The sequence below is a fragment of the Mobula birostris genome, chromosome 2, assembly GCF_030028105.1.
Source record: "Mobula birostris isolate sMobBir1 chromosome 2, sMobBir1.hap1, whole genome shotgun sequence".
Classification (NCBI taxonomy): Eukaryota; Metazoa; Chordata; class Chondrichthyes; order Myliobatiformes; family Myliobatidae; genus Mobula; species Mobula birostris.
Genome location: NC_092371.1, coordinates 114,935,690 through 114,990,855, shown reverse-complemented (window position 1 = coordinate 114,990,855; position 55,166 = coordinate 114,935,690). Strand labels below are relative to the sequence as shown.

At 43.4% G+C, this 55,166-nt stretch overlaps 1 protein-coding gene across 1 annotated transcript; it reads right to left on the bottom strand.

Moving 5' to 3' along the window:
- Positions 1-6,271: 6,271 nt before the first annotated feature.
- mfsd4b (major facilitator superfamily domain containing 4B) lies at positions 6,272-49,557 on the bottom strand. The gene is made up of 4 exons (XM_072246594.1): positions 49,179-49,557; positions 45,462-45,630; positions 26,528-26,644; positions 6,272-8,431 (listed from the first exon to the last, which is right to left on the bottom strand). The coding sequence occupies exons 1-4, from the start codon at positions 49,458-49,460 to the stop codon at positions 7,218-7,220; spliced, it is 1,782 nt and encodes a 593-aa protein (XP_072102695.1). The 5' UTR covers positions 49,461-49,557; the 3' UTR covers positions 6,272-7,217.
- Positions 49,558-55,166: the final 5,609 nt, after the last annotated feature.

Sequence of the window (55,166 nt, the reverse complement as noted above, 5' to 3'; positions counted from 1 at the left end):
TAGTTGAACCTTCCAGATACAGGTATATTTTTACGACAATTGAAACACCTTGACTACGCACAGGTCTCCAAAAACAGATCTCCATTTAACTAATAATGTGATTTCTAAAACCAGTTGGCTGCACCAATGATGATTTGGTGTTTCATATTAAGCGGGAGGAGGGGTTGAATATGCAATCAGTTATTGTTTTATCTTTGTAATAATCTAGACCACTTTGTACAGATATGTTTTCTCTTTGACATGAGAGTCTTCTTCTGTTGATCTGTGTCAAAAAAGCCACATTAAAACCACTGTGATTCAATGTTGTGAAACAATAAAACATGAAAACTCCTAAGAAGCGTGAATACTACTTATAGGCACTGTAGAATTTCAATGTACTTATTTGATTACCTGTGAAACAACACTGATGCCATGTAGAACTTCCAAAGCTACAGCTAAGATAACCATTACAAAATGCAGTGTCCTAGCCTGTGCAAGTAAAGTAAAACACAGCAGCAAGAAATACTAATATTCATCTTAAAATAGCAAGTTCCAATGAAATAGTTCTATATTCAACATCTGTTGAAGCAATAATTCCCCTTCACCACCACCCATTCAGCTGTGCCCATAATACAGCTCAGAATAGAATAATTTCTTCCAACTATTTTGAGGCAAATCTAATACCAAGTGAGTTCATTGACAATCATCTACATGTTAATTGTTGGTGACACAGTAGTTAGTCTTGTAAAGAAGATTTTAAAATGCTAACAGGCACCAGTCCTCCAAGGTTTAGGCATATCACAGGGCAATCAGAACAAATAGCTGAAAACCAATACAGCAGATACTGTAAAATCAAGCAAAAACTATTTGAATTAGGCAACATCTATGAAAAGAACCAGTTAATATCTCATGTTAACCCTCTAAGCTTATGCTGACAGTCTCCATCTTTAGCTCCATTTCTGCACAAGCATTTTCAAAAGCTATAAAAAGGCTTTTGGCTGCATATGATAGGACAAAATTCCAGTCAGTGGGATGGGTTGTCGTGTAAAAGGTGGCCAAAATTGTAAAGGTTGACAAATAACAGGACTGAAAGTGTTATATTCAAGGAGGAGGAGGAGTGGCTCTCAGTTTAAAAAAAATTAAATCAAATCTTCAGTAAGAATTGATACAGGATCAAAAGATGCAGGGTACTTGTGCGTGGAGTAAGAAACTGCAGGAGTAAGAAACTGCAAGGGTAAGAGGAGCCTGATGGGAGTTATTTACAGGCCTCTGAACAGTAGTCCAGATGTGGTCTACAAACTACAGCAGCAGATAGTAAAAGCATATGAAAGGCAAAGTTACATTAGTTATGGGGGGGGGGAGGGGTGCAGAATTACAATATGCAGATAGATAGGGAAGCTCAAGTTCATGTTGGACCCTGAGAAAATTTGTGGAATACCTCCGAGATGGCTTTTTTGCAGTAGCTTATGGTTGAGTCCACTAGGGAATCAGCAATTCTGGATTGGGTGTTGATGTGATTAGGGACCTTAAAGGAAACTTTAGAAAGTAGTGATCATAACATAATAGAATTCACCTTGCAGTTTAAGAAGAAGCTTAGTCAGATGTATGAGTATCACAGTGGAGTAAAGGGAATTATAGAGACATAGGAGATAGGCAGAGAGATTTAGGCCAGTTAGAAGAGTGGGCTGAAAGATGGCAGATGGAGTTTAATGCTGGTAAGTGTGAGGTGCTACATTTTGGTAGGACTAATCAAAATAGGACATACATGGTAAATGGTAGGGCATTGAAGAATGCAGTAGAACAAAGGGATCTAGAAATAATGATGCATAGTTCACTGAAGGTGGAATCTCATGTGGATAGGGTGGTGAAGAAAGCTCTTGGTATGCTGGCCTTTATTAATTAGAGCATTGAGTATAGGAGTTGGGATATAATGTTGAAATTGTACAAGGCATTGGTGAGGCCAAATTTGGAGTATTGTGTACAGTTTTGGTCACTGAATTATAGGAAAGATGTCAACAAAATAGAGTACAGAAAAGATTCACTAGAATATTACCTGGGTTTCGTCACTTAAGTTAGAGAAAGATTGAACAAGTTGATCTTTATTCTTTGGAACGTTGAGGGGGGTATTTAAAATTATGAGGGGGATAGATAGAGTTGATGTGGATAGGCTTTTCCATTGAGAGTGGGGGAGATTCAAACAAGAGAACATGAGTTGAGAGTTAAAGGGCAAAAGTTTAGGGGTAACATGAGGGGGAACTTCTTTACTCAGAGAGTGGTAGCTGTGTGGAACGAGCTTCCAGCAGGAGTAGTTGAAGCAGGTTCGATGTTGTCATTTAAAGTTAAATTGGATAGATATATGGACAGGAAAGGAATGGAGGGTTATTGGCTGAGTGCAGGTCGGTAGGACTAGGTGAGAGTAAGAGTTCGGCATAGACTAGAAGGGCCGAGATGGCCTGTTTCCGTGCTGTAATTGTTACACGGTTATATTATATATGGTTATAAGCCGGCCAGGATTGATCGGAAAAGAACAGTGGCACCATCTCCCTAATAAATGGCAAAAGTACTCAGTTCTGCCACCAATACACTTGAACTTCTGGCATACTACTAGCATCTTCTGCAGTGAAGACTGATGTAAAATGTGACATAGTTAATTCAGAAACAAAGGTTCTGAACTTAAAGAGGGGTAACTTTGAAGGTATGAGACGTGAATTAGCTAAAATAGACTGGCAAATGACACTTAAAGGATTGACGGTGGATATGCAATGGCAAGCATTTAAAGGTTGCATGGATGAACTACAACAATTGTTCATCCCAGTTTGGCAAAAGAATAAATCAAGGAAGGTAGTGCACCCATGGTTGACAAGAGAAATTAGGGATAGTATCAATTCCAAAGAAGAAGCATACAAATTAGCCAGAGAAAGTGGCTCACCTGAGGACTGGGAGAAATTCAGAGTTCAGCAGAGGAGGACAAAGGGCTTAATTAGGAAGGGGAAAAAAGATTATGAGAGAAAACTGGCATGGAACATAAAAACTGACTGTAAAAGCTTTTATAGATATGTAAAAAGGAAAAGACAAATGTAGGTCCCCTACAGACAGAAACAGGTGAATTGATTATGGGGAGCAAGGACATGGCAGACCAATTGAATAATTACTTTGGTTCTGTCTTCACTAAGGAGGACATAAATAATCTTCCAGAAATAGTAGGGGACAGAGGGTCCAGTGAGATGGAGGAACTGAGCGAAATACTTGTTAGTAGGGAAGTGGTGTTAGGTAAATTGAAGGGATTGAAGGCAGATAAATCCCCAGGGCCAGATGGTCTGCATCCTAGAGTGCTTAAGGAAGTAGCCCAAGAAATAGTGGATGCATTAGTGATAATTTTTCAAAACTCGTTAGATTCTGGACTAGTTCCTAAGGATTGGAGGGTGGCTAATGTAACCCCACTTTTTAAAAAAGGAGGGAGAGAGAAACGGGGGAATTATAGACCGGTTAGCCTAACGTCGGTCTGGGGAAACTGCTGGAGTCAGTTATCAAAGATGTGATAACAGCACATTTGGAAAGCCGTGAAATCATCGGACAAAGTCAACATGGATTTGTGAAAGGAAAATCATGTCTGACGAATCTCATTGAATTTTTTGAGGTTGTAACTAGTAGAGTGGATAGGGGAGAACCAGTTGGATGTGGTATATTTGGATTTTCAAAAGGCTTTTGACAAGGTCCCACACAGGAGATTAGTGTGCAAACTTAAAGCACATGGTATTGGGGGTAAGGTATTGATGTGGATGGAGAATTGGTTAGCAGACAGGAAGCAAAGAGTGGGAATAAACGGGACCTTTTCAGAATGGCAGGCGGTGACTAGTGGGGTACCGCAAGGCTCAGTGCTGGGACCCCAGTTGTTTACAATATATATTAATGACTTGGATGAGGGAATTAAATGCAGCATCTCCAAGTTTGCGGATGACACGAAGCTGGGTTGCAGTGTTAGCTGTGAGGAGGATGCTAAGAGGATGCAGGGCGACTTGGATAGGTTGGGTGAGTGGGCAAATTCATGGCAGATGCAATTTAATGTGGATAAATGTGAAGTTATCCACTTTGGTGGCAAAAATAGGAAAACAGATTATTATCTGAATGGTGGCCGATTAGGAAAAGGGGAGGTGCAAAGAGACCTGGGTGTCATTATACAGCAGTCATTGAAAGTGGGCATGCAGGTACAGCAGGCGGTGAAAAAGGCAAATGGTATGCTGGCATTTATAGCGAGAGGATTCGAGTACAGGAGCAGGGAGGTACTACTGCAGTTGTACAAGGCCTTGGTGAGACCACACCTGGAGTATTGTGTGCAGTTTTGGTCCCCTAATCTGAGGAAAGACATCCTTGCCATAGAGGGAGTACAAAGAAGGTTCACCAGATTGATTCCTGGGATGGCAGGACTTTCATATGAAGAAAGACTGGATGAACTGGGCTTGTACTCGTTGGAATTTAGAAGATTGAGGGGGGATCTGATTGAAACTTATAAAATCCTAAAGGGATTGGACAGGCTAGATGCAGGAAGATTGTTCCCGATGTTGGGGAAGTCCAGAACGAGGGGTCACAGTTTGAGGATAAAGGGGAAGCCTTTTAGGACCGAGATTAGGAAAAACTTCTTCACTCAGAGAGTGGTGAATCTGTGGAATTCTCTGCCACAGGAAGCAGTTGAGGCCAGTACATTGGCTATATTTAAGAGGGAGTTAGATATGGCCCTTGTGGCTACGGGGATCAGGGGGTATGGAGGGAAGGCTGGGGCGGGGTTCTGAGTTGGATGATCAGCCATGATCATAATAACTGGCAGTGCAGGCTCGAAGGGCCGAATGGCCTACTCCTGCACCTATTTTCTATGTTTCTATGTTAAAATACTTATTCAGTTCATGGACCATTCCTTGGGTCTCAATGGCTGGGTATTCTTAAGGTGGTATGACACACCCATGGCTGACAAAGGAAGTCAAATCCAATACAAAAGCAAAAGAGGGCATATAATATAGCAAAAATTAGTGGGAAGTTCAAGGTTTGGGTTTTTTTGTTAAAACCTTCACAAGGCAACTTTAAAAAAACATAAGGGGGGAAAGATGAAATATGAAGGTAAGCCAGCCAATATCAAAAATTATACCGAGTTCTTTTCCAGATGTATAAATATTGGCAAGAGGAGATATTGGACCACTGAAAAATGGAGAGATAGTAATTAGAACCAAGGAATTGTGGGTGAACTGAATATTCAGTATTGGAGTATTGAGTAATTTTGGCCCCCTTATTTAAGAAGGAGTGTGCTGTCATGGAGATGGTTCAGAGGAGACTCATGAGAATGATTCCAGGAATGAAAGGGTCATCATATGAGCAGAGATTGAAGGTTCCTGGTCTGTACTCACTGGAATTTAGAAGAATGAGGGGGATCTCATTGAAACCTACCAAATGCTGAAAAGTCTGAATGTGAAAAGGATGCTTCCTTTGGTGGGGGAGTCTAGGACCAGAGGGCACAGCCTCAACATAGGGGGATATTCATTAAGAACAGAGATGAGGGATTTTTTAAGCCAGAGTATAGCGAATGTGGAATTCATTGCCATAGGTGGCTGTGAAGGGCAGGTCATTGGGAGGTTGATAGGTTCTTGATTAGTCAGGGCATGAAAGTTATGGGGAGAAGGCAGGAGGATGGGATTGAGAAGAAAGTAGTTCAGCTATGATGAAATGGCAGAATAGACTCCATGGGTTGAATGTGATAACTCTGCTCCTCTGTCTTAAGCACCAAAAGTCCCTTGACTCTAGGGAAACCACAAACTGCTGCAATTCTGAAACTAATTTTAGGGTGTTTATGAATTCATAATTTTGCTTACTGATATGGAATATTGACATTTACAGATTTTTCACAGATACTTGCAACAGTAATTCAATTTGTAAAATATTAAGTATTTGATATTTCATTAAAGTTGATTATATGCTATTGACTAATTTTAAGTTTACAGCCTGTATGAAAACCCACAAGAAATGGAACATGTGGCTTACAGGAGGGTGCTAACATAAATCCTCTGGGGTGAAGGCAACGAACTGTCCTGGGGAATGACCCAAATATTCCTCAAAATCCCCAAAACTTAGATATCACAACTAGATTAAGCTGCTCACAAAATACACTGATAAAACTGAATTTAACTACAAATTCAGTTTTTTCCACTGTGGTGCTGGAATAAGATATTACTATGGGAAATATCAGTAATCAGAATTCAAAGTGCAATGAACAATTACTCTAAAAGTTTAATTTTAATCCAATCATATATAAAATCATTAGCTCGTTTTCAATGAACTTAGAAAAATAATTAATATTTCAATCTCCAGCCCAGAAATTAAGATCTTTCCCCTTTTCCTTAAAACATATGCAACAAAAATACAGATAGGGCAACACACACAAAATGCTGGAGGAATTCAGCAGGCCAGTCAGCATCTATGGAAAGAAATAAACCGTTGACGTTTCAGGCCAAGACCCCTGGTTCCCCCAGCATTTTGTGTGTGTTGCCTTGAATTTCCAGCATCCACAGATTTTCTCGTGCTTGTTAAAATACAGACAGATTAGTGTATTAAAACTGTAACTGCAATACTGCACTGCTTGAAAAAACACATTCACATTCTGACAACCTGGCAAATTTATTGAGTGTGATATGCAAATTTTACTAATATCACTTTAAAGTATTTTTCACAAGTTTTCAGTACACTCCAAATACATGGATAGAGGTTTCATCGAAATCAAGGTTCCAACCCTGACAGCACTTTTACATTCATCTTCCTCTCAAATGCACAGCCATATATTGGAGATATTTCACCCGTACTACTACCAAAATTAAATACATTTTTCATATGATACTATATATGTGACAAGTACCTGTTATCTTTGCGAAGATAATATTTAAAATCTACAGTTTTTGCATCTGGATTATCAGTGATACCCCAGTCCTTAAATCAACTTCTGCTGGAGATAGGTTAAGACATCCCACAACTTTCACAGAAGCAAACTGTCATGCAAGTATTCAAAACTCTTTTCAGCATTAAAACAATAAAATTTACTCATGTTAATTTAACCTAATGACAACCACAAAATTACAAGCAATTTCTTTATACATTCATAGCTTCAGATTTTTTTTCTATGAAATTTAAAAATATGTATCCTAATTGATCTGATTTGTTACAATTTTTGTGTGCCGTCTTGTACATGTCTAAACCTTGAACATTCAATCATTTTTTTCTCTTTCCAAGTTAAGCAGTCTCTTTTTTGGAGAGCAACCTAGATATGGAGGGGAGGGAACAGAAGAAAAGGACATTTGTTCTGGAGAGAACTGTTCCTTAGATTTTCCTGATGCATTTCCAACTGGATTCTTGTCTGTGCCATCCTTTACATCACACATTTCAATGACTTCAAAATCTGCATCATTCCATTCCTCAGGAGCATCATCATCACAGTCGTCATCCTCATTAATTCCTGAACCCAACAAAGCTTTTTGATCTTCACTCTGCGGTTTGACACCATTTGGAGACGTGGCCAGCTTGTACATCACAGGAAACAAGATGGCTGTCATTGTGGAGGTAAGCAGGGCAGTCAGCATTAATATAGGGTAATGGTTGATAGCACTGATACCCTGTAGGTAGCCAACTACAGCTGGAACAACCATCTCACCTAATGCAGCTCCAAAAACAAATAAACCAGCCGACCTTCCAGTGATCTCTGTGTACTGTTTAACCCAGATAATGCCACTGGGGAAGGTGGTGGCCATTGAGGCCCCATAAAGGCCAGTGCCTAACCAGAGAGCGATGTGCTTAGTGTTATAAAGTGTAAGAATCAGGGAGGAAATGGTGCAGCCAATAATGCTGAGTAGTATCATAGCTCCAGGGTAAAGACATGCAGCAAATAATATTGCAAGACCTCTTACTAAAGCAAAAGTTCCCCAGAACAAGGAGTTTAAACCTGCAGCTTGATTGTCACTCATAAGGACAAAGTCTTTTGCATAGGTAAAAATATAGGCTCCATAGACCACTTCTGCCCCAACATACCAGAAGAAGAAGAGAAAGAGAAGCAGCAAAATTGCATTATGGTATCTTGCAAATGGAATCTCCTGCGATGCAACATCAGTTCTCCCTCGATTTGGACTAGACTTTAAATAAATCATGAAAAATGAGAAGGAGACAAAAAGAACAAAGCTTGCAATGATCAGGTATGTCCAAACCAAAGGGGAGAAGCTCTGAATAATCATTTTCACAGTGTTCAATGGTCCAATTTGAGTGTTGATTATTGGGTCATCCGCTCTGTCACTGATATTTTGCATGTTGCCCAACAATGGCTTTGCCAGGATTGGAGTCAGAAACGCACCCAAAGCAAAACTGAAATGTAGGGCCTGCATGTGCAATCCAGCATTCTTGCCCCATGTAACCAAAATTAGCAAATTTCCACCTGGAAACAGACAACAAAAATTAATTACTTCATGCAAGCCAAGAAAACAAACAAAACAAACTAGAATTATACTTAAAGCTTTAAATGTTAAGTGCCACTACCAAAATTGGTAACTACTGCATATTTCTGTAAATAGTATGACACCTAGCCTTAAAGGAGTCAACCACATTGCTATAATTATCACACAGGCCAGCTAAAACAACAGACCTCCTTCCCCAAGTAATAATAATAAATACACCAGCAGTGAATCAAATGCTGACAAGAAACCTCACAGAAACAGTTGACATTGACAGAAAGGAACTCAGAACAATTATCATCAGAGAAGTCCTGATTAACTTTATTCTAAGGTCTTCAAAGTATAGGCTGTTGGGATAGTTGATATATGGGTTTTAATTTTACAAAATTTCTTGAATTTAGGGGAAGTTCCATAAGACTGAAAACTAAGAAATGAAATTCCATTTTTCCTCAAAATGGGGAGAGAGAATCAGGAGACAATGGATCTGCTTAATTAATATTCATCAGTAAAACCAATGATTACCTCAAATCTTTAAGCATGTTTTTGTCAAAGGGAATTCATGTTTGTCCAATTTATTGGAATTCTTTGAACTATAATGTGCCAAGGATAAAGGGGAACTGGTGGTTACAGTACACAAGACCAAAAAGGCATTTGATAAAGCACAAAAGTTACAGTGGAAAATAAAAGCTTGTGTCAAAAATAGCATATTGGTGAAGATAGAAGATTGGCTAACAGAAAACAGAGAGGAGGTATAAATGGGTGTTATTCTGGTTGGTAAATTGAAACCAGTGATATGCTACTGCGACCAGCAAATGACTTCAATGAAGGTATGGTTGCTAGATTTTCTGAAGACAAAGGTAGGAAAGTTGCAAGGAAACATAAGATGGTTAAATATGTAGCAAAGTTCAGGCAAATGCATCATATGGGAAAATATGAAAGTAGCCATTTTGGAGGAAATACAAAGTAAATTGAAATAATTGGACTTTGAGGAGCTCCAACATACAGACAATTCTGTGCGTTTATTTATTGAGATACAGTGCAGAATAGGTCCTTGCAGCCCTTCCAGCCACACCGCCCAATAAACCCTCCCTCCCCCAAGCCCACCCCTAATTTCACCCTAGCCTAATCAAAGGACAATTTAGATAGACCAATTAACCTATCAACCATTACTTCTTTGGACTGAGAGGGGAAACCTATGCAGTCATGGGCAGAACGTACAAATTCCTACAGACAGCAGCAGGGTAATTTTGCAGAAATATCAGGTAACTAGGAAACCAAAAATTACTATTTATCACAAGAGAAACCAAATACAGAGGAAGGACAGGGTAAATGCCTACATCTGGAATACTGTGTACAGCATTGGCTTATTTAAAGGAGGACATTAATATGTTCATTATTAATGATATTAAGCAGTTCAGAAAAGATTTGCTATTAACAGATCCCTGGATAGTGGCAGATTTTTAAGAGAAAAGATTAGAAAGGATAGGTAGTATCTACAAGCTTTTAGAAGAGTTGAGAGACAATTGAGAGAATGGAGGGATATGGGTATTGCATTGACGAAAAGGATTAGTTAAGGGCTTAATTACTAGTTTAATCAGTTTACAACATCGTGGGCCAAAGGGCTTGTTCCTGTGCTAAACTATGTTTTATACAAGATCTTGAAGGATCATGACAAGATGGATGTGGAGAGATGTTTCCCCTCAGGGGTACAACCTTGAACTAGAGCTCACTGCTTAATTCAAAGGTGACGCAAAATTCTCTCAGAGGGTCTCAACTCTGGAACTCTCCCTTAAAGAGACATCGAAGCAGAGTGAGAATACTTTTAAAACAGAATGTGAAAAGTTACCAGTGACAAACAAATATTATTCTTCGTAACCCCACCAGCCTCCGGGTCCAACATATTATTCTCCGTAACCCCACCAGCCTCCGGGTCCAACATATTATTCTCCGTAACCCCACCAGCCTCCGGGTCCAACTTATTATTCTCCGTAACTTCCGCCACCTCCAACGGGATCCCACCACTAAGCACATCTTTCCCTCCCCCTGCCTGCTTTCCGCAGGGATCGCTCCCTACACGACTTACTTGTCCATTCGTCGTCGTCCCCCTCCCCCCGCCCATCCCTCCCCACTGATCTCCCTCCTGGCACTTATCCTTGTAAGCGGAACAAGTGCTACACATGCCCTTACACTTCCTCCCTTACCACCATTCAGGGCCCCAGACAGTCCTTCCAGGTGAGGCGACACTTCACCTGTGAGTCGGCTGGGGTGATATACTGCGTCCAGTGCTCCCGATGTGGCCTTTTATATATTGGCGAGACCCGACGCAGACTGGGAGATCGTTTTGCTGAACACCTATGCTCTGTCCACCAGAGAAAGCAGGATCCCCCAGTGGCCACACATTTTAATTCCACATCCCATTCTCATTCCGATATGTCTATCCATGGTCTCCTCTACTGTAAAGATGAAGCCACACTCAGGTTGGAGGAACAACACCTTATATTCCGTCTGGGTAGCCTCCAACCTGATGGCATGAACGTCGACTTACTAACTTCCGCTAATACCCCACCTCCCCCTCGTACCCCATCTCCATCCCTCCCCCTCCTGTCTTCTCCTATCATTTTGGATCTCCCCCTCCCCCTTTCAAATCCCTTACTCACTCTTCCTTCAGTTAGTCCTGACGAAGGGTCTCGGCCTGAAACGTCGACTGCACCTCTTCCTAGAGATGCTGCCTGGCCTGCTGCGTTCACCAGCAACTTTTATGTGTGTTACCCCATCTGTTATTTATTTTTACACACACATTCTTTCTCTCACTCTCCTTTTTCTCCCTCTGTCCCTCTGACTATACCCCTTGCCCATCCACTGGGTTTTCCCCCCTCCCCCTTTTTCCTTCTCCCTGGGCCTCCTGTCCCAAGAGCCTCTCATATCCCCTTTGCCAATCACCTGTCCAGCTCTTGGCTCCATCCTTCCCCCTCCTGTCTTCTCCTATCATTTTGGATCTCCTCCTCCCCCTCCCACTTTCAAATCTCTTACTAGCTCTTCCTTCAGTTAGATCTGATGAAGGGTCTCGGCCTGAAACGTCCACCGTACCTCTTCCTAGAGATGCTGCCTGACCTGCTGCATTCACCAGCAACTTTGATGCGTGTTGCAGTGACAAACCAGTTGGGGTTATGATCTGATCTATCATAACGTTATTGAACAGTGGAACAAGGGGTTGAGTTCCCCATTTCTACTAAATTGTAAGTCCATATACAGGTACACATTCCTTTATCGGAAATTCTGAAACCCAAAAAGCTCCGAAAACCGAAGTTTTTCGCGCCAACAGCTGACGTTACTCAGGTGTGATGTGGCAGCACTAGCAGAGGCTGCCAGATGTCAGTTGTGGCTCAACGCTCAACTGGTTACACCTGCATTTGCCGTTCGCTGATATTTTGTGTTCACTGTTGACTTCGTGTTTAATTTCACCGTGAAAATGTCAAAAAGAGCTGCAGATACCCCTATGGGTAACAATGAGAAGAAGAGAAGGAAGCATCTACTATTATCAATAATGCAGAAAGCAGAGTTATTGCAGAAGCTTGATCGTGATGTGTCTGTGCAGCATCTTGCTGAAGAAAATAGTGTCGGAACTACCACTGTATATGATTTAAATAAACAGAAAGACAAGTTACTGAAGTTTTATAGCGACGTTCTACATTTATTCCAATAAGTCATTTACCATGTGTTTGATTTGGTTCGTTTGAAGCTGTATATTTTTATATTTTATTCAATGTTTTTGTTGGAAATAAAATTTTTTCTTGTCATTATTCCCTAAACAATACAGTATAACAACTATTTACATAGCATTTACATTGTATTATGTATTATAAGTAATCTATAGATGACTTAAAGTATACGGGAGGATGTGCGTTGGTTTGGTGCGCTGCCGGGTCCTAAAGTCCACCGCACTGAGACAGGTTAAATAAGGGACTTGAACATATGTGTTTTTTGGTATTGGGGGGAGGGGGGGGGCCTGAAATCCAAAAAATTCTGAATTCCGAAATGCAACTGGCCCCAAGGATTTCGGATAAGGGATTGTGGACCAGTAGTTCCATGCTTCTCATTGCTGATACAACTTCATTATGCCAGCTTTATGGAATCACTGAATTTAAAGTCCCGAGATTCCAGTACCTCTTTAGGACTGTTGTAAAATCCCAATTTATCATTCACCCAGGACTACATGTACTTAGATTATTAGGCCAGTAACCCAACCACTATGATGCTGTGCTCTTGGAGTCGAGGTTCAATTCATCTTTGTGTGCTTAACATCAAATTTATAATAGTTTTCATCCTTGCAAATGGGTCGAGTCTTTCCAGTGAGTTGCTGATCCAGAAGATACACAAAAAGTTGCTCTAAGTATATTCATGAAGATGCTGCAATACTAATCACAAGTTCAGAATTATCAAAACTCTCGAGCGTCTATCCACAAGGAGATGATTAACATACAACAGTACGGCACAGGATCAATCCAAGCAGCATCCTGGTGAACCTCGTCTTCATCCTTCCTGTAATCTAGTGACATGAAGTAAACCAGTACTCCAAATGTAGCTCCATCAAATGTTTATAACATGATTTTCCAACTTTGATACTCAGTGCCCCAAGCAATGAAGGCAAGAATGCCATTCAGCTTCTTTATCATCCCGTCTACTTGTGTTGCCACTTTCAGGAGCTATGGACATGGACTGACGTATAGAGGGATCGTGGTGTGCTCCTGTGGGTCTTGCCATTTATTCTATACTTTCAACTCAAATTTGACCTCCAAAAGTGCAATGCCTCGCACTGTCCAGATTAAACCATGCCATTTCTCCACCCATATTTCTAACGGATTTCTATTTTTTTGACGACCTTCTTTACTATCTCACTAGAAGAACAGCACCTCATATCCTCTTGAGTCATCTACAATCCAATGTAAACCCACATCCCAGTGTTCCTTTCTTTCCTGATCCATCCAGATCCTTTAGCACCTTCCCTAACCCCACACTGCCTCTTTCCCAGAATATCCACTGTTCTCTAACCTGTTTCTTCACCCACCCACCCCCCACATCCCATTGTTCTCTAACCTGTTTCTCTAGCCCCCCCCACATCCCACTGTTCTCTAACCTGTTTTTCTACCCCCCCCCAACATCCCACTGTTCCCCTTTTGCTCAGCATTCCTACCTTATGTGGTTCCATTTACCAGAATCCATAATCTTTGTTGCTCCAGTATCACCCTCCTACCTCTGTCACTTTCTTTTCCCTTTCCTCCCCCACCAGCTCCATCTGGCCATCAATCTCTCCTTACCTAAAATCACCTACCATTTAGCAGCTCCTGCACCAGCTCTCTCCTCTGGCAAAGTTACTTCAACACTAAGTCCTGATGCTGGGTCTCAACTCAAATTGTTGACTGTCCTTTACTGCCACAGATCCCACCTGTCCTGCTGAATTTCTCCAGCAGCATGTTTGTTGCTTCCTCACAACAATGCCAATTTGTGTCATCTGCCAGTTCACTGATAGCCCAGCTTCATCACAGGCAAACAAAGGTTATGACAATCACCTCTACAGAATACCATTGGTCAAAGAACTCCAGTCAGAATTACACCACCTCCTAAATCCAAACCAATTTTGAATCCTACTTACAAAGTCACCACAGCCCTCACATCCTCTGGATCAGCATACCATGATGCAAGTTGCTGAACGCATAACTAAAGTCCATGTACACAACATAAACTGGCCTACCCTCATCATCATCATGCCTCAAAGTCTCATTCAAGTTTGTGAAACGTGACCTCCCTTATACAAAGTCATGCTGATTACCCTTAATAAGTCCATAGTTTTCCAAATGTGACTAAATTCTACCACCGATGCAAGGCTCAACAACCTATAATTTGCTGGATCATCCCTATTGTCCTTCGTAAAATGAAGCTTAACACCAGCTATTCTCCAGTTCTCTGGGATATCTTTTAGACCATAAAATATGGAACAGAATTGGGCCATTTGGCCCATCGAGTCTGCTCCACTACTTCATCATAGCTGAAACAATTTTCCTCTCAGCCCCAATCTCCTGCCTTCTTCCCATATCCCTTCGTACCCTGACCAAACAAGAATCTGTAAATCTCTGCCTTAAATATACACATACAAACTTGGCTTTCACAGCTGCCTGTGGCAAAAAATTCCATACTCACCTCTCTGGCTAAAGAAATTCCTCATCTCTGTTCAAAAAGGACACTCCTCTATTCTGAGACTGGGTCCTCTGCACTTAGACTCTCCCTCCATAGGAAACATCCTCTCCAAATCCACTCCAAGGCCTTTCACCGTCCCTTAGGTTTCAATGAGGTCATCCCTCATTCTTAAGAATTCCAGTGGGTACTGGCTCAGAGCCATCAAACACTCTTCATATGACATCCAAATCTGGAATCATTTTTGTGAACCTCCTTTGAACCCTCTCCAGTTTCAGCACATCCTTTCTAAGGAGCCCAAACCTGCTCACAATACTCCAAGTGAGGCCTCAACAGTGCTTTACAAAGTCTCAAAGTTACATACTTGCTTTTATATTCTAGTCCTCTTAAAATGAATGCTAATATTAGCATTTGCCTTCCTCACCACAGACTCAACCAACAAATTAACTTTGTCCTGCACATTGACTCCCAAGTTCTTTTGCACCTCAGTTTTTTGTATTTTCTCTCCATTTAGAAAATAGTCAACCCTTTAAGTTCTTCTACCAAAGTACATGACCAAACATCACCCAACACTGTCTTCCATTTGCCACTTCTTTGCCCATTCTCCTAATCTAAGTCCTTCTGTAGCCTCTCTACTTCCTCAAAACTACCTGCCCTGCACCTAACTTCATATCATCTGCAAATGTTGCAATAAAGCCCTCAACTCCATCATCCAAATCATTGATATATAATGTAAAAAAAAAAATTGGTCCCAACACAGTTCCCTGTGGAACATAGTCACTGGCAGCCAACCAGAAGTCTCCCTTTATTCCCACTCTTTGCCTCTTGCCAGTCAGCCACTGTTTACCCATGCTAGAATCGTTCCTGTAATACCATAGGCCCATAGCTTGTTAAGCAGCTTCACATGCGGCACCTTGTCAAAGGCCTTCTGAAAATCCAAATACACATCAATTGATTTTCCTTTGTCTATCCTGCTTGCTATTTCTTCAAAGAATTCCGACAAATTTGTCAGGCAAGATTTTTACTTGAGGAAACCTTGCCGACTACAGCCTATTTTATCGTCTGCCTCCAAGTACCCCGAGACCTCATCCTTGAATATCGATTCCAACATCTTCCCAACCGCTGAGGTCAGACTAACTGGCCTATAATTTCTTTTCTTCAGCCTCTCTCCCTTCTTGAAGAGAGAAGTGACATTTGCAATTTTCTAGTCTTCCAGAACTATTCTAGAAACTAACAATTCTTGAAAGATTATTATTAATGTCTCCAAAATCTCTTCAGCCACCTCCTTCAGAACTCTGGGGGCGTACACCATCTAGTCCGGGTGACTTATCTACCTTCAGGCCTTTCAGTTTCCCCAAAAACCTTCTCCCTAGTAATGGTAACTTCACACATTTCATGACCCCTGACACCTGGAACTTCCACCATACTGCTAGCGTCTTCACAGTGAAGACTGATGCAAAGTACTTATTCAGTTTGTCCACCATTTCCTTGTCCCCGTTACTAATTCTCTAGCACTGTTTTCCAACAGTCCGATATCCACTCTCACCTCTCTTTTACACTTTATGTACCTGAAGAAACTTTTGGTATCCTCTTTAATATTATTTTCTAGCTTACTTTCGTATTCCATCTTTACCTTTTAAATGACTTTTTTTAGTTGCCTTCTGTTAGAATTTGAAAGCTTCCCAATCCTCTAACTTCCTGCTAATTTTTGCTCCATTATACTGTATGCTGTCTCTGTGGCTTTTAGTTTGGCTTTGACTTGTCTTGTTAGCCATGGTGTGCCTTTACAGTACTTCATCTTTGGGATGTACATATCCTTTGCCTTCCAAATTGCATCCAGAAATTCCAGCCACTGCTGCTCTGCCTTCACCCCTGCCAATGTTCTTTTCCAATCTACTATGGCCAACTCCTCTCTCTTTCCTCTGTTATTCCCTTTATTCCACTGTAATACTGATACATCAACTTTAGCTTCTCCTCTAAAATTTAAGGGTGAATTTGATCACATTATGATCACTTGCCCATAAGGGTTCCTTTACCCTTGATTAACTCTCTAATCAATTCCGGCTCATTTCACAACACCCAATCCAGAATAGCTGATCCCCTAGTGGGCTCAAGCCAGCACCAACCTGATTTTTCCAATCTACCTGCAAATTGAAATCCCTCATGACTATTATAAAATTGTCCTTTTGGCCTGCATTTTCTATCTCCTGTTGTGGTTTGTAGACCACAATCTTACTACTGTTTGGGGGTCTGTATACAACTCCTATAAGTGTCTTCTTACCCTTGCAGTTCCTTAGCTCTATCCACAAGGATTCAACATCTTTCAACCACGTCATCTCTTTCTAATGATTTATCTTCATATTTTACAAACAGCGATGCCACTTCCTCTGCCTTCCTACCTATCCTTTCAATACAACGTGTATCCTTGGACATTGGGCTCCCAGCTATAATCTTCTTTCAGCCACAATTCATTGATGCCCACGTCATACATGCCAATCTGTATCTGTGCTACAAGTTCATCTATTTTATTCTGTATACTACCCACATTCAAATATAACGCCTTAAGTCCTGTATTCACCCTTTTAGATTTTGTCCACCTTTTACATTGCAACTTATCCTGTTGACTGCAATTTTGTCCTGTCATCAGCCTCTGCTTGCTAGGAGTCTCACTACACATTGCCTCTGTTTGTAAACCAACTACCTCATCTTCATCACTATCACTCCAGTTCCCATCCCCTGCCGAATTAGTTTAAACCCACCCGAACAACTCTAGCCAACTTGCCACAAGGATATTGGAACCCCTCGGATTCAGGTGTAACCTGTCTCTTTTGTACAGGTCACACCTTCCCCAGAAGATCCAATGATCCGTAAATCTGAACCCCTGCCCCCTGCACCAGTTCCTCAGCCACGCTTTCACCTGCCAAATCTTTCTATTCTTACTCTCACTGGCACAGGCAGCAATCCAGAGATTACTACCCTGAGGTCCTAGAACATAGAAAATTACAGCACATTACAAGCCCTTCAGCCTACAATAGTATGCCAACCATGTTACTTACTCTAGAAAATGCCTAGAATTTCCCTAGCGCAGTCTATTTTTCTAAGCTTCATTTACCTATCTAAGAGGCTCTTAAAAGACCCTTTTGTATCTGTTGACACCACTGCCTCCAGCAGTGCATTCCATGCACCCACCACTCTCTCTGTGTCAAAAACTTACCCCTGACATGCCCTTGGTACCTATTTCCGAGCATCTTAAAACTATGTCCCCTCATGTTAGCCACTTCAGCCCTGGGAAAAAGCTTCTGGCTATCTACACGATCAATGCCCCTTATACACCTCTATCAGGTCACCTCTCAGAAAGGCAGTGTCCATTATTAAGGACCTCCAGCACCCAGGGCATGCCCTTTTCTCACTGCTACCATCAGGGAGGAGGTACATAAGCCTAAAGGCACACACTCAGCAATTCAGGAACAGCTTCTTCCCCTCTGCCATTCAATTCCTAAATGGACAGGGAAGTTTTGGACACTACCTCACTTTTTTTAATATACTATATCTCTGTTTTTGCACATTTTTAATACTGTATATTCAATATACATAATTGATTTATTTATTCTGTTTTTTTCTCTCTCTGCTAGATTATGTATTGCATTGAACTGCTGCTGCTAAGTTAACAAATTTCACGTCACATGCCGGTGATAATAAACCCAATTCTGATTCTGATTCATATCCTCCGTTGCTACAAGAAAAAAAGGCCAAGTTCACTCAACCTATTCTCATAAGGTATGCCCTCCAAACCAGACAACAACCTTGTAAATCTCCTCTGCACTCTCCCTCTAGTATCCACATCCTTCCTGTAGTGAGGTGACCAGAACTGAACGCAGTACTCTCAAGTGGGGTCTGACCAAGGTCTTATAGAGCTGTAACATTATCTCATGGCTCTTGAACTCAATCCCATGGTTGATGAATGCCAACACACCATACGCCTTCTTAACAACACTGACAACCTGCGCAGCAGCTTTGAGTGTCCTATCGACACAGACCCCAAGATCTCACTTTTCATCCACACTGCCAAGAATCTTACCATTATATTATCTTCATATTGGACCTACCAAAATGAACCAATTCACACGTACCTGGGTTGAAGTTCATCTGGCACTTCTCAGCCCAGTTTTGCATCCTATCGATGCCCCACTGTAACCTCTGACAACCCTCCAGACTATCCACAACACCCCCAACCTTTGTCATCTGCAAACTTACAAACCCATCCCTTCTACTTCTTCATCCAGTTCATTTATAAAAATCACAAAGAGGAGGGGTCCCAGAACAGATCCCTGTGGAACACCACTGGTCACCAACCTCCATGCACAATACAAAGCATCTACAACCACACTTTGCCTTCTGTGGGCAAGCCAGTTCTGGTTCCCTTGGATCCCATACCTCCTTACTTCTAAATGAGCCTTGCATGGGGAACCTTATCAGATGCCTTACTGAAATCCATATAAACTACATCCACTGCTCTATCTTCATCAATGTGTTTTGTTACATCCTCAAAGAATTCAATCAGGCTCATAAGGCCGACCTGCCCTTGACAAAGCCATGCTGACTACCCCTAATCAGATTATGTCTCTCCACAAAAATGTCCCGTTTCTCAGCTTTCTACCTTGCTCCCTAAAATCTCTCTTCAGGACCACCTCAACTTGTCCACCTATGTCATTGGTACTGTGACGACAGACCAAATTATCAGAAGATTGATGCCGATAAGAGGACAATGGGGGAACATTCAGAAATGTTAATGAGAGACGAGAGGGATTAACGAAAAGGAGACACAGTTCCGAGTATTGTCAGAGACCGGTTGCTTTGAACCCTGAACTGTTTGAAGTTTGATGGATAGGCGATGCCCCAGCAGGGGGATAAAAAGGGACAGGTTCGCTAAGGCAACAGACACACAACTCCACGAGGTAACGAGACCCTGGAAGCGGTGTGCCCCCACAAGTGGTGGGAGTTTTGGAGGTCTGATCGCTGGACCAGCCATAGACGCACAGGGTAGAAAGGTATGGGTCGGCGGGAACCTGGTGTGTGTGTCCGCCCTTGCCTGGGTGCCGGGTTCACCGCAGAAGAACGATCGTATCTGGAACGGAGGGGTCACAGTCGGTGACCTCAGAAGACATTACAAAGGGCTCGCCCAAAAGCTAACTGCGAGGAATATCGAAGGTCTGTTTGGAATCCGATTTGAATATTCATTCATTCTCTCTCTCCCTCCCGAACGGCACAACAGCGATTACTGCGAACTGAAACTGAACTGAACTCTGTCACTTGTGACTGATCATTTTACCCCTAGACTGCGATAGAGCTTGATTGATCCTATTATCCTAGTTCTGTGTACATGTGTGTGTTTATTCATTGCTAACCTGTTGCATTTATATCCTTACTATTAGAGTACTGTATTACTTATTTCTTTAATAAAACTTTCTTAGTTCCAGTAATCCAGACTCCAACTAAGTGGTCCATTTCTGCTGGTTTGGCAACCCAGTTACGGGGTACGTAACATAAGTGGGGTTCTCGTCCGGGATTTTGAACGCTAAATTTGGGACGGGGTAAATTGATTGGGTTAAAATTCCCAAAAGAAAGAAAAGGCAAACAGCAGAAATGGAGACTGAGGAATTTCTAAAGGCGCCGACCTTGGAGGCATTAGAGGATGCCAGGAAAGCGGAATTGGCAGCTGTGGCCAAACAGTTGAATCTTGTTAAGGGGAAGTCGACAATGAGGAGAGAGGAGATACACAGAGCTATCGTAGAGCATTATGTGTCTAAAGGTGTGTTTCCCCAAGGGGAGCTGGAGGTGATGTCTATTGGAAAACCTGGTGGAGACGCAGTACAGGTGCAGCTTGAAAAACTGAGACTCGAGCACGAGTTCCGGGTAAGACAGCTAGAACGCGAAGAGAAGCAGTTAGAATGGCAAGAAAGAGAGAGGCAATGGGAGCGAGAAGAGAAAGAGAGGCAGTTGGAGCGAGAAGAGAGGCAGTTGGAGCGAGAAGAGAAACAGATGGAAAGAGAATTCGAGCTGGAGAGGTTAAAGATGAGGGCAGAGCAGGGGCCCATGCCGAACCAAGGTGAAGGGTTCAGGGCGACCCAGAAGGTTAGGCTGGTTCCCCCATTTGACGATACCGATGTGGATCGGTACTTTCTCCATTTCGAAAAAGTTGCTGCAAGTCAGGACTGGCCGAGGGATAAGTGGGCTGTTTTGCTTCAGAGGGATAAGTGGGCTGTTTTGCTTCAGAGTGTACTTAAAGGAAAAGCCCAACAAGCTTACTGGGCTTTGTCCGCGGAAGACGCCCAGAGGTATGAGGTGGTGAAAGAGGCCATCCTCAGGATTTATGAGTTGGTCCCGGAGGCATACTGGCAGAGGTTCCAGAATGCGAGGAAGCAGTGGGACCGCACGTACTTAGAGTTTGCCCGTGAGATGCAGACATATTGTGAGCATTGGTGCGCCTCGAAGGGGGTAAATGGGGATTATGACAGACTGCTACAGCTGATCCTGATTGAGCAGTTTAAAGGTTGTGTCCCTGATGGTATGAGACCCTACCTAGATGAGAAAGAGGCAGACACTTTAGCCGCAACTGCTAAGTTAGCGGATGAGTACGCGTTGATACATAAAACAAAGTTTGCCCCGAGTAAAGTCTACCAGAAGGGTAGTCAGGACGGCGGGGAGAGTCCACCAGTAAAGTCAGTAAGTAAGCCGGGGACTAGTGAGAAGGATAAGGTAGACCGGGAGCAGTCTGGTAGGAAGTCTCCTGGGGTCATATGTTATAATTGTGGGAAAACCGGACACTTTGCATCCAGGTGCTTTGCCCCAAAGAAGGAGACGGGAAAGGGAAAGGCAGCGGTTCCGACTGGCTGTATTGAGCTGGTAAGCAAACTGCTAGGAGAGAAGAGGTCTGCCAAAGTTCAGAAGGGCGCGAGAGGTTTATCTCGGCCGGATTGGTGTCGGTGAAGGAGGGGTTAAACCCAGTTCCAGTACGGATCTGGAGAGACACGGGAGCATGTCAGTCATTGATATTAAAGAGTGTGTTAGACTTTAGTTCAGAGACCGAGACTGGGAAAGTCAGGGTCATAAAAGGCATTGGGAAAGGGACTGAGGCAGTACCTTTGCACCAGATACAACTAAAAAGCGACTTGGTCTCTGGACCAGTCACGATCGGGGTGAGGCCCGAACTGCCGATGAAAGGCGTGGAAGTCTTACTCGGTAATGACCTCGCCAGCAGGGAGGTGTACCCAGCAGTGAGGTTGACAAGCCAGCCTGCCAGCATTGAGGCCCCGCCCATGGACTCACAGGTTCATCCCGTTTGCGCAGTGACTCGGCGTGTGTCCAGAAAGGCTGCCGAAGTAAATTTAGCTGAGACGTTTCTACCAGCCTTGTACCAGGGGGAGGTAGAAAGTGAAAAGAAGGAGCGTAGTGAACCAGGAGGAAGTGAAGGAGTTGAGGCTGACTTAGCATTAGCAAGGAAGGACTTCGTACAGACACAGGAGCGAGACGAGGACCTGATGGTTTCGGCGGAGACAGCTCTCTCTGAAGCAGAATTAAAAAGGGAGCCAGTAGGCTATTGTGTGGAGGAGGGAGTGCTAAGGAAGAAAGGGAGACCAAGTACCGTGCCCGCAGATGAAGAATGGGGGATGGTGCCAAAAATTTATGGGGATGAGATTCTTAACCTGGCCCACAAGATACCCCTCGGTGGACATTTTGGGGGGAGGAAAACAGTCGGCGGAATCATGAAAGATTTTTACTGGCTGCACAGGAGGAAGGATGTTATTGACTATTGCAGACATGAGTTAACACAGGTAGAGGCTATTAACATGCTAAAAGCTCACCACGATCAGAAAACAGATCTAGCTGGTGATATCATGAAAATTAATGAGGCTAGGGTGCCACCTGATAAGGGGAAAACCCATTTTGAAAAGATAAGTGTGGTGCTGACCAGATGGGAGAGCTCTATTGTGTTGACCAACTTTGCTGATGAGTTCTCTCCCTTAATCCCCGAACAAAGCGACCTGCTAAGAGAGCTAATTAAACGGTACGCACACGTAGGTCCAGATGACCCAAGGCGATGCAAAGAGCTGGGACATGGAGCTGTCATCACATCAGGTCAGCCTAGTGAGCAACACCCCTATAGAATGATTAATTCAGTGACAAAAGGGCTAAAGAACACAGAAGTGTTTCTTGGCGATGGAGTGGTCTGGAGTAACACATGGGAGGATCTGTTTAAAAAGCTGTGTGAAGCCAGCCTGACAGGGAACCTCGCAAAAAGTGAGTTCGGCCGCGCCAAGGTCACTTATCTGGGATTTGTGGAAGGACAGGGGCAGCTGGCTCCGATGCAAGTTAAGGTGCGGGCTATCTCTGAAGTCCCCACCCCGACAGACAAGAGAGTCCTGAGAAGGTTCTTGGAGATGGTGGGGTACTATCGGAAGTTTTGCAGGAAAAAAAACAACTTTGCGGATAGTACCCACCCTCTTACTAAGCCCTTGCTAGAGAGTGCTAAGTTGGTATGTGACGACCCTTGTTATCTGTGTCCGGGGCGAAAACCACTGAGAAGTTACACTGATCACAATTCAATAGTGTTTTCGGCCACTATGAAGTTTGCTAAGTTGGAGCCTGGTTTTAGAAGATTATTAAAATAACACATATAAAAGGAACAGAAAATGTGATTGCTGACTGTCTGTCAGGTGTTGACAACTTAAAATTCTATGTATTAGCCAAATAGCTGATAAACATGTATATTTGTGTGTAGCTGATAGTGTATTCATGACTATAATTTTTACCCCGGTAAAAATCCTTTGAAGGATAGGGGTGTGACGACAGATCAAGTTATCAGAAGATTGATGCCGATAAGAGGACAATGGGGGAACATTCAGAAATGTTAATGAGAGACGAGAGGGATTAACGAAAAGGAGACACAGTTCCGAGTATTGTCAGAGACCGGTTGCTTTGAACCCTGAACTGTTTGAAGTTTGATGGACAGGCGATATACCCCAGCAGGGGGATAAAAAGGGACAGGTTCGCTAAGGCAACAGACACACAACTCCACGAGGTAATGAGACCCTGGAAGCAGTGTGCCCCCACTAGTTGGTGGGAGTTTTGGAGGTCTGGTTGCGGGACCAGCCATAGACGCACAGGGTAGAAAGGTACGGGTCGGCGGGAACCTGGTGTGTGCGTCCGCCCTTGCCTGGGTGCCGGGTTCACCGCAGAAGAACGATCGTATCTGGAACGGAGGGGTCACAGTCGGTGACCTCAGAAGACATTACAAAGGGCTCGCCCAAAAGCTAACTGCGAGGAATATCGAAGGTCTGTTTGGAATCCGATTTGAATATTCATTCATTCTCTCTCTCCCTCCCCAACGGCACAACAGCGATTACTGCGAACTGAAACTGAACTGAACTCTGTCACTTGTGACTGATCATTTTACCCCTAGACTGCGGTAGAGCTTGATTGATCCTATTATCCTAGTTCTGTGTACATGTGTGTGTTTATTCATTGCTAACCTGTTGCACTTATATCCTTACTATTAGAGTACTGTGTTACTTATTTCTTTAATAAAACTTTCTTAGTTTCAGTAATCCAGACTCCAACTAAGTGGTCCATTTCTGCTGGTTTGGCAACCCAGTTACGGGGTACATAACAGTATCAATATGCACCAAGACTTCTGGCAGCTCATCCTTGCCGTCTAGAATGCCATGGACCCGATCCGAGACATCCCTGATCCTGGCATCAGGAAGGCAACATACCATCCAAATGTCCCTATCGCACTCACAGAACCTTGTGTCTGTTCCTCTGACCGACCAATCTCCTATCAACAACGCAGTCCTCTTCACCTCTCTGATCTTCTGAGCCACGGCACCAGACTCAGTGCCAGAGACTTGGTCACTATGTCTTCCCCCCCCCCCCAATAGGTGGTCGTCCTCAATAGAACCTAGTAGTATCTTATTATTGAAGGAATGGCCACAGGTGTACTCTGCTCTGGCTGTGCATTTCCCCTTCTTCTGACAGTCACAGTTACCTGTCTCCTGCAACCTATGGGGTGATTACCTCCCTATAGCTCCTGTCTATCACCACCTCATTCTCCCGAATGAGTTGAAAGTCATAGAGCTGCAGCTCCAGTTCCTTAATACGTTCATTCAGGAACTGCAACGGTGCACCTGGTACAGAAGTGTTTATCTGGGGGCTGGACTTCCCACATCCCACGCAGAGTACAGAATACTACCCCTGGAGCCATTCTCACTAATTTACTATGCCCTAACAGATGAAGAATGAACAAATAGGACAGAGAGAGTAAATTACAAGACAATGTACCTCACCCAAGCCTGATCTCGCCTAATCCTGATAAGCCAAAGCCACTCTAAACACTGGCACAGTCCAAATGAATGGCAACTCCACTTGCACCTGTGCTATTTTTATTGGCCTTTTCTGATCAATCCCTCTTGCCAATTGATCACTCCTCAACTCAGAAAAACTGTCACGAAATTCTGCCTTCAAGATCTCGATCACTGCTGATTAAAAGATAGCTCTTTTCATGTACCCTGGTGTGGCTTAAGAGAATAAAATACCTCTTTCAAGGCTTCTCTCTCAATATCAAGATAGATCCCATGAGGCCCTGGGACATCCATCTTGACGTTCATCAAAAAAAACCAACACCGTCCTTCTACCATCCTTTCTTCCTTGCACAAATAAGTCAACTCTTCCAAGTGAGTTGTTAATCCAGAAGATACACAAAAAGTTGCTCGGAATATATTCATGAAGCCGGTCGGTGTAGTGGCATCAGCAATAGACTTCAAGGTGAATGGTCCCTGGTTCGACCACAGATAACAGCAAGGGGGCAGAGAGGAACAAATATATTCATGAAGATGCTGCAATACTAATCTCAAATTCAGAATTAACACTAAACTTTGGAAGCTCTCTATCCACAAGGAGATAATTAACACACAACAATACAGCACAGGATCAATCCAAGCAACATCCTGGTGCCGATCTCACTACTTCCCCTTGGAGAACACTCATTTAGTACATTGAACACTTACTCTGGCTCCAAGCATAAATCCCCTGCTTTGTCTTTGAGTAGTTCTACTCTCTCCCTAGCTACCCTCTTGTTTTTAATGGATGTATCGAAAGCTTTGGGATTGCCCTTTGACAGTGACCCCTTTTAGCCCACCTAATTTCTTGTTTTAAGCTCTTTCATGTTTCCTTTATATTCCTCAAGAGGCTTGTCTCACTTCAGCTTGTACAACCTTATACATCCTTTTTGTTTGACTAAATTTACAACATCTCTTACCATTAAAGATTCCAAAACATTGCCATCAAATTACAATACAATGGAGATATCGGGAACTGTGCCAAGTTCAGCATTTAATATAGTGAACAAGAATGTGTGCAGATAACATATTAGGCAACAAGCATGGTTTAATCATAGTGAAAAGCATATGTGCATCTACACCACAGGTTCCCCATGCTGACAGGCTATTAGAAGTAAACAGGTTTTTTAAGAAGTTTTGCTGTAACTAACCTATACAAGTGAAAAGCACAATAACATTGTGGAGGTACTTACTGAGAAACAACAATACTAAATACTTTTAATATAGTTGAACCCAAACCTGTCTCCAGATACCAAATTTTCAGCTTCATGATCAGCAAACGAGTGAAAAGTTCGGGTTTGTGGGTTGGTGATAAGGGGTGGTAATGTATTAAAGAAAAACAGAAAACAACAATTTTCAGGATATACAAATTAGAATGTAAGTTCTAATTACTGTGCCTAGCTTGGATTGGGATCAGCAAGAGCAAAACTAAAGAATCGATAGTTCATATTGTAAAAAATATGATCCTGAATTTACAGATTGGAAAGATTTACAGACCTGTGTCCAGCATGCCCATTGAAATTCCAATGAGGGACATCAGTACCATCAACAGCAGTATCTTCGTTGACCATGGAATGATGTACAGTCCCACCGCAGTCATCAGCATGGAAATTCCTGAAGTATTCACACAAGCAATAAGACCATATAACACAGATTTGGATACTTTTGAAATTGTAAACTTGAGGTGGCACATAATTAAATGGTTACTTTCTTCCTTCGAGAAAACAATCACTTTAAATTTGCCTGTATCTGATCTACAGACACGGACAAAGAAGTCACCATCAATTGCTCTTGATGATACTTTATCCAGGAGAGACAAATGTGGCTTGAGGCTTCAGCTACAGGTAAATAAATGGACACTTCTGCAGTTCAGATGACAAATTCCCAGTGATAAAGTTTAAGGGAATGGGGGATTCTCAGATTCCTGTGAACAATGGATTAAGTACTGACTACGTCTGTCACTGCAGTGTGTTTGAATAATGTCTTACAGCTGCCTTCTTTGGAGCAAGATAAGGGTTAAAGTTCACCCAGATCCACATAAGATGTCTCTGGGCTTTTCACACCTTTTGATTTTGACAAAAAGCAGTACCTGATGGAAATTAGACAGAACATTTATTTCTTAATTAAAGCATAAATTTGACAGATGTTCTTAACGGCCATTAAGATGTCATTAAGTTGTGGCTCCAGCAAACCAGGTAGGACATTCTTTTCTTTAATTAAGGTGGCTGGAGTGTCTAACAAATTGATTGCACTTTTGTATCAATAGTCCATTGACTTGACGGGAATAGTTATCAAATTGATTGTTCTCTGTATCAATAGTCCATTGACCAGACCGGAATGGTTATCAAACTGATTGCTCTTTTGTATCGGTGGCCTTATAACTTCTGACATCAGGCAGTGAACTTGTAGAACCGCTGGGGAGATGAGAAAGGTTCTCTCCTTGATATCGGGTCCAAGTTCACTCGCCGGCTGAGCTCGAAGAAATAAACGGGTGAAAAGATAAGTAACGATCTTTTTGTGCTGTCGTTATTTGATCCAGCAAAGTTACGTTTACATTTGGTGCCATGACTCGGATCCCAACATAGGGAATGTCTCTCTGGGCTGAGTAAGTGACAGGGGGCTTGAATCGAACAAAAATGAGTAGCTGGGCACCCCAAGATAGTTTACCTCTGGCTACTCCTTGTGTCCGACCAAGCATTTTTGCCCCTCGCCCATTGGGACTGGTACCTTGACGGGACTGGACAATCCGTTTAGACACAGGATTTTAGGTAAGCAGTTGTCTCTTTTACATTGCTGCGGGTGACAGGATATGGCCGGTTGAAATTTGATGATTCGGAAAAGGGGTTGTGCATGTCTCACGATATGGCCGGTTGAAATTTGTAAATAATACGAGACTGGCAGCCTGGTAAAATCCTGACCTTGGCAGCAGAAATATGGCCATTCGAATTTTAATGAGAAGTTTAGGATAAAGGAACAAAGGCCTGCAGAGTATGTGAGAGTTGTTTTTTGCAAGTATTAATGGAAAATAGGCTAGCAGTTTTTTGTGGGAATTAAAGGCTGCGGGTGACATTGGGTATTCTGTATTGTTCCTAAGGAAAGAATAGGGACTGGGGACCCCAGTCAAGAGAGGTGGCCACCGCTACCTGACGGATTTGACCATATCCAGCTGCCTGCTGATAATATGGCCGGCTGAAATTGATTAAGGGGGAGGCAGGCTGGCTAAATTTCTCACCCAGTGGCTTGTGCCTGGGCCCTTGTGTTGTGTATTTTGTGTCTAAAAGCTGTCTGTCTCATTGGTTTGTCTGTGTTTCATGTATTTGTGATTTTGGCTACTTGCTTTACTTCGTACAGCACTTTGATCAACGTGGTTGTTTTTAAATGTGCTATATACTTTACTTGACTTGATAATTAAGAACAACTGATAAGGGCAATAATGGGACAGGCCCTTGATACAGCTATGTGTGACCAAATACCAGATAAGAAAAGGACCTTGGGATGTTAAGTGCAGCGCTAACAAAGAAACTAGGGAAACAGTGTGGCTACCAGGGGAAAGAAGCAGTAGGTTTAATTTGGGAAAAGAATTGTGGTAAAAAGTGGAAATTATTGATTAAAGAATGGAAAGGTAGAGCCTATACTAAATGGAATGGTACCTTACTGGCCAGCTGGAGGAATAATGCATGTGATAAAGGGATAGAGGTATGTGCGGCAGAAGGGACTTCCAAGAGTTCGGAGACACTGCAGGCAAGGTGCTAATGGGTAGAAGGGAAAAGAAAGAGAGAACGAGAAACAAAGAACACAGGCAAAAGCAGATATGGGGGGAAATATGTAAATTGCAGGGGGACACCCCTGAAGGAGAGCGCAAACTACGGTCCTAAATGGGTTGCCACATTGAACCTCAGACCAATTTATGGGTGACCCCTGCAGGGCAGGTTTGTGTTCCCTCTGTGTTCTTATCTATCTTGATAGATTATGTAAATAATTGTACATAATTGGGCAAGGAGGGAATGGTTAATATCTTGGTGCCCTGATTTCCAGCAAGCAGTTGAAAAGCAAGCCACAGCATGTGAAAAAAAAACGAATGCTGGAAAGGGAATGCCTTCTGTTTCTGGAACTACCCCCTTGCCTGGTGGACCTTTTTCTTGTCTGCAACTTGATTTTATAGAACTACCTTGTAAATATTGCTTGGTAATAGTAGATATATTTAGCAGATAGAGGCTATACCCACTACTGATAATACTGTTGTAAAAATATTAAGAGAAGTGGTTCCCTGTTATGGACTCCCGGAAATGATAAGCTCAGACAATGGACCGCACTTTGTAGCCAAAATAAATTAGGAAATCTGCAAGGAATTGGCTATAAAGCAACAGTTCCACTGCACCCACTACCCAATGGCAGCTGGTATAGTGGAACGAGCAAATGGAACCTTAAGGAATAAGCTAACTAAACTTATGCAAGAAACTGGGCCAACCTGGCTTAAAGTTCTACCTTTGACCTTGTTCCACATGAGGATCACACCCTCAGGTAAAACGGGGTTATCCCCCACCGAGATTATCTACGGGAAGCCTGGGGGTCGGAAATGTCCCGACTTCCCCTTCCTGAAAGGATGGACATGCATACCTTAGAGAAGGGATGGGAAAATATTTATGCAAATTAACTAAAACTCTCTGAAGCTTGCATTCACAGGTACAACAAGCCAATTGAGAGAATTGAAAGAATGACACCCAGCCTAAGGGTGACTAATCCACCATTGAGCCTGGAGATTTTGTCCTGATTAAGAACTGGGCTCGTAAGAAGTTGGAACCAAGGTGGAAAGGACCGTACCAAGTGCTACTGACAACACCTACTGCAGTGAAGGTGGAAGGGCAGCTCCGGTGGATACATCGAACGGACTGTAAACACGTTACTGGCGGAACTGATAAGGACTGAAAATTGCATTGGTTAATGATTATTTTAATGACTCTAAGGGAGGGTGATCCTGACCCTGTTTCGGGAGGCCCCCGTGTTAACACTTTTCTGTCCCTCCTACACTAAGCAAGTAGAACGGGGAGCATGTTGGGTACGTTTTGTATCATGTTGCAGAAGCGACAATCTGTTCTGAAAAGTTATCATGTAATGATAAAAAGGAGGGAATGATAAAGTTTAAGGGAATGGGGGATTCTCAGATTCCTGTAAACAATGGATTAAGTACTGACTATGTCTGTCACTGCAGTGTGTTTGAATAATGTCTCACAGCTGCTTTCTTTGGAGCAAGATAAGGGTTAAAGTTCACCCAGATCCACATAAGATGTCTCTGGGCTTTTTACACCTTTTGATTTTGACCAAAAGCAGAACCTGATGGAAATTAGACAGAACATTCCTTTCTTAATTAAAGCATAAATTTGACAAACGTTCTCATCTTTGTCACTAAGTTGTGGCTCCAGCAAACCAGGTAGGACATTCCTTTCTTTAATTAAGGTGGCTGGAGTGTCTAACAAATTGATTGTACTTTTGTATCAATAGTCCATTGACTTGGCTGGAATGGTTATCAAATTGATTGTTCTTTTGTATCAGTGGCCTTATAACTTCTGACAATTCTGACATCAGGTGGTGAACTTGTAGAACCGCCGGGGAGATGAGAAAGGTTCTCTCCCTGATGTCGGGTCCAAGTTCATTCGCCGGCTGAGCTCGAAGAAATAAATGGGTGAAAAGGTAAGTAACGATCTTTTTGTGCTGTCTTTATTTGATCCAGCAAAGTTACATTTACACCAGCAGCCCTAGAATTCAATCACCTACAGTATCTTGGTTTTTATAAGCTACTCAAAGTAAATCAGCATTAAAAGTAAATCTTAATTAAATTTAGCCTACTTCTGTCAAACCCTGCTCACCTTTTCAGATCAGATCCAACCATCTGATCTGAGGTTTAAGCAGCTTTGGCAAAAAGAGACACTATTCAATTTCACAGAATCAAAGGAGATGCAAGGTGATTGTAGAAGCAAGAATCAGTGTCGTTATTTGGATCATCATGGGTAAAAATTGCAGAGTTTTTAACTAGGCTGGGGAAATAGAGATAAAAGGGGTTGGTAAATGGCAACAAAGAGAGACAGACACTGGATAGGCAGGTGATCAGTATTTGTTACTGATCTTCAAAGGCATAATGCAAGCTTATGACTGAAACACTGACTTTATTAGCGTATAAGCTTCATACAAGCCTCCACTGCTTATAGAAGGCATGTTTGGATTGAGATATCCTCATTATACAGCATATGGTGAATGACATAACCAAAACCATAAACAAGTATACCATCTTTTCGATAATAGGAAAGACTGATTAGTAACCGCCCCTTCTATCAAACATAGCCTCCTAAATCGTAATGCAAGATGATCAAATTGTGGCAGCCTGCAAACTGCTGATTTTTCTTTTAAATGGATTGTTCGTCCAAGGTGGTGGTCATCCTGCAGCCACAGTATCCAGGATGGTCATCCAGAAAGACTGAAATGTAGTAACTGTCAGGATATGAGTGATTGCCTAGGATGGTGGCTATAATAATCTGAAATACCGCAGTCTGGAGGGCAAAATCAAAAAGGTCAAAGTTCAGAGCTTGGTAAGTCTGGAGGTAGGGGTCCAAACGGTGAAACCACTGGGTCAGCTTGTTCAGAGGCCAGAGGCCCAATGTCTGCAATGTCAGGCCAGGGACTCGAGTCCAGGGCCAAAGGCATGGGCCTCAGAGGCAGCCTGTCCTGCGGTTGGAGACCTGTCTCTGTGTGTGAGTGGGAAGGGGACTTGGTTTGCTGTTGTTGTCTTCTTTTGTTTTGTTGCTGCTGCTTCTCGTGGTGTTCTGCTGAACATTATAGGCATGCTATGGTGGGCTTGTAATGTGTGACAACACTTGCGGACTACTCCCAGCTCAACTGTGGGTGTGTGGCTGTTAATGCAAATGACACATTTCACCGTTATGTTTAACCTACATGTGATAAAGATGAATCCAAACTCTGAAGGTGACACTAAAGACAAGAGAAATTGCGGATGGTAAAAATGCAATGGTCTTGAGCAATCCCACAGTCAGAGTTAAATGAGTGGTTCTCCAACTCTCAGTGTCAGAGCCACATGGGCTGCCTGCGTGGTGCTAGGACGAAAGGGCGATAAACTCCGTAAGGGTAGAGGAAAGAGGACAAGTCACAAGTCAGCACTCCTTGTAGTTAGAGTTTCAGGAGCAAGAGAGCAAGCTATAAAGTAGGACTCCTGACTGCAGTCTACAAGACCATTCGACATTAGAGTAGAATCAGCCCTTAGGCCCATCAAGTGTTCACCATTTGACCATGGCTGACCCATCTCCCTCTCAATCCCACTCTCCTGCATTCTCTCCATAACGTTCCGTGCCCTGACTTATCAAGAATCTATCAACCTCCTCTTTAAGTACACACAGTGAACTGGCCTCCACAACTGCGTGTGGCAATGAATTTCACAGATTCAACACACTCTGGCTAAAGGAATTCCTCATTTCCATTCTAAATAGACATCCCTCTATTCTGAGACTGTGTCCTCTGCTCCTAGACTCCTCCAGCACAGGAAATATCCTCTCCACTTCCATTCTATCTGGGCCTTTCAACATTGGGTCGGTTTCAATGAGATCCCCCTCATTCTTCTAAACTCCAGACCGAGAGCCAAACACTCAAATGTTAACCCTTTCATTCCCAGAATCATTCTCGTGAAACTTCTCTGACCCTCTCCAATGACAACATATCCATTCTTAGATAAGGGGTCCAAAATTCTACCTTCAGGCCTTTTATTTTCCCAAGAACTTTCTCCCACGTAATGGCAACTTCATACAATTCTGCCCCCTGACTCTGCCAAACTTCACAGCATACTGTGTCTTCCATAGTGAGGACTGATGCAAAATACTTATTCAGTTTATCCACCATTTCCTTGGCCCACATTACTACCACTCCAGCATCATATTCCAGCAGTCCAATGTCTACTCTCATCCTTCTTTTACACTTAATGTATCTGAAGAAACTTCTGGTATCCTCTTCAATAAACTTTTGTATTCCATCTTTTCCTTCTTTATGACTTTTTTAGTTGCCTTCTGTTTTTTTTTTAAGTTTTCCAATCCTCTAACTTCCCACAAATCTTTGCTTTATTTTATGCCCTCTCTTTGGGTTTAATATTGGCTTTGATTTCTCGTCAGCCACAGTTGTGTCATCCTGCCTTTAGAATATGTTTTCCTCTGAGGGATGTATACACCCTGTGCTTTCTGAATTGCTCCCAAAAATTCCAGCCATTGCAGCTCTATTGCCATTCTTGACAGTGTTCTTTTCCAAACAATTTTGGACAGCTCCTCTCATGCCTCTGTAGTTCCTTTACCTTAAACACTCTAATCAATTCTGGTTCATTGCACAACACCCAATCCAGAATAGCTGATCCCCTAGTGGGCTCAACCACCAGCTGCTCTAAAAAGCCATCTCAGAGGCATTCTAGAAATTTCCCCTCTTGGGATCCAGCACCAACCTGATTTTCCCCAATCTACATACATATCGAAATCCCCCATGACCATCCCCCATTGCCTTTTGCTATGCATTTACTATTGCCCATTGCAATTTGTAGACCACATCTTTACTACTGTTTGATGGGGTGGGGTGGGGTGGGGTGGGAAAATAATCTGTACTCAAATCCAATCAGGATCTTTATACCCTTGCAGGTCCTTAACTCTAACCACAACGATTCAACACCTTCCAACTCTATGTCATCTCTTTCTAATGATTTGATTTCATTTTTTAAGCCACACAGCCACACCGCCCCACCCCCTTTGCCCATCTTTTCGATACAATATGTATCCCTGGATGTTAAGCTGTCAGCTATAACATCAGCATTCTTTCTTAGATAAGGGGCCTAAAATTGCTCACAGTACTCCAAAATGAGGCACGTGACGTAAGGGGAGGGGCAACCTGATTGGGGATTAGGAAAGTGAGCTACAGGTAAAGAAAGAGCCAAATGCTCCATCTTGATTTTCAACACAGAAGAGAATACCACCAAAAAAGGAAAAGGGGAGATGGCAGAGATAAGGAATATTGGGAAAAAATAATAAATGGACTAGTACTAAGAAGGCTGGGCGTACTTAAATAAGTCACTCGGTCCAAACAGGATACAGTACACCAAGTGAAACTGGGGTAAAATTTGTCAAAGGGCTTTCCATTATCTTCCAATTCTTCCTAGATACAAGCAAGGAACAAGAGAACTAGAAAGTGCACAAAGAAACAACCTTATCGAAAAAAGTATACCAGGACTTGCCCTGTAACCACTGTTTACTTTCTGTGATGGAGAAGCTTGCTGAAACAATCAGGGAAAACTTTAAGAGCCACTTGTTAATATAAATTGTTAAGATAAATTTGTTAATAAGGGTCAGCAAGCCTAAACTGACCAAATACTTTGATGAGGTAACCAGGAAAGTCAACTTCTCAGAATCGATTTCAGAAGTCACATATAAAAGATGGGCTTGCAAATTAAAGTGTCTAGAATAAGATACAGTTAGTATTATTATTCCATGGATAGCAACTGGCTTCAGGACAGTTAGCAATAGTAAAATGAAATTCTTAAAATGCTGGAAATACTCAAAAGGTTAGAGAGATCTGTGGAGAGAGGTACAGAGTTGATCTTTTAGATCAATAAACCTCAACCATTACTGGAGAAGTACAGGTTTTTAAAAAAAGGTAATGGCTGTGATATTGTGAAGATCACAGTAGTCTTGGTGAAACAATCCTTTCAATGCCATCGGGTTCATAGATAAATAAAAGATGAAAACAAAAACATGTGAAAATGAAATTCAGAACAAATCAAGGACTCTGAAACAAAAGATACTGGATTCATATACATCTTCCCCTTTTTTTTAGAAGTTAGGTCTATGATTGCCTGGGAGACAATGGCCTTAAATGGTCATTATTCAGAGGCAGTCAAGACGCATCTGTGAGCTGACATTTGGCCTCTGTAAGGTAGGCGTCAGTTTATTTGATACAGTGCGGAGTATGCCCTTCCGCTGCTTCAAGCCACACTGCCCCTGCAACTCCACAACCCCACAACCCCGATTAACTCTAAACAAATCACATAACAATTTACAATGACAAATTAACCTACCCACTACATCTTTGGACTGTGGGCAGGAACCAGACGCCCGGGGAAAACCCACACATTCCACATGGAGGACGTACGGAGACTCCTTAGAGAACAACGGCAGAGTTTAACTCAGAATTCCAGAACGCCCCAAGCTAGAATGATGTTGCACAAACCACTACGCTACCAGTTCATGGATAGATAGTTGGTTGTCCTTCGTTTCCGATGACGACGTTTGTCTGTGAAGTTCATCAATTGTGTATTCTGAGGTGGCTCTGCGGTCTGATTCTAGAAAGGTATGAGTGTTGACAGTAAGGACAGGTTAACCATCTGGCCACTGTTGGAGCAAATGATGTGGCCATTCTTCTCCTCTCTCAAGCAGCGCCCAGACCTACATGGCGACTATTCTCGAAGTTGTTGGTGGCTTGTCTGACCAGGGCACAACATCCAGTCTGGTCCGGTCATGGATAGATAAGGAGAAGGAAAGAGGCCAGGAGTGGCCCATTTATTTTGGAATTCTGAGGGTAGGAGAAAAGGTCCTGGGATGATCAATATGATCAAAGGTCAATATGAGATGATGACTTCTTGACCAAAAAAAACCAGATGTGGGGACATGTGGAAGCAGAACTCTCCCACAATTGACAGTGCTCTTAACCATATCTTGTTAAATTCCTCACAATTAGACTCAATTCAAGTTCAACTGATCATCCTTCATAACAACTGCCATCTCCAGCCAAAATCTACCACAAGGTACAGCTTCACCTTCTTTCATCATTCTGAAGGGAATGTTCCTAAATTCCCTGGCCAACTCCTTCATTTCCACTAAGCACTCCTCTTCTCTCCCTTGTGACCCCAGGAGATGCAACATCTGTCTTCTTACATCTTCTTGGGACTCAAGAGGTCTTTCCAGGTGTAGCAATAATTCACTGCACTTCTAAGTTTTTTTTTTGAAAACACAGGGAGTGGTGGGTGTGTGGAACTCACCGCCACGGATGCTGGTCGAGGCAGATACATTAGGGACGTTTAAGAAACTTAGATAGGCACATGGATGATGGAAAAATAGAGAACTATGTGAGAGGGAAGGGTTAAATTGATCTTAAGTTAAAAACGCAGCACAAAGTTGTGGGCCAAGGGATCTGTACTGTGCTCTAATGTTCTATATTCTTGCAATCTAATCTATCTCACTGAAACTCATAATATGGTCTCCTTTACATTGGAGAAATTAAATGCAGACTGAGTAACCACTAGGTTGCACCTGCATTCAACCTTTAAAGATGACCTTCAATTTCTAGTCACCTGTCACTTTTATTTTCCATCCCATTCTGACCTCTTTGATTTGCAAAGAAAAAAATGCCAACACGAGCTTCAGGAATAGCATCTCACTGTCACATTATGGGAAGTATGTAGAGGCTTTGAAAAGGATGCAGTTCACCAGGTGTGGCCTGGATTAAGGTATTAGCTAACAAAGAGTGCTTGGAGAAACTTGGGCTGTTTTTCCAGGAGTAGCAGAAGCAGAGGAGCAACTTGATTGAAGTATGTAAAATTATAACAAAGGTGAATAAGTGTCTTTTTCCCTCGGGTAAAAATGTCACATATTAGAGGACATAGATTTAAGGTGAGAGGGAGAAAGTTTAAAGAAGATTTGTGAGGCACGTTTTTCTTTATACAGAGTGGTAGGTGCCTGGCACTGCCAGGGTAGAGAGTGGAATCAAATACAATAGCAACATTTAAGAGGCATTTATACAGGCACATGAACAAGCAGGAGGAGGAGGGATTATAGACCACGTGCAGGCAGATGAGATTAGTTTAAATGGACATTGTGACCAGCACAGACTTTGTGGGCCATAGGGTCTGTTCTTGTGGCGTATTCTATATTCTTTTGTTTTTCAGAGTGCCAGCATGTTCTTCTGTTTTGTTTAAAATATCTCTAACTATCCTCATTCATCTATTAGCTAGATGATACAAGCACTGTGTCACCTGAACTACTTTGGTCTCCATTATCACAGACATTCTCTTCGTTCTTTCCACCCCTGATTTCACCTTCACACCCTAGATTTAAACTCAATTCTTCAATTTTCTAGTTCTGATGAAAAGCCATCAACCAGTAATATTTACTTTGCTCATCTCTCCACAGATGCTGTTTGACCTGCTGAGTACTTTTAGCATTTTCTCTTTAATGGTCACGATTCAGGGATACATTTGACATGATGGGTAAAGGACTTCAGGAAGGGGATGTCAAGGGAACACACACCAGTCCTCAGAAGTTGAAAGTTCCTGGATGTCAACATCTCTGTGGATCTTTCCTGGGTCCATCATTTTGATGCAGTTGCAAAGAAAGCACGACAGCTGCTATATTTCATTTACAGTTTGAAAAGAATTGGTGTGTCAGTGAAGACACTTGCAAATTTTTACAGGTACCATGGACAGCATTATAACTGGTTGCATCACCGTCTGGTATGGAGGGGCCATTGCACAGGATTAGAAAAAGCCGCAGGAAGTTGTAAACTCTGCCAGTTCCATCATAGGTGTTGGCCTCCCTAGCATCAAAGACACATTCAAAAGACAATGCCTCAAAAAGGTGGCATCCATCATTAAGGATCTCCATCAACCAGGACCTGCCTTCTTCTTATTGCTACTGTTACATATCTCATGGATATCTTGTGATAGTCTTATGACCATGATGTAATGGTCTTTCGGAGGTCACCTGATGTAATTTTCCCGCCAATGTGAGGTCACATGATGACGTGTTCACTACGGGTATGAAAGGAGGCCCTTGGGGTGATGCAGTTAGTTTTCCAATTAGAACGTCAGCCAGGTACTCTGCGCCGCTGCGTATTTGCCTTATGACGCAGTTTTGATTTAAAACGGAGTCTTACGTTCTATTGTAAGATACAAAAGTGTTGGGCCGGCAGTTTAACCAATCGCTGCCAGGTTTGTTGATGTATCTTTTCAGTAGTATTGGAGAATGAAGGCGGGAAACTGAAGGAGTCGTTTGGCAGTTTTGGATAGTATCAACTATTATTGAATTCGTTCAAGGAAGAGTGATCTGCATGAGATACCCTCTGCTAAAAGCAGCAGAAAAGGCTGTGCAGTATCTAGTATCCAGAGGGAAAGGTCAGTGCCTTTAAACTGTTTTATTTCCGTCGTCGTGAATCCTGCAGACAAGGCAGGATCTGGCTGGGATTGGCAGTGACGTCATGTCTTCGACGAATTCTTTACTTCAGGAAAGTCTCTCCTAATTGACTGTATAAATCTCGTGGACTTTCAAAATTACCATTCTAAGAACTGTGTTTGAATTTACCACTTTAAGAACTGTTTTCGCATTTATCGCTTTAAGAACTAGTACTGAGTGGCGGTTTGTTAAATGGCCGCATAGCAGTTTACTGGTTAAGGTTTTTGTTTGTTCATTTTTTGTTTAAATATTGAGCAAAGTTTAATAAATGTTTGATTGTTTTTATAAAACCTGACTCATTTGATATTCATTGTTGCCGATCACCTGACATAAATTTGGGGGCTCGTCCAGATATGTTCCAATTTTGAGCTTAAGTGCTTGTTTAAGTATCAACCCAATTCGGAAAAGGGGATATGCCCGATTCTTTTGTTTGATTGGTGTGTGAGTGGTATTCGGCAGCAATGAATGTTGATAGCTTTATGGAAACGCCAGACCCAGAGTTTTTAGCGACGGCAAGAAAGGGTGTTGTATCTGAGATTGCTAGAAGGTTATACAAAGGTTACAAAAAAGCCCGTAATTCAGAGAAAAATCGCTGAGCATTATATTAAGTTTGGGAAAGTTTGATGAAGAAGTGTTAGATACGTTTCCAATGAGCAATCTGGAAATGCAGTTATATATTGAACAAATAAAGTTAAAGCAATTAGAAGCTGATTTGGAAAGAAGTCGGTTAGAAGCTGAAAATAAACAGAAGGAATTCGAGGCTGGAGAAGTCCATAGGAAAAGGGAATTTGAAGAAAGAGAAGCAAATAAAAGGAGAGAGTTTGAGCTAGAGATGGAGAAATTAAAGTCTGAGAATCAGTCGTCTGGTTCTAGGAAACAGTTTGTAGCTAGTCGAGAGGTTATTTTGGCTCCTTCATTTAATGAAACAGAAGTGGACAAATATTTCCAACATTTCGAAATTGTTGCTCGAGTTTAAAGTTTAAACACTTGAAGGACTGTTTTCGCACTAGTACTGAGTGGCGGTTTGTTACATGGCTGCATAGCAGTTTACTTCCGGTTAAGATTTTCGTTTGTTCATTTTTTTAATATTGAGCAGAGTTTAATAAATATTTGATTGTTTTTATAAAACCTGACTCGATTGATATTCATTGTTGCCGATCACGTGACACTACCATCAAGGTAGTGGTACAGGAGCCTGAAGACACACACTCAGCATTTAAAGAATAGTTTCTTCGCTTCCACCTGCAGATTCCTCTTCTTGCACTATTTAATTTTTTTTTATACATACATACAGTATTTCTTATTATTCATCCTGCCCCAGGTACTAGTGCCAATTCTACCACCTATTCAAAATTCTGCATTAAGCTGATAGTCCAGCTTCTTTCTGAGGTTGTTCACCTGCAGGTAAGCTTAGCACCAAGTTCAAGGAAACAATTTAAGGCAGTTCAAGGTAAAGCATGGGGATTTTTCTTTTTAAACTGACATGTCAGCATTAACAATAAAAGGGAGGCAATTTTAGTGGAAGCAGTCATTTGGAGAAATGTTTCTCAGAACTTTGTTCAAAGAACCAGGCTTAAGGTCAAAGTGCAGAGGCTTCAACAAAGACAGCTATGCAGTAACAAGTCAAGACAGGTCCTTCCCTTCCTTCTAAACAGCTTGAGGGATAGAAATGGCTGTCAGTAAAGTGGTGTGCTTCTCATGTGAACTGAGAGATCAGGGAGAAGTGTCTTTGACAAGTACTTCTGCAGGAAGTGTGTCCAGTTGTAGGTCCTCTCAGACTGCCTGGATTGTTTGGAGCAGTAGCTAAACTGACTGAGTGGACAGGAGGCAGTGTTGTAGATAAGAAGTTCAGGGTGGTGGTCACTGCATGTTCAGCCAGACAAGAGGGACAGGCAGACTGTGCACAACACCATGCTTATTCTCTCTCTAATAAATATGCAGCTTTGGATATTGTTGGGGGTATGATGACCTCTCACAGGAAAGGAACAGCAGCCAAATTAGTGGCATAATGACTGTAGTGGAGGGAATGACAAAATCTGGACAAGCAGTAGTGATAGGGAACTCAATAGTCAGGGATACAGACAGGCAATTGTGGCCACAAGACTCCAAGATAGTGTGTGTCTCCCTAGTGCCAAGGACAAGGATATCTCAGGGCAGCAAGGAAAGGGGAGGATTAATAGCCAATGGACATGGTCCATATTGACACTAGCAGCAAAGGCATGAAGAGAGGCATGGTCCAGCAAAGGGCACTTAGGTAGAAATGAGTTCTCGTCTCAAGATTACACCCTGTGCGACATGCCAATGAGTAAAGGAACGGGAACCAGAATAACACTTGCACCAAGGCACTCTCCAGGAATATTGAGAAACTTTAATCCCTCACAACCACAATCTTATTAAATGTAGCTAAGGAGCTGATACACAGGGGAGAGCTTCAGGTATTTAGATCACTGGGTAGTTTTGACCCGTACAAGGAGGAAAAGTTGTATCTAAACCGGAAGAGGTCTTGTGCTCCTCAGAAGGATTTAAGCTAGTCAGGCAGTAGGGTGGGACCCATGATGTAAGTGCAAGAGATGGAGTGGCTAACTTGTTCATAGAAAATAGAAAAGGCAAGTCCAGTAGGGAGAGCAGACAGGGACATCAAACACAGAACAGTATAGCACAGTACAGACTCTTTGACCCACAATGTAGTGCCAACCCTTTAACTGCTTCAAGATCAACCTAACCCTTTCCTCCCACACAGCACTTCATTTTTCTTTCATCCATACTATATGTCCATCTGAAGGTCTCATGTCTCTACAACCACCCGTCAGCGTGTAAGACACACCACCACACTCTGACTTCCAAGACAGGTGGGGAAGTAGTAGACACACTCCCCTTTCTCTCATGCAAGGAGCCTTGCAGTTAGGGCAGATGAGCTGAGAGCATGGATCAGCAAGTGGGATCATGACAGTGTTGCAATTACAGGAACGTGGTGAGGGAACGGCAGAACTGGTAGCTCAATCCGAGGGGAACAGAAGGATGAGGTGACAGGAAGAACACTGCAACAGTACTTAGAGAGGATATCCTGGAGGAATTCTCCAAAAAAAGCTATATCTGTAGAATTTAGAAATAAGAAAGGGGCATTCATTTTGCTGGGGTTTTACTATAGGCCTTCCATTGTTAGCCAGAATTAGAACAGACAAGCAGGCAAATTTAGAAGTGTGTAAAAACAGGATTTTAACTTACCCAATATTGACTGCAATTGCCTTAGTTTAAGACGCTTCGATGAGGTTGAATTTGTAAAAAGCATTTGAGGAGTTTTCAAAATAGTAAGTAGAGTCCTCTAAGTAAAAGGCTGCACTCGACCTTTACCCAGGGAATGAGGATGGGCAAATGGAAGTTTTGTAGAGGAACCCTTTGGAAATAGTGACTGTGTTTCAGCAAATTTCAAGGTATGAAAAAATATAAGGTTAGTCCTAGAATTAAGGGAGGGCATTTCAACATATGCGGCAGGACTAAGCAAAATCAGAGTGGGAGCAGCTGCTAAAAAGAAAAACGAAATTCAATAATGCTGTCGTGGTAGTGTAGCTGTTAACACAACCCTACTACAGCTTGGAGAGTCAGAGTTCAATTCCAGCGTCCTCTGTAAGAAAGTCTGCACGTTCTTCCCATGTGCACGTGGGTTTCCTGCAGATGCTCCAGTTTCCTCTCACATTCCAAGGGCGCACTGGTCATTAGAAATTGTCTTAAGATCAGGCTGGGGTTAAATCGGTAGGTTGCTGCGCGATGCAGTTCAGAGGGTCGGAAGGCCTGTTCCATGCTGTATCTCTAATAAATAAAGTGAGAGGTGTTTAAAGGCAAGTCAATAAGGGCTCAGATTCAACATGTCCCCGTAAGTTTAAGAAGCAAAAATGATAAGATTAGGGAAGCTTGGTTTAGAAAGGAAATTGAACATTTGATCAGAAATGAGAAGGAGGTATTTGGTTTTGACTGAGTCCTTTGAGGACATAGGGAAAAATAAGGAGGGGACAAAGGAAACAAAAGGACATGAAATAGCCTTAGTAAGCAGGATTACGGAGAATCACAAATCCTTAAATATATTCAGAAGATAGCTAAGGAAAGAGCAAGTCTCATGAGAAAACTAAATGGAAATTTATATGGAACTAGGGGATACGAGTGGGATCCTAAATGAATATTTCTCAACAGTATTAAGTGGGGAGAACAATGAAGAGCAGGGGTTTTTATGCCATGGACCAATAAGCAAAGAGACCACGGACCACAGGCTGGGATTCCGTGATGTAGAGAATGCAGTGTTAGAGGAGGGGAATGTGTCTGTCTCAGGAAGGATGGTGGTAGAGATACTAGTGGTTGATTGTCCTGCACGTATCCCAGAACGCCACTGGAAGCAAGGGATGAAGTTGCTAGGATTCTAAGATATTTCTGCATTTTTGTTAAGGCACAGGTGAGGTACCAGAGGACTGGAGATGGCTACTGTTGTTTCCTTATTCAAAAAGAGTTGTAGAGAGGAGTCAGGAAACTACAGGAAAAAATTCTACTAGATAGGATTTGTGCTTCCTTGGAAAGGAAGTTAGAGGTCAGTGTGATTTTGTGCAAATGAAACTACTATCTCACACAATAAAATTTGAGGAGGCAACCAAGAAAATTCATTCATTTATCCAGCATAGTGGATATGTTTTACATTGAACAACAGGAATTCTGCAGATGCTGGAAATTCAAGCAACACACGTCAAAGTTGCTGGTGAACGCAGCAGGCCAGGCAGCATCTCTAGGAAGAGGTGCAGTCGACGTTTCAGGCCGAGACCCTTCGTCAGGACTAACTGAAGGAAGAGTGAGTAAGGGATTTGAAAGTTGGAGGGGGAGGGGGAGATCCAAAATGATAGGAGAAGACAGGAGGGGGAGGGATGGAGCCAAGAGCTGGACAGGTGATTGGCAAAAGGGGATACGAGAGGATCATGGGACAGGAGGTCCGGGAAGAAAGACAAGGGGGGGGGGACCCAGAGGATGGGCAAGAGGTATATTCAGAGGGACAGAGGGAGAAAAAGAAGAGTGAGAGAAAGAATGTGTGCATAAAAATAAGTAACAGATGGGGTACGAGGGGGAGGTGGGGCCTAGCGGAAGTTAGAGAAGTCGACGTTCATGCCATCAGGTTGGAGGCTACCCAGACGGAATATAAGGTGTTGTTCCTCCAACCTGAGTGTGGCTTCATCTTTACAGTAGAGGAGGCCGTGGATAGACATGTCAGAATGGGAATGGGATGTGGAATTAAAATGTGTGGCCACTGGGAGATCCTGCTTTCTCTGGCGGACAGAGCGTAGATGTTCAGCAAAGCAGTCTCCCAGTCTGCGTCGGGTCTCGCCAATATATAAAAGGCCACATCGGGAGCACCGGATGCAGTATATCACCCCAGTCGACTCACAGGTGAAGTGTTGCCTCACCTGGAAGGACTGTTTGGGGCCCTGAATGGTGGTAAGGGAGGAAGTGTAAGGGCATGTGTAGCACTTGTTCCGCTTACACGGATAAGTGCCAGGAGGGAGATCAGTGGGGAGGGATGGGGGGGACGAATGGACAAGGGAGTTGTGTAGGGAGCGATCCCTGCGGAATGCGGGGGGGGGGGGGAGGGAAAGATGTGCTTAGTGGTGGGATCCCGTTGGAGGTGGCAGAAGTTATGGAGAATAATATGTTGGACCCGGAGGCTGGTGGGGTGGTAGGTGAGGACCAGGGGAACCCTATTCCTAGTGGGGTGGCGGGAGGATGGAGTGAGAGCAGATGTACGTGAAATGGGGGAGATGCGTTTAAGAGCAGAGTTGATAGTGGAGGAAGGGAAGCCCCTTTCTTTAAAAAATGAAGACATCTCCATTGTTTTACATTGACTTTAGCGAGGCTTTTGACAAAGTCTTGCAAAGTAGGCTGGTCGAGCAAAATTGGGCACTTGGAGTGCAAAGTACATTGGCAAACTGATACAAAATTGGCTTCTATAAGGGGCAGAGTGTTTTTCTGATTGGATGTCTGTAATTAGTGTACCACAGGAATCAGCTGTAAGATCAGTGGTGTTTGACAAATAACTTGGATGAAAATGTAGGTGGGCTTATAAGTTTGCTGATGACTCAAAAATTGGTGTAATAGTAGTGAAGGAGATTGTGAAAGAATACAAAAAGACATTAATCAGTTGGAAAGCTGGGCAGAGGAGTTGCAGATGGAATTTAATCCAAACAAGTGCAAGGTAATATTAGCATCAAATACCAACAAGACACAGTAATTGACCTCAGGGTGTTGATGTACAGAAGAATCTTCAGGTTCAAGTTCATAGCTCTTGAAAAAGTTGACACAAGTGGATAAGGTAGTAAAAAAGGGCATTCAGCATGCTCGCCTTCGTAGACTGAGGCACCATGTGTATATTTTGGGACGTCACATTGCAGATTTACAAAATATTGGCCAGACCACACTTGGCAAGTATTGTGTACAGTTCTGGTCTGCCACATGAAAGATGTGGTAGCATTATAAAGACAGCAGAAGAGAGATTCACCAGGATGTGGCCTGAAATGCAGCGCTATGTTTACAAGGACAGATTGTGCTTATTCTGAATGGAACTCAAGAAGCTGAGGGGTGACATTATTAAAGTTTATAAAATTACAAGTGGTATAGACAGCGTGAATAGTCAGTGGGCTTTCTCCCCCACCCCCCCCAACCCCAGAATGGGGAAAATCTAAAACTAGAAGTCAAAAGTTTGAGGTCATATGAGATTCAACTGAAATATGTGAGGGGGAAACTTTTCCGCAGAGGTCGAAGTGGTAGGGGCAGATACCATTACATCATTTAAAATGCAGTTGGATAGAAAAGGAGTAGAGAGGTACGGGCGCCTAATGCGGGTAAATGGGATTAACATAGATAGCCATCTCAATTGACATGAACAAGTTGGGCTGAAGGGCTCATCTCTGGGTAGCACCACGACTCTAACCCAGGTGCACTCAGACCTTTATTATGATAAAAGATCATCTGTCTACCTCATGTTTATTTGCATTTGTCTTAAATAAATATGTGAGTGCAGCCAGGGTATACCTGTGCTGTCGCTATATTCAAATGAATATGCAACATTTAAAACAGGCAATCAGTGCTTAAATATTTTAACTTAAATTCAGACGATTCAAATCATTTATTGTGTTGCTAAACAGCGAATGTACCGATTAACAAGTGGTGATCCATGTAGTCGAACAGCAGCCCACCAACCAATGAGCCCCCGACGTAGCCCAGTGAACGGCCCACAAAGATGAAGGAGATGTCGCTGATATTCCTGTTGACATTAATTGCCAGCTCTTTGAAAGTAGGCCCCAAAACAGCAATGACCATCCCCTAAAGAGACAGAAAAACAGGAGTCACTTTGTAGCACAGCTGACAGGTAATACAAGTGAACAAGCACAGCAGGCCTCACTACCAATAACTTAAACATGATTGCAAATACAAGACAATTACAATGGGCCTCTACGTCGCCTCATCATTCAATGTGATCAGGGCTGATTTACATTGACTTCAACTCTTCTTTACCAGTTTCCCATAACCTTCAATTCCTTGACCTTTCAAATATTTATCCACCTCCAACTTAAATGTATCAAATAATCTGGCCTCCAAACTGAGGCCAAAAAATTCCTAAGATTCACTGCTTTCCAAGAGAAGAAATGTTTTCACACCTCATTATAAATAAGCAACTCCTTACTTTGCAGCTACATCCCTTTGCTTGCAACTCTCCCACCAGTAAAACCATCCTGCATCTCAAGTTCAACATGATTCAACCATACACATGTATGCCGCCAAACAGAACAATCCCCAGACCAAGGTACACACAGTACATACAACTCACACAACAGAAAGCAATATCACAAATAAATTAACAAATAATAAAATATTTTCCAGAGGAATTACATTTAGTACAAGGTGCATTTACTACACAAATCAAAAAGTAAACAGTAGGCTACTGCTGCTTCAGATGCGATGAGACCTGGGTGGTGGCAGCAAATTCAGTAATCTCACAGCCTAAGGGAAGGAGCTATTTCCCATCCTAACTTTCCTTGTCCCAATGCTACGGTACCTCTGACAGATGGTAGAGTGAAAAAGATATTGTGGGACGGATGGGAGACATCCTTGACAATGCTAAGGGCTCTGTGTCCACAGCACTCATGATAAATATTCCAATGGGTGGAAGAGAGACCCAGATGATCCTCTCACTAGTCCTTGCAATCCTTTGTAGGCACTTGTGGCCAGATGTCTTGCCATTCCCAAAGCAGATGGTGACTGGAGGGATCCTCACTTGCCTAAGTCTCTACAGGAAGTAGAGACGCTGCTGTGCTTTCTTGACTAAAGAGGTGCTTTGAGGGACCATTGAGATTGTGCATCACACGTCTCATTAGCGAGACAGAAGCATGGTCGCATTGTTTATTCCAGGGACCAGCTGATTGAGCTTATGCCGGCCGGTTTAGCGAACAGAGCGGCAGACACCCCGGCTGAAATCTGGAGGAAAACACACAGAGGATGCAGAGGGGGATCACAAAGGTGAGGAAAGAGGACCAGGTCGAGACAACAGAGACTTATGAAGAAGAGGAGTTCGGTGGGTAATAAAATGGACGAGTTCACGGCGCTAGCCAGGCATCAGAGAACATTTCGGGAGAGCAGTGTTATGTGTTTCACTGGAACAGGGCTGCACGAGGACATACCCAATCAAAACTTTTCCATGGATGGCTTCCAGACCGTTCGGGCTGACCAGAAGTGCACTGAGAGCAGTAATCGTAAAGGAGCTGGGTGCTTACTGTTCTGGTTAACAATGGATGGTGCAATCCGGGTCATATTACGATCGAGGAACGTGTTTGTAGACCGGATACTGAACTTTTTGCTGTTGGACTCCGGCCATATTCCACCGAGATACAACACTGGGCGTCACGGGAGGTTGTTCCTGCCTGTGGCCATCGAACTTTGCAGCTCCTCCCATGGAGGGTCAGACACCCTGAGCCAATAGGCTGGTCCTGGACTTACTTCCATCTGGCATGGTTTGCATTTTGTTGTTTGATTGTTTGTGGCTTTTGTATTGCTATATCTTTGCTCTATTCTTGGTTGGGTGTGGCTGTAACGAAACCCAATTTCCCTTGGGATCAATAAAGTATATCTATCTATCCATATGCACTCACAGAAACTTGGAGCTCTTTACTCTCTCCACAGAGGAGGCATTTATGTGCAGTGAGGAGTGGTCAGCCTGCATGTTCCTAAAGTCCACAATTGTCTCTTTCATCTTGTCCACGTTGAGACTCAAGTCACGATCGCACCATCCTACAAGCCGCTCTACCTCCCTCAGTACGCCATCTGCTTGTCGCTGTTGATGAGACCACCGACTGCTGTGACACCAGCGAAACTGAGGAATTGATTTAAGCTGGATCTAGCAGTGCAGTCATGCATCAGCAGTGTGAACTGCGGTAGGGTGGTGCTCAACATGATGGGGCTAGTGATGTTGCTACCAATATGGACGACTGCGGTCTTTGTGTCATTAAGTCTAAGAAAGAGGAGTTCAGACCCAACAAGGATAGCTTACCAACCAGCTTCTGACAGAACACCTAGCTGAAGTCAATAAGCAGCTTCCCGGCATCTGAGGCACCATTTTCAAGACTTCCCAGGACGCAGTGCAGGGCACAGGTTACAGCATCGTCAGTGGACCTACTTGAGTGATAAGCAAACTAGGAAGGGTCCAATGTTGCAGAAAAATAGGATTTAATGCAATCCGTAACCAGCCGCTCGAAACACTTAACTATTATTGAGATCACTGCCACTGGACAGTAGTGGTAAGGCAGGTTACTGTCGCCATCTTGGGCACTGGAATAATGGTTGCTGCCTTGAAGCAGATGGGAACAGTGGACTGTTCCACAGAGATGTTGAAGATGTCCATTAGAACCTCAGTTAACTGGGTTGTACAGACTCTCAGACAACAAGCCCCCAAGGACCTTATATGATAGACAAAGGTCACCCCTCCTTCTTCTGTGTCCCCCTCACCCTGCTGCCTGAGGGGTCCTACCAAACTTCCCTGCTCCAGGAGGGAGGTCACACCCACCCCTTCCTCCAGCTCCCGACGGGGCTCTCCGCCCCCTTCACCCGGATCCCCGACGGGGTCTCCCCCCTTCACCCAGCTCCCCGACGGGGTCTCCCCCCTTCACCCGGATCCCCGACGGGGTCTCCCCCCTTCACCCGGATCCCCGACGGGGTCTCCCCCCTTCACCCGGATCCCCGACGGGGTCTCCCCCCTTCACCCGGATCCCCGACGGGGTCTCCCCCCTTCACCCGGATCCCCGACGGGGTCTCCCCCCTTCACCCGGATCCCCGACGGGGTCTCCCCCCTTCACCCGGATCCCCGACGGGGTCTCCCCCCTTCACCCGGATCCCCGACGGGGTCTCCCCCCTTCACCCGGATCCCCGACGGGGTCTCCCCCCTTCACCCGGATCCCCGACGGGGTCTCCCCCCTTCACCCAGCTCCCCGACGGGGTCTCCCCCCTTCACCCAGCTCCCCGACGGGGTCTCCCCCCTTCACCCGGATCCCCGACGGGGTCTCCCCCCTTCACCCGGATCCCCGACGGGGTCTCCCCCCTTCACCCGGATCCCCGACGGGGTCTCCCCCCTTCACCCGGATCCCCGACGGGGTCTCCCCCCTTCACCCGGATCCCCGACGGGGTCTCCCCCCTTCAGCCGGATCCCCGACGGGGTCTCCCCCCTTCACCCGGATCCCCGACGGGGTCTCCCCCCTTCACCCGGATCCCCGACGGGGTCTCCCCCCTTCACCCGGATCCCCGACGGGGTCTTCCCCCTTCACCCAGCTCCCCGACGGGGTCTCAACACGCTCCACCTCGCCCCGTTCCCCCTCCGCACTCACCAGCCCGAGGAAGGCGGCACACAGCAGCACGGTGTCCGCCCAGCGACCACCGCGAACCTCCCTCACCCGGGGCTCGAGTCCCATGTCGTCGTCGCGCTCCCGTCGGGCCCGGGTAAGGGAAAGGCCGGCGGGAGGCCGTTTCTGGCACAGCGTCGTCGTCGCCTCCTCCTCAGCCGCCGCATCTTCCTCTTCGTCTTCTTCCTCTGCCAGCTGCTGCAAGGGACGCGCGAACCTCACCTGCTTCTTGCCCGCAGGCGAAGGGCCGCCCGCCCGGCCCGACATTTCCGATCCGTGTGCCTGTCAGCCCGGCCGTACGGTGCCACCAGCTCCCGCAACCCCCCGCATCGCTCCGGCTCCGGCTCCGGCCCCAGCCCCGGCTTCGCGCCACGATGCGCATGCGCGCGCTGCTGACCTGCCCATCACTGGGGAGCCACGCCCACACAATGCTTGTGTGCTCAGCGGGTCGGGCAGCGTCTGTGGAGAGACGCTTCCTTCATCTTGACTGATTATGACAGGAATCCTCTTTGTATTCTGGCAGCAAAGTACATAAGACCATAAGACCATAAGACAAAGGAGCAGAAGTAGGCCATTCGGCCCATCGAGTCTGCTCCGCCATTTTATCATGAGCTGATCCATTTTCTCCTATTTAGTCCCACTCCCCTGCCTTCTCACCATAACCTTTGATGCCCTGGCTACTCAGATACCTATCAATCTCTGCCTTAAATACACCCAATAACTTGGCCTCCACTGCTGCCCGTAGCAACAAATTCCATAGATTCACCACCCTCTGACTAAAAAAATTTCTTCACATTTCTGTTCTGAAAGGGCGTCCTTCAATCCTTAAGTCATGCCCTCTCGTACTAGACTCCCCCATCATGGGAAACAACTTTCCCACATCCACTCTGTCCATGCCTTTTAACATTCGAAATGTTTCTATGAGGTCTCCCCTCATTCTTCTAAACTCCAAGAGCACACAAACGTTCCTCATATGTTAACCGTCTCATTCCCGGAATCATTCTAGTGAATCTTCTCTGTAAGTCATAAAATTACAGAAAATAGTGCAAAACAAAAAAAAGGAATAATGAGGTTGATTTCACAGACCATTTGGAAATCTGATGGTGGAAGGGAAAAAACTATTCCTGAATCATTGAGTGTGGGCCTTCAGGTTCCTGTACCTCCACCCTAATGGTGATAACGAAAAGTGGGCATATCCCAGATGGCGAGCATCTTTTAAGGATGGACACTGCCTTCTTGAGGTACCACTTGAAGATGTCCTTGATGATGGAGAGCATTGCGCCTGTGATGGAACTGGATGAAAACCATAAGTGAAAGCAATATGAATAAAAATATAGTCTAAGACACAATTTTATACAAGATTTTGAAAACATTTTCTTACTAAATGACATGATCAGGCTCGAATATGGGCCTAGGATGTGAAACCTGTGCTTGTGTTTTGCTGCACAAATACTCATTTCTGGGTTGAACTTGAGATAAACCAGACATCCCACCCTGCAAAAACTCATTTCAGGGAGGTAGCAGCCCCGCCCCCTGCAATCCCATATTCCCCCCCCCCCCCCCGGTTGACCTCCAAGGGTGTATGTAATACTTTGTTTAGTGATTTTGTCTAATCTGTAAACCAAGTTGGGTATATACAGAAAATGTGATATTAAAACATGTACATATATTATATTATATTATCACGTTTATTCTATTACAACTCTAAGCAAGTCTACAGGGAGTTTGGCATCATCACATAGGACATCAATAGAGTAGCTCTTTAGCAACTAGCAAGCTAGTTTAAATAACGTTAGCTATGCTAATGAACGAATGACACCTGTTAAACTCACCTCAACACATCTTTTACATTTTAACGCACCATGGGCAATAGAAAAGTCACTGTTGCAAACAGTGCAGTGAGCAACACTGTCATTATTTTTGAGGTTGACTGTAAAGCCCGCCCACAAAGAAAACTGATAGGTCTACTTAGCACAAAGAGAGACCAATCAGGATGCTCGCTCTCACTCTCCCTCTCCCTCTCAAAAAAAATCGATTTGCGGGATATTGTATATAATTTCCAGGCATCAGGGAGCTACTATCAATATGCGGGAGACTCCTGGAACTTCCGGGAGAGGTGAGATGTCTGGATAAGCACACACGGATTTCACCTTCAACTGAAATGAGAAGATCTCCATCCTTGCTCTTGATGCTTGTTAAACAAGAAAAAGCTTGCTCACACATGTAGGAAGTTGAAATCTGAAGTCAGATCTTTCAGGAATGAAGTTAAAAACACACTTCTGCCTGCAGAGGGCAGTAGATATTTAAAATGTTCTTCCACAAAAACAATTGATATTAGAATAGCTATTAATATTAAACAGATCTTATCAAAACTATTAACGGATAATAACCAGACCTATAGCAGGAACGTATATGATTAAAAGAAAACTGACCTTAAAGGCATCCAGTAACTCTGCCAGAAAGGCAGTTTTATGAGTTTCACAAGTAACATTATTTGTGAAACTCAGCACAAAATAAACTCATCACATGACAAGCTCCATTTTCTAAAGAACTCAAGAAAACATTTCAATGAACTTTTAAAGCAAGCGGTCAGATAAAGTTCATTTAGGGACACAAATAGACATAATAACCAATAGTGTGCCTTTCGAAATATATCAGAGTTGTCAGCATAAAATCCATTTGTCAATATTTCAAAGTACTTGCAAACCTGGAACTATTTTCCATCACAACATGCTCAAAACATCAAACAAGGTAAAGTTGTAGGAGACTAATTCGCTGGCCCTGGAACGTGAAGAAAGCAGTTTATTTATAGTTTTACTATTTTTACTACTATTATACTAAATACCAAAGATTCTGCAGATACTGGAAATCTTGAATGTTGCACACATAATGCTGGAGGAACTCAGCAAGTCAGGCAGCATCCATGGAGGGGAATAAGCAACCGATGTTTTGGGCCAAGATCTAATGTTAAGAGACCATATGATTCCGCCTGAATTGCTGAGTTCCTCCAGCATTTTGTGTGTGTCGCTCATTCCATATACTAATCCACCTTCTGGGTGGAAAAATTTGTCCTCAGATTTCTATTAAATCTCTTTTTCCTCTCAACTTAAGCCCATGTCCTTTAATTCTCGATTCCCTAACCCTGCAGAAAATACTGTGCATTGGCCCCTCATGATTGCACAGGATTCAATTTTTGCATAATTTAAAAGTGCAGCACTCGGACAAAGTTTGACAACTTGTAAAGGAACTGTGATCACCTGCTCACATGGGAGAGGACTCCTTCGAGTGATTGCCAAGTTGAATTACGTCCAGGATCAAATAGAGTTAATGAGACCTGTGCCTGTGAGCAGAGTTTAAAGTTTAAGGGAGTGGAGAGTTAAAGGAAATAGCTAGTTCATATTTCTCTATCATTTGGAAGTATAATCAACTATTAAAGGAACATTGAGTTGTTCTCTAAGATACTACTCTCAACTACATAACTAGGTGGTTTGTTCCACGTGTCCACAACTTGCTGTAAACCTTATTCAATGTTATCCCTTCCAGACAGATTCAGGTCAAACTTAAGGGTTATCACAGGGCAATAGAGTGCCACCATCTGCAAACTATGGTAACATCCCTTCCTCATGGACAGTGCTAAAACACATGACAGCCAATGAAACACCTGTATTACTGGGCAAAATTCTTAGGCACCTGTAAAAAATAACTGTAAGGTAAAGATGCTTTCAAAAATAATGAAATGAAAAGTTTCTAAATATCAAAACATTTACTATAAAGAACATTAAACAATAAAAAACTAAATCAAATCCTTTAAAACTGCATCAATTCTCTGAGTTACACTGCCGTCTGGTTTATCAGAAAATCTGCAGGTAGGCTGTTTCAGGTATCTTGGAGAACTTGCCACAGTTTATTAGCCGTCTTGCTTGTTTCTATCTTTCCAGGTAGGTAATCCCAATCAGCATCAATGATGCTGAGAACGGGGCCCTGTGGAGGCCATATTATCCGAAACCATATGAAAAAATCTATGGTGCCTAAGACTTTTGTACAGTACTGTAAAAAGAGCAAAAGAAAAACAAGACTGCAGATACAGAAATCTAAACTAAAAACTGAGAGGGAAATAGGGGCCTTAGTCTAATGTCTTATACAAAAAAAAACAACTTGACAGCTTTGGAAATAACAAGTCTACTTAACTAATACACCATTTGCATTATAAACACAAGCCTGAAATCCAAATAAAACACACACAAAATGCTGGAGGGACTCAGCAGGCCAGGCAACATCCATGGAAATGAATACAGTCGACATTCCGGGCCGGTAGCCTTCATCGGGACTGGAAAAGACATGGGAAGATGCCAGAATAAAAGGGTAGGGGAAGGGGAAGGAGGACTAGCTAGAAGATGATAGGATGATAGGTGAAGCCAGGTAGGTGGGAAAGATAAAGGACTGGGAAGGAAAGTATCTGATAGGAGAGGAGAGTGGACATTGGGGGAAAGGAATAGAGGAGGGAACCTTTTTCATTACTGACAGTCTCCTGCTTTCCGTCAAGCATATCAAGGGGGTAGTTATGCCGACTACAAAATGTACTGTGCCAACTCATCACAGCAGTTTCAATAACACCTCCTAAACCCAGCAACATCCCTCACCTAGAAGATTAACAGGTCACACGGCAAGACCACCATCTCCAGTCTACTCTCCAAGCCCCAGAAAATCCAAACTTGGAGTAATATTGGAATAACTTAGTCTCTATTGTCTAAATATTACAACTATATTCACCACTAGATAGCATCACTCAGCCACAAAAAATAGCTGAAGGAACCTCCCGTTGTCGAACTTTACAGCGGATCACTACAGTGTCGAAATTCAGTTCAGAGACTGTAGTAATTGGACTTTCATTTACTGTCTATCGTTACTAAGTCATTCCATAGCCTAAAATCATCGAGCAGTCATTTTATAAGCAATTTTCCAGGTAACATAGTCTTTGGTTAGCAATCAATAAGTGTAGATTCTATTGAAATCTAGCAGAACAGTCAAATACGGAAGAATGCGACTTGGGTAAATGTCACATTGTGATGTCTATTGTTGTTGTTGAGAGACTATCCTGTGAAGAGTGAATGAGAAGAGCTTGGCATATACTCACTGAGGTTACAATAATGAGAAGAATTTGGAAGAATAGTTCTTCTTGTGATTGTCCTTGCCCCAGGATGAGGAGAGTGTGCAGAAGAGGTTTACCTTGATGCAAACAACAGGAATTCTGCAGATGCTGGAAATTCAAGCAACGCACATAAAAGTTGCTGGTGAACGCGGCAGGCCAGGCAGCACTCTAGGAAGAGGTGCAGTCCACGTTTCAGGCCGAGACCCTTCCTTGATGCTGCCTGGGTTAGAGGCTATGAGCAACAAGGAAAGATTGGACAAACGCTGGTTGTTCTCTCTAGTGTGTCATCGACTGAGAGGAGAACTGAAAGCGTTTGTAAAATTATGACGGACATAGATAGGGTAGACCAGGGTTTCTCAGCAGGGGTTCTGTGAGAGAAAACGGAATAGAAAAAAACAAACATCGTTTTTTTAAATCTTGATGCTAGCACCCGCAATGGTGGGCAGTGACCGAGCAGCCCCATTAGTAACCTTGTTAGAGCTCTCTCAGCCCAGTATGCCAGTGCGCAGCAGAACTGTGTTTATTTGCTTGAGTCCATTCTCAGTTTTTGACATGAGATAGGGGAAGCCATTGATAATTAGTGGGTGCTGTATCACACCGAGGGAAGGACAGTAGGCTGATAATTGGTGAGTGCTGTATTGCTCAGGGGAGGATGGTAGGCTGATAATTGGTGAGCGCAGTATCACGTGGAGGGAAGGACAGTAGGCTGATAATTAGTGAGTGCTGTATTGCACCAAGGGGAGGACGGCAGGCTGATGGTGGGGGCTGTATTGCACGGAGGGGAGGACAGTAGGCTGATGAGGAGCTCGAAGTGTATTTTCTGA

Excerpts from the sequence above, each read along its gene's own strand:
- mfsd4b (XM_072246594.1), bottom strand. The coding sequence starts at position 49,460 with ATGTCGGGCCGGGCGGGCGGCCCTTCGCCTGCGGGCAAGAAGCAGGTG. Across the intron at positions 26,645-45,461 it reads GGATCACCACTTGTTAATCG|GAATTTCCATGCTGATGACT; the intron begins GTACATTCGCTG and ends TGAATACTTCAG. Across the intron at positions 8,432-26,527 it reads AATGGGCATGCTGGACACAG|GTGGAAATTTGCTAATTTTG; the intron begins GTCTGTAAATCT and ends GTCTGTTTCCAG.